The following is a 72,089-nucleotide window of genomic DNA, read 5'->3' on the forward strand; positions in this document are numbered from 1 at the left end:
GCCCGTTTAGTAGCCCAAGATTACAACCAGGAAGAGGGGATTGACTATGATGAGACTTTTGCCCCAGTAGCCTGGTTGGAATCCATGAAAATGCTTCTTGCATATGTATGTTATAAAGCTTTCAAGTTATACCAAATGGATGTCAAAATTTCATTTCTAAATGGATGTATTTTGGAGGAAGTGTATGTGTGGACCCCGATCCGAGATAGGCGGCGGTGAGGGAAGTGATCCCTACACTACCTCTCTGGATCATCCACGTGTGAAGGAAAGCTCTACCAAGGAACTCTCAAAACGGATGCCACCCTCATAGCATAGCACGAGTGGCAATATAAAAAGAAAGAGATATGTCTCGATCCGGAGCCAAGGCTCGAAACCAAGACATACCTGAAATAAACTCAGAGTCGCCATCCATGGATATGCCATGGAACCCTAAAATCAAATCCTCTGTGCAATGGATAACCAGAAATATATATGGGTTCGTGCCTGGTTACGAATGGGGAAGGTCTGAGAGCACCCCCGATTCGTCCGAGTGCAAGCACTTGGTCTCTTATGCCATTTTCATTAACTCCAAAGAAGTTTGGGTAAAAATCATGTGAAATGGGAACAATCCTCAGGAGTCGTCTACCTAAGCATGCATTTCCTGAGAATATAAATAATAAACACACATAAAATAAAATGAAAGATGTGCCACCTAAGCATAGCTAGGTTATGAGTGACATGCCTAATGGGTGTCTAAGTTCTGATGTATAAACACATGCAAGCTATAGCTAAAAGTATAGGAGCAGTACGATAAAGTAAGAAAACACATCGAAACATATAATCACAACACAATAAATCCTAAGACTCTAAATGATTAGCCCGAGTCCTCGGATGATCTGATATTCATCCAAAGAAGCCTACGTATCCCCGCCTCCACGAGAATCAAGACAACGTAGTTCTTCGAGCCTATTCTAAGCTATGGTGCCTAAGACACCTAACCCTCTATCCTAGACTCGATCTAAAAGACCGGACTAGTTATTAAAATTTCTTGTATGATTATTTAAATTCCAGTGAATTGTGGATTTTAGGACACCCTATATGCCCTAACTAAATGCAGATTAGCCCTAGGCTAATGCAGGTGGTCCCTACAACCTATGTGTAACTAGGCTGCGTTTCCTAAGGAAAACAAAGGGTGGACTAGCGTATCCTACTCTAGTCATCACTCGGCGATGTGGATCGCCGACTGACCGGACGGAGGCGCTCCTATAACTCTAGGACAGACCCCTAACTCTAAAACAAGCACACAACAAACAAACAATCAAGCAACCTAACAAAAGAAAATCCTAACTCTAAAACTCTATATCTAGGAGAAACTCCTAACTCTAGAGGAAGATCTTTTGAAAACAAGATTAGAAAGGTTGCTTACTCAAAGAAAAAGATTTTAAAATGTTATTTACAAAAAGTTTGGCTGGACTTGGGATATAAATCCCGAGCTGCGCTACGTACCTCGTGGGAGAGGATCAAGCCAACGTAGTTCGAAACGAACTCTCCTAATTACTATTCCTAAAATACTCAACATTTTAAAAGATTTGAGGCTTTTGATATTTTTTAATGTTTTTGATGTTTTAAATTTCTAATGTTTTTTTTTGAATTTTAAATGTTTGAAAATGTTTTTGGATTTTAGATTTCTGATTTCACTCTTTTGGTCAAAGACCTAAGGGAACATACAAATCAAAACCTTAGGGCTAAACCCTAGGGCAAACAGGGGAGACCCCTAAACCAGGCAAACTAATGCCAAAGACAAGAAAATAAAAGGACATCAAGAGGCAAAGCTCTAATGATACCATGCTAGTCTCCAAAGAAGAAGAAATGACAACAAGACTAAAGAGAAATTCCTTACTAACAACACCAAAGAAGACAAATGAGCCAAAGGCTCTCTAATACTACAACTTAAAGGAGAAATGAGTCAAAGACTCTCAAATAACACAAACGAAAGAGCCAACGAGTCAAAAACTCCCTAGTAATACCACAAAAGAACGAATGAGTCAAAGACTCTCTAATAAAACCTGCTAAAATGACAAATGAATCAAAGACTCTCTAATAGAAATGGAAACACGAGTCAAAGACTCCACTAATACCAACTAAAGGATAGATGAGTCAAAGACTCTCTAAAAGAAAAGGAAACACGAATTTGCACATTTGGCAGAGGTAAAATACCCAACCGGGCCGGACAGCTACCTAGCCCTAGGGTGCAACAAATGTGCAACCCAATACCCATAAGGGTAGGGGTATGCTGCCAAGCCGAGTAGGGTGTTCTCCCAAAACCAAACGACGCACAGAGAGGAGGACTAATGAGAGAATGAGACCGGGCAGGTCTCCCAAATACACACAAAGATGGGCTCCAAGTAACATTATCATTGCCCTTGCAAGGGGTAAGCAAGGCTAAGACAACTAATTGAGAGGATTCTACAAATGAGGCCAAGCAGGCCTTCTAAAGGCTAAATACTTACAAAGCCAAGACAGATGACTCCCTAATAACATCAATAAAGATCAAATGAGTCAAAGACTCCCCCGATAACATCACCACACAAACGAATGATTCAAAGGCTCTCTAAATGAGGCAAGGCATGCCTCCTATAGGGACACCATTTATCAAAATCAAAGCAAACTCCCTGAGGTTAAGCTAAAAAAAGAGGGTTGCCTCCAAAGGAGGATTGCCTAACGAGACAGAGTATGTCTCCTAGTACGGGTTATAGTGTCTAAAGAAATCTAATTAGAAACCCAAAAGACTGTGCTAGTCTATCCAAAGAGAGAGGAAAAAGGATACCAGATAATCTCAAATTTTCAATCAATTATTATAAAACCAAATCAAATATCAGCAAAATATGATCTACAACTAAAGAGTGCACAACCTGTAGCAATCATAAAATGATACACAACATTAATTAGTCCAGACCAGCCGCTGGATAGCCTAATAAAGCAAAAACAATATCAAACACTTCTATGCCCAAACACAAACACCACCCCAATATGGGGATGAAATCAGATGATGCTAAAGTAATCATCTAATATCATAATACACATGATAATATTTCTAATCCCGCCTTGAAATCAGACAGTACTCATGTCGATAATATCGAATAGAGTAGTCATCTGATCTCCTTCTTTCCTAAAACAATTTATTTAAATAAAATTAAGTATGATAAGCTTTATCTTTTAAAAAGCAATTCTACTTAGAGCTATCAAATATGTAATATAAGGGAAAGACTTAATATCCAACTAAGACATTTAAAGAGAACCATGAACAGAAAGCACTTGGAATTCACCAAGAAAGTCAGCTTTTGTACACACTTGAAATTCACTGAGCAATGTAAGAACCATGCTTTGATAAGGCTTTCAAAATGAGGTAATTGAATCGTGAATGAACTCAATAGCAAAAATGAACACCATCATCTGTATTTTCCTCATATTTAACACCACAAGATGCATTTTCAACACTACATATGGCTTCTAAAGAATCCATCATTAGACATTCTCCAATCAAAATGAAAGCAATAATCTACTGTTATCCAAAAGCATTTTTCTAAAAACACAACCATTGAATCAAAAGAAGCACTTAATTTCATTATTCAAATCCTAGAATTTCATAGAATAAGACACACTGGACTTGAGAGTAAAATTAGAGAGTAGAATCAGGGGTTGACATCTAAAATTGAACAAACAAAACATCCTGATAAATCAAACAGGTAGTTGAGAACAGGATAATCTCAAACCTGTTAAGGCAACACAAATCTTTCTAAAAAAAATAGAAAATCTGAAAGGAAAATATCACAGTGATCTACAATTTTCTGATTTTCTCGAATTTAATACAAGCAGACTCTGGATCTTGAAATTCAATTATACGAACAAAATCGTCATTATAAAACCAGTCTTATACAGAGAATATGAAAATTCTTTAACAACAAAAAAATTAGATGAAGAAAATGAGAAACACTACTAATACCGCAAGCATTATCAAGGGAGATCTACTTAAACTAAGATAAGAAATTTTAACACAAGATTTGTAAATAACATGAAGATGCTCTTACCTCTGATATTTATGCTCCGATTTACAGATGAAAAGTACAGATCCGAGCTTGAAATGAGTAAATCTGAGATTTCTGAATTCAGATCTAGAGTAATTACTCAGATCTCCACCATATAAGATCAATTCCGAGCCAAAATTAACTAGATCTATGAAAAGAAAACACGAAACAAAGGGGTAGAGGACTAGATCTAGGGTTTCAGATCTAGACTAGGAGAAGCTGAATCCTGGTCAATGATCTTAGGTCTAAAATTTTCTACGAAGGTGATGATGAGTGAAAGAAAATCAAAGAGGAAAATTGGGAGAATACACTGGCCGGAGCCTGAGCCGGAGAAATGATCGGAGAAGAGAGGTGATCGGAGAAGATTTTGGCAAAAATTGTCAGAATCAAAGGGGATTCGGGACGGATCTGAGGAGAAAAGGGGTAGATCTAGGATTTATGGATAAAAATTAGGTGAAATTTGTGATGTAGAATGGAGATGAAAAAGATGCAGAAATTAAACTGCGGAAGAGATAACCGGAGATCCGGCAAACTTGACTGGAGAAGGAGATCTGAAAACCCCTTTTTCCAACTTCCCTAAAAAAAAACTAAGAACTAACCTTGATCCAAAGGAAGAAAATGAGGAATTCAATGGTGAAAATAGAGGTAGCAGATTCGATCGGGTTTAAGCTGATTTTTGGTGCGACCGGAGCTCCGGCACCGTTGCCGGAGGAGAAGCATTCTCCCTCTCTCTGCAATCTCTCTCGGATCTGAAAAACCGTAGATCTCTTTCTCGATCTCTGCTTCGACTTTCCCTAATTTTTTTTTTCAAGAATACCCAAGCTGTAGAAGAGGATATGAGGGTTGTAGTGGCCGGCCTTAGTGATGGTGGAGGCGGCGGAGATGGTGAAGATGGTGACCGGAATCGGGTAAGGTGATGGTTGCCGACGAGGCCGGAGAAAACGATCGGCGGAGGAAAATGAAAACCTAAATTTTTCTCTTCTCTCTCTCTCTCTCTCTCTCTCTCTCTCTCTCTCTCTCTTTTTGTTAGAAAAAACGAAGATCCTCCCGTGATCTCGATTTTTTTTTTATATTTATAAAAAAAAATCATGTTGATATCGGCACTCCAAATGGATAAAGCGCGCGAATTTATAAGCGCACCTCCGCCGCTTTGTCCTATTAGCGAAATACAAAATCGGAATTTCGCATTTCAAAGATTCACCCCCTCTTCGGCTAATCCACCCCCCATACAGGTTTACACTACGACACTGATTCATTTCGCTCGCTGATCAAACGAGCTCGGATTCCAACGAAATTTTACGGGGACCTATGGGGGACCCTAACCTAGCTTAGGGTTCAATTTGGGACCCCAGCTCACTGATTTGACGAAGCTTCGCACAAACAACTCGAACTCAGGTTCGGTCAAAATGGGGTGTCTACAGATGCCCCTCTTTGGTAGAGCGTGCTTGTCACGCGAATGGCAAAGCTGAACAGACGACACATTTTAATCGACCCGAAAATAAAACAAATTTTTGGGTTTTCGATTTTTAAAACGATACTCATAAAGGTAAGACTCAACTAACAACAGGGAGATAGCCTCTCACCGACTCTTAACTCGGCAACTATGACATCTCAAAGAGATAGCCTCTCCCTAATACTCATGATTCAACTATCTAAACTAGTTAGCAAAGATGAACGAACAATTGTAAAAAAAACACAAACACTCTCTTTTTTTTTCTTTATCAGGCTAAGCCAAAGTAAACATAACAATTGCTCAAGGTCCACCAACCAAACAAACAAATATATTATTTCAATCACTCAAAGAGTTTCCATTTTTCTTTATCAGGCTAAGCCAAAGTAAACATAACAATTGCTCAAAGAGCACCAACCAAACAAACAAATGAATTATTTCAATCACTCAAAGAGTTTCCATTTTTTTATGCCGATCAGTCTAAAACTTGATCAATTATTAGGGTACTCGAATATTTGAGCTAAACTCAAACTTCTAATACCGAGGCGAGACTAAGTCTCAAGCCAAGCGATAGATATACAGATCATTGCTGAAAATGAATCTGTTTAACTATCAGAGTAATTCTGACTCCTCTCTTTCAAGGTAGAGAATCACTCCGGATCAGGCGGTTCTGCTAAACAGTTCCACATAAACCCAAATTCGTATGCCCTGCTAAACAGTCTCATACACACCTCTTCGCAGATACGCATGACTCCTAACACGTTAGGAAGCTGCACATTGCGGAACGATGATTAGGTAAGTCACTACTTGACATTACACTACTAATCATCGGGGTACTCGAATATTTGAGCTAAACTCAAACTTCTAATACCCAAGGCGAGACTAAGTCTCAAGCCTAACGATAGTTATACAGATCATTGCTGAAAATAAATCTGTTTAACTATTCGAGTAACTCTGACTCCTCTCTTTCAAGGTAGCGAATCACTCCGGATCATGTGGTTCTGCTAAACAGTCTCATACAAACCTCTTCGCAGATACGCATGACTCCTAACACGTTAGGAAGCTGCACATTGCGGAACGATGATTAGGTAAGTCACTACTTGACATTACACTACTAATCATCGGGGTACTCGAATATTTGAGCTAAACTCAAACTTCTAATACCCAAGGCGAGACTAAGTCTCAAGCCTAACGATAGTTATATAGATCATTGCTGAAAATAAATCTGTTTAACTATCCGAGTAACTCTGACTCCTCTCTTTCAAGGTAGCGAATCACTCCGGATCACGTGGTTCTGCTAAACAGTTCCACATAAACCCAAATTCGTATGTCCTGCTAAACAGTCTCATACAAACCTCTTCGCAGATACGCATGACCCCTAACACGTTAGGAAGCTGCACATTGCGGAACGATGATTAGGTAAGTCACTACTTGACATTACAATACTAATCATCGGGGTACTAAATACCCGGGAGAAAGAAGAAATGACCAATCCGTGTAACACAGGATCAGAAATTTTTCCCTACTAAAACCTTTCAAAAAGACCAAACCGTGCAATGCAGGTTTGATAATTTCAAACTTGTAAAATATCTCTTTCAAAAAGACCAAACCGTGTAACACAGGTTCGGTAAATTCCATTTCTATTAAAAATCTCTTTCAAAAAGACCAAACCGTGTAACACAGGTTCGGTAACTTCCATTATCTAAAACCTCTCAAAAGGGACCAAACCGTGTAACACAAGTTCGGTAATTTCTCTTTGTAAAACTTTTTCAAAAACAGATTGAAGGAACAATCAGATAGTGCAACACTAAATCCGATAATTTCTTATTCTATTAAAACACTCTTCAAAACACTTGAAGAAAAGACCAGATCATATAACACATATTCTGGTAATTTCTATCTTTATTAAGAAAATCTTCAAAACAACAGGAAGTTGAGAAACTCAAAATGACTGAAAGAGAAGATCAACTCTTAATGATTTCATTGATGAACCAGTCATCACTTCGCAAAGAATAACTAAGATGCATGATTTTGATCAAAGACCGGACTCAAGTAACTTGAAAGAATTTTTGGAGGTCAAACCTTTTTCAAAGACGCAAAGCATTCTACTGAAGTTTAAAAATCGCTGGAGTAAATTCTAAACTCCTCTGGGATAAAGATTTTTCCAGGAAATTTAACTCCAAAGGAGAACAACCTGACTAAAAAGCTCACTACAAAGAGTGTTCGAACTTCTCTAGTCTCTATTTTATAAAGATATTTATCTCAAGTATCAATGATTACTTGACATCTTTTATGACATAAGTCATAAAAGATGCCCCTAGTATGATTACTTACATGACAAAATTCATTAGAGATCAACAAAAAGGGAATGGGCCAAAGGCTTTTATTACTGAACATTTGAGATTACAACAAATTTTCTGATAAACACTTGGGTTTACAAGGCCTTCCACCGGTACAAGAAACTTGTTCTATTCAAAATTTTCTCATTTCTGCCATTTCCTGATACCGGAACTGAGCTAAAAGCTTGTCGACATCTGAACACTGCTCAGCTTTACATTATCCACAGGAACCACAAATTCTCTGCTTCTCTAAGCCTCTGAGTCTTTATCACCCTGGCTTTGGGAGGAATACTGGCTGAACAGGACTTTGGAAATTGACTTTGACTCGACAACTGACTGACTTTGACAGACCATGACCAAAGACTTTGACGAGTTTTAAACAAGACTCCAAAAGAGACTGAATCTGCTTCTTAAACTGATAAACATTTTAAAATGGTTAAAGGTCCACCACTCTTAGAGTCTTTTGACTACCATGTTTAAAGAAGTTTCAACCTCTTTTCGAGATTTCCGTCATGGTTATTATTCCTTCAGATTGTTTAGTTTCAATCTACCGAACTCAAAGAGTAACTAAAGAAGCTTTGATGGCACTTACTCAGACATTAAAGAAGAGCCAAAGAGAAAAATAAAAGCTCAACTGGCTTCCAAAAAGCTCTGTCCTTCATGAAGTCTTTCCATGACCAAATCACCCTTGTGGGTTTTTGATTTAGTGGACCGCATGCCTTAATTTTTGCCTGGACTGTCTGCCCTTGCAGATTTTCCATCCAGCAGGCTCAATGCCCTGATTTTTGCCTAAACTGCCCTTTCGGGTTTTCAGCTTAGCGGGTCTAAGACTCCATCATTTTTTATTTTTTTTGTTTCTCTACAAACCTGGGCCTAAATACACCAGAAAGACTTTCAAGTAGGCTTAGGTTCAAAAAGGCTAAACCCTAATGTATTTGCATGTTACTGGACCGAATCTGGACCCTCCAGACTTCCTACGTATCCCTGAAGAAATGGGAATCAGATCCGCGTAGTTCGCCCCATCTGGCTTTGCAAAAGACGTGACCGAACCCGAATTGATCAGGCTACCTACGTACCCTTAAAAAGGGATCAGGTCATAACGTAGTTCAAACTACTTTCTTTTTTTTTCTTTTTTTTATATATATATAAAAAAAATGCCCCTAGTTTGGGTTCATCAAAGAAACAAATTGTTTTATAGGCCCAAAGGGTTTGCAAAACGGTTTAAAACATTTAGGCTGCTGACTCAAAGCTCAGGTCGATCAAAGACGGCCTCCTGGTGTATTTAAGCATAATACTTTTTTAACTGATCCAGGTTTGTAGGTTCATTTAATTTTTCTCCATTTTCATTGAGGAGTCTTACGGCTTTTCCAGGCAGGACTTCATCAACAATGTAAGGACCAGACCAGTTGGGTCTGAATTTACATCTCGGATCAAACACCGGTGCCCTGTAGGACTTTAAAACAAGATCTCCAGGCTTCAAATCACGAACACGGACTTTCTTGTTGAAAGCTCTCTCAATTCGCCTCTGATATCCTTGGATATGGTATAAGGCTCTCAAGCTCTTCTCATCTATCATCTGCAGCTCATCGCATCTGGCTCTAGCACACTCAGACTCTGGTAAGTCAGCTTCCATCATCACTCTCAAAGAGGGAATTCTTATCTCAACAGGGAGGACTGCCTCCATTCCGTACACCAAAGAATACGGAGTTACACCTGTTGAAGATCTGATCGATGTCCGATAAGCCCATAAGGCATATCGAAGCTTATTCGACCAATCCTTATAAGTCTCAGTCATCTTGCTAATAATGACTTTGATATTCTTATTCGCAGCCTCTACAGCCCCGTTTGTTTGAGGTCTGTAAGGAGATGACTTGTGATGTCTTTTTTTAAATTCTTCACACAGGTGTAACACCTCTTTCTTGAAATGCGACCCATTATCTGAAATCAGCTCATGAGGCACTCCATATCTGCAAATAATGTTGGCACGGATGAACTTCGCAACTGTATTCGAAGTAATGGAAGCATACGAAGCGGCTTCAATCCATTTCGTAAAGTAATCAATTGCGACCAGAATGTATTCATGCCCGCTCGAAGACTTTGGATAAACCTTCCCGATTATATCAATTCCCCACACTGAGAACGGCCATGGAGAAGTCATAGAGTGCAACTCCGAAGGAGGAACATGAATAAGATTTGCATAGACTTGACATTTATGGCATTTCTTCACAAATGCGAAGCAGTCTGCTTCCATTGTGGGCCAATAAAATCCAAGTCTCAAAATCTTTCTAGACAACATCTTTCCATTCATATGAGGGCCACAAACTCCCTCATGGGTATGCTCAATAAGCTCTGCGGCTTTGTCTTCATCAACACAGAGAAGCTGTATGCCATCAAATGACCTTCTGTACAGCTCTTCACCGCAGATAATAAAGTTGGCAGCCAACTTCTGAAGAGTCTTCCTCTCTTTGCTTGAAGCTTCTGGAGGATGTCCTTTACCAGCAATAAGATTCTTGATATCTGCATACCATGGCTTCCCATCTGGACACATGGCTGAAATCTCTACAGCATTCACATGCGAAGGGGCCCACTGAAGTCTGACAACTAGCGGCTGAACCTCCATTGATACAGAAATGTCTAACATTGAGGCCAAAGTAGCCAAAGCGTCAACAAAATGATTTTTGGTCCTTGACAAGTGAGTGAATGTGATGTTCTTGAACTTTCTGACCAAAGATTCCAAATAAGTGTTATAAGGGATCAATTTGTCTTCTCGAGTTTTCCATTGCCCATTAATCTGGCAAATGATCAAGATAGAATCCCCAAACACATCAATATCTTGAATCTCCAAAGCTAAGGCTGCCTCTAACCCGGCAATGCAAGCTTCATATTTGGCCATATTGTTCGTGCACTCAAATTGCAGCTTGATAGAAACAGGAATATACTCTTTCTGAGGAGATATAAGCACAGCTCCTACACCTTGTCCTCGACTGTTTACAGCTCCATCAAAGTACATAAGCCATTTAGTATTCGAAGCTTCTTCTTCGACGTCCATGATCTCTTCGTCAGGGAATTCCGCCTTCAAAAAAGCATTCTCTTCAACGGGTGTATCAGCCAACTGTTCAGCAACGACACGCCCTTTAATTGATTTCTGAGTGACATAGGTGATGTCAAACTCAGACAATAATAACAACCACCTTGCGGTTCTTCCCGTAAGGGCGGGTTTCTCAAACAAGTATTTTAGCGGATCCATCCTTGAAAGCAAAAAGATCTTACTTGAAAGCAAATAATGTCTAAGCCTCTGGGTAGCCCAAACTAATGCTAGACATGTCTTTTCCAACACCGTGTACTTTAACTCGTATTCTAGCATCTTTTTACTGATGTAGTAAATGGGCTTCTCCCTTTTAGACTCTGAATCTTGCTGAGCAAGCATGCAACCCATGGCTGTATCGGTGATAGACAAGTACAACAACAACGGCTGGCCTGGAATGACAGGCGATAGAACAAGGGGTAAAGATAAGCACTGCTTAACTTTTTCAAAGGCCTCCTGACATTCTTCATTCCACTTCTTCGACGAATTCTTTTTCAGAAGCTTGAAAATGGGTTCACACGTCATTGTCAGATGTGCTATGAACTGCCTCAAATACTGAACTTTGCCAAGGAAACCTCGGATCTGTCTTTCTGTTTTCGGCGGCTGCATTTCTTGAATCGCCTTGATCTTTTGCGGGTCTACTTCGATCCCTCTTTCGCTGACCATAAACCCTAAGAGCTTTCCTGATGTAACACCAAAGACGCACTTATTCGGATTTAGGCGGAGCTGATACTTCCTGATCCGTTCAAAGAACTTTCTCAATGCGACAGTGTGCTCAGGTCGAGTCTTGCCTTTCACAATCATGTCATCGACATATACTTCGACCTCTTTATGGATCATATCATGTAAAAGAGTTGTAGCAGGCCTCTGATATGTAGCACCAGCATTTTTCAGACCAAACGGCATCACCCTGTAACAGTAAGTACCCCACTGAGTAATGAACGCTGTCTTCATCATGTCCTCTGGCGCCATCTTAATTTGATTGTAGCCCGAGAATCCATCCATAAAAGATAGAAGAGCATGACCAGCTGTATTATCAACCAGGAGATCAATATTTGGAAGAGGAAAATCATCCTTAGGACTTGCCTTGTTTAGGTCTCGAAAATCGACACACATTCGAACTTTTCCGTCCTTTTTGGGCACCGGTACGATGTTCGCAAGCCATTCTGGGTATTCAACCACTTGAATGAACTTTACTCCTAACAGCTTCTTTACTTCTTCATAAACCTTCAACTCCCATTCAGTTTTGAGTTTTCGGAGTTTTTGCTTCTTTGGCTTAATACCAGGGATTAAGGGTAAGCGATGCTGAACAATTTCTTCACTTAATCCTGGCATGTCATCTTATGACCAAGCAAAAACTTCCTTGAACTCTTTAAGTAAGGCAATTAATTCCTCGCGTTCTTCAGGAGATAAAATTTTGCCAATTCGAATCTCCCGAATTAAGGTTTCATCACCTATATTCACAATTTCAATTTCCTCTTCGAGTGGTTTTGCTCGGCGACTCTCATCCTGTTGAATCATGTATTTGATTTCAGGGGGAGTGTCGTCGGCATCCTCATCAGAGGGGGAGTCTTGATTGTTATTATTAAGTTTATCAGATTCTGAAGCAGAAACATTAGAAATAAAAGTAGAGACAGGAATGTACACAGAAGAATCTTTTATTTCATTGAATGTTGAATCAAGTACATCAAATGATGAATTACCCACATCGGGCTTTACAATAGACTCTTGAAACAAATCTACAGACTCAACAGATATATTGACATCTGTGTCAATTGACTCTGAACTATGCACTGAAAGAATATCTGACTCAGCATCTGACTCAATCCTGTTAGAAGAAAGGGAATCACTATCGACCTCAGGAGACTCGACTTTTATAGTACCTGCATCAAAAGAATCGTTAGAATAAACAGACTCCGAATCAGATTCAAAGACTGACGCATACTTACGGACAACCGACTCTTTTGAAGGGACACGACTGTTTAAGAAAGTAACCTGAGGCAAGACCTGAAAGGTCCAGTTGGTCAATGGCTCCTCTGCCGGGTGATTAAGTGAGTAGGATTCAGAATTACAGCGCTCCGATCAATCACGGCAATAGTTTGTGAATCTTCGAGAAATAGTGAACTCAGAAGGCTCGGCTCTACATGTTCTGCCCAATCAGCTTCTGACTCAACTTCTGAAATCTGCACACCTGTTTGCTTATCTTCTAATTCTAGATCAAAGAAAATTTCAAAGCCAGGCAACCTCTGCCTTGTATTCTCATCTAGCCAAGTTTCGGCAAAGCCACAGAAAGGGACATCTTCACCCTCTTTTCGGAAACGGCCATTCATAGTCAAATTAATTGGCGCCATTGGTAATTCTAACCCTCTTCGGCGACATTCAGCCCATTTCATCATTAGTAGTCTCATTTCTTTAATTTCCTTCTTTGAGGGCTTGTACCCCAGCCCAAATAGACCCTTGAAGGATTCAAACTCAGGGAACTCAGTCAAACCCTGATGATATTTACCCAGCCCTGCACCTGGCATGTATCCCTGTCGGCGAACCATCCGGACAACATTCGAGTTTGTGCTGGTTAGGAAACAAATTTCCTCATTCATAGCTTCCTTGAAGGTGATGACACTCACCTCTAGCGAGAACCCAGTCAAACTAATATCCTCAGCTTTCTCCCTAGTCATGTCCTGAGTAATCAGCCCTACTTCAAGGTCTGGATCCCCCTTTACAGTTACCACTCCGTTTTTACGAAGAAATTTCAGCTTTTGGTGGAGAGAGGATGGAACAACCCCGAACTTGTGCAACCAAGGGCGGCCCAGCAATAACAGAAATGAAGCTTTGATGTCCAAAACTTGGAATTCTATTTCAAAGTCTTCTCCTCCGATCTGTATTTCGGTGACCAGAGTTTCGATCACATCTCGGCGAGTACCATCGTACGCCAGAATACCCTATTCAGATGGGATAAAATCCGCAGGACCAAATCCAAGAGTTGTTGCAGTACTCAACGGGCAAACATTCAAGGCAGAGCCGTTGTCAACCAACACCTCTGGTACTCTCTTCTTGTTACAGACGGCGGTAATCTTCAGAGATTTTGTGTGGTCTCGGCCTTCAGAAGGCAGATCATCATCAGTGAAAGATAAAGTCTTAGACACTTTGGTCATGGCGACCAAACTCACCAACTCATCAGGAGTAGTGTCTACAGAGACTTGCGCGGGGTTAAGCTCTTGAAGGACTAACTTTCTGTGCTTGGATGAGGCCATGAGCAAACCCCATACTGAGATATTAGCCTGAGTCTTTTTTAGCTGTTTCAGCAAGCTCTCCTCTTCTTCATCTACACTGACCTTGTTCTGCCTCGGATTCTCTGCATTCCTTGTAAATTCTACAGGATTTTCAACACACAATTCCTGAGGCTTGAATACATGCCCACCGCGGGTCATATGACGCATCTCATCACAATGGTCATTTAACAATAATATCCCGTCTTCTTCCATTTGGACAAAATACGGCTCTCTACTGTCATTCCCCTCTTCAAAGTCCTCAGCTCTCAGGACATACGGAGCTGTCCTTGTATTTCCAGCACTGTCAGTCTGAAATACACAAGACTGAGAAGAAGAAGACTCAGCAAATTCGTCATCATTGAAGGAAATCACGTAACGCTCTTTCCTTTCTGCTGCTTCCAGCTCCCTTTCGTCAAACTTCATGGCATAGGTTTTTTCTGTGGTAATGGCACAAATGAGGTTTGATGGATCAAGCAAAGGTTCATCAGTAAAGATGGCATTGGTGGTAGAAGGAGGCATGGCATGATGGTTGGGAAGTGGGTTCTGAGTGACGTTTGGTCTCTCCACTGCCAATTCATTTTTGTCAATCATATTTTGAATGGCATGCTTCAAGGCCAAACAATTCTCAGTCAAATGCCCTGGACCTCTATGATATTCACAATATTGGTCCATCTTCCAGAATGCGGGCAAAGGATTGGGTGGAGGTTTGATATCCAGGAGCCGGATTTTTCTATCTTTCATGAGCCTCTTGAATATCATTATGATAGGATATGGAAGAGGATCAAACTTTCTGTCATATGCAACTCTCTTTGGTGCTCTGGCAGCTTCTGCAGCAACTCTGGCCACAGGCCTGGTGTAACTGACAGCATGAATTTCTTTGGGCTGGACCATAGGTCTTTTTCCTTCTCGGATCTCTGTAGAAACTTTTGCTCTCAGACCCTTTGCTATGGCATCTTCTGTCTGAGTACCCATTTTGATCAAGTGGTCAAAACTCGGATAATGCTGAGGAGCGAGAAAATGAAAGTATTGGGGAGACAAACTTTTCAGAACCAGCTTTATCTGCTCTGATTCAGTCATTCTCTGACTTAGCTGGGCAGATTTGCGTCTCCAGCGCCTGATAAAGAAAGTAAAGGTCTCCTGAGGACCTTGCTTCAGCTGTTTTAGATCTCTCTTCGTGACCTCAATACCTTCTTCCATTGAGAACTGCTCTATCAGTTTCTCCGAAATATCTTCTAGGGTTCTCACCTCTTCCGGCTTCAGCCTTAAGAACCACTTCTTTGCAATCCCTGTCAAAGAGATTGGAAACAACTGCGCCATCTGCTCACGGCTCAGACCGTACTGTTGGGACAAAATGATAAACCACCTCATGTGGTTACGCGGACACCCGGTTACGCCATATTTGTCATAATCAGGAGCTTTGAAGTTTGGAGGCAAAGAAACTGTCGAAGACAGTATCAGTTCAGAGACATCGAACTTCTTAGGCCCCTGGACTTTCATCTATTCTATCTCTTGGGCCATCCTGCTAAACTTCTCAGACATTTCTTTTTCAAAATTTTCAAAATTTTCTTTTTCTCTATCAACCCCTGGAGCACAATACTCTGCGGCGTACTGATCATTAACTATATCAACCTCAAAGGGCGAGATAACAGGTCTATGTGCTTCCGGAGATGCAGCACGAGTATGCTGAAGTACAGGTCTAGAGGTGGAAGTCTTATCACTTATCTGGGTCTTCATGTTGGCCATCTCCTCTTTCATCCCCGCCATGTCTCGGGTGAGATTCTTCATCATCTCTTGCATACTGAGCAGAAGGTCAGTTGGGTCAACCATTTGGTTTACTTCAAAGGAATTTGAAGACTCTGGTGAAGAAGGTAAATGTATGGTAGATGACACAGGGGAATCAAAGTGACGAACAAGTCTAGACACTGAAGTAGGACTAGACCAGGCGGGTTTAGCTTGGGAGTCCTTTTTGGGAGCGATGGTTGCTATCTTTCAGAATCCTGATTGGAAGTTAACAAACTAGATTAAATGATTGACAAATGAAATAAGATAGTTGCACCAATAGAGAGGAAAGAAAAACAAACATCCTTTGTATTGATCATATTGACAGGTTACAAAGCCAGCAATTGGTTACATGAAAAATGATGAAACCTGAATTACTGACTGTCTATAACATGTATCAAGTAAAATTTCTTTCTTTAAATTTTCATCTATAATGAAATCAGATTTACAATTTTTGACTCTGATTATATTCAAGTAAAATAAATGAAAACAATAAAAGTAATGACAATCTTGAGCCAAAGATTTTTATGGTTCACCAATTCGAGCTCTTCGGTTTGCAGGTTCTCCAAATATTCCTCCCTTCCGAAGCTTAGACATGAAAGCAGATCTCCTCTCCGTGATTTTGTTTCTCCAAGCAGCTACTATGGATGCAATGAGATCAAGAGTAAGGTCTTCACAACAAGGTGGTGTGATAACCTTAGGAGGACACAAGATTCCAATAATCTGAGAAGGGAAACACAAAGGTGCATAGAAAGATGATTTTTCTAAACCCATAAGATGGACAAATGAGTATGGGCAAGTACTGGTAATAATTTGTGGACATGATTGACTCACCCAACGGATTTGGTTTTCTCCTATGGTCTGCAACCAATGGTGCCATTCATTAAACTGAGATTGCTTAATCTTTGTCTTCCAGGAATGAAAACTTTTAAGGGTGTACTCAATGCGGTTCTGTGGCTGAAGGATAGTGAGTTTCTCACATAGCCATACATATAACAGCTTGGCACAGCCGAAAAAGTTATCCTGCACCTTTTTACTAGCAATAAAGTCTAAGCCAGAAAAGGTTTCAGCTAGCATTGTAGGGACAGGATTTCTCCCCTCATTTATCTGATCTACGATTGTCAACAAGGTGAAAGGAGCAGCACTAGAGTCTCTACGAAGAACATGACGTGCAAAGACAACAAATACTAAGGAATTACGTCGACACTCCTGAAAACGGTAGTCAGTAGGATCGACGTTTTTAGAAAACAGTTCAATAAGAGCTTGAAATTGCACATTTTTCTCAGTTAAGCAGGGCAGAGTTTTCACGATCTTATTTTCAAAAAGTTTGCAAAAAAGATCATGAGGGGAGTCTGTGCTTGAAGGTCGGATCCAGAGTCCCTCGGGAGGAAGCTCTAACAATGCACACCAGTCTTCAAATATAGGACAGAGTTGAAAAGACCTGAATCGGAAGACATGGAAAACAGGATCCCAACATCTAGCAGCTGCTTGAAGAAACTTCCAATTTATACCGCGACTATTCAGATGAGTAAATGAACCAATGAAACGCTCAGTGATACTCCATTCTTCACACCTCAGCGGAAAAGATTTAATGGTTTCGGCTATCCACTTGTCTAGCAGATTATTCGCCATGATCAGACCTGACACTCAGATAGAACAAGATGATAAGGGAGAGAAGATAACCTTTAAGTAAACAATAAGAATGAATTTGACAATCAAATATACGGGAAGGATACAATCTGGGACATGAAATTTTTCATCAAAGATGAGAGATCATCAAGAGATCAGACAATAGACCACAGCCATAAAATGACAAAAGTAGGTCGCAAACTGGATCTAAATCTGGCGATGAATATCATCAACTATGCGATCAAAAGGATCAGAATGATAGACCATGGTCATAGGAATAGCAAATGAGCTATCGGCCAGATCTCAAGACAAAACAAGTAAGGATCTAATCCTACTGGGCTATGACTACACAGGATGAACTTATGACATAACCAAAGAGTGAATACATAATCAAAGGGTACAGGCCACTGACCGAATGAAACTGAAAGGATATAAATACAACTGATCAAATCAGAAGTTCTCACTGGAAGTGGGTTCCAAGCTAATCAAAGCTGTATATGGGAATCAAGATAAGGTAAACTGACTCCAAAGGATAGCAATCATGCTCAACATGTGTTGCTAATAATTCGGCAGCACAACGGCTATACAAGAAGGTCAAGGCAAGGTGAACTCATGATTTAACTAACTCTAAGAAATAACGGTTATGCTCAAAATATTCTGCGAAAAATTCGGCAGCATAACGACGCTGGACAAGGAAGTAAGGTAAGGTAAACTCATGGCTTTCCTAACTCTAAGAGATAGCGGTTATGCTCAAAAATATTCTGGATAAAATCCGGCAGCATAACGACTATACAAAGGATTCTCACAGCTCAATCAAAGGTATGAACAATGATTACCAGAGAAAAGTGATCAACTAAAAGACTGAGAATATACAACAACGGGTCAAAACCCTATAATCAACAGATCAAGGACTAAACTTGGCCAAGGTAATGGCGGTAAAAAATCTACTGACGAAATCTAGATCATGAATTAGAGATGGATACAACTGATTGAAATGAATAAGAAATCTCTGACTAAGAGAAGAACCATAATATACATGATCAGTATATATAGGTATATACACATACACACAAATCCTAACCAGGGGCACCAGCCCTAATTCTAATCTAGCGGAGTCGAGAAAATCTCGACTCAAGACAGACTGATAAGTATACTAGGATCGTGTCGTAGCCATATAAAATGAACTACCCTAGTCTACAAATGGGGCAAAGCTCCTAACTCTAGGCTCTACATGTGTGAGCAACACATGTTCGATCCTATATGAATGCAATATACTTATATAAAACACGGATACTTCCTAGGTGGATTTCACTAGCTCAGTAAGTATATATATAATATATGTAAAACAAAGTAGGGCTCCGGACTCAATCTAATGGGTACTATGCGTATGAAACATACTTAACATGTATAACACAAGTACGCCCCATGTTATACATAGTATGCTTCATTGCTCATCGGCTGCTGTAGACAAAAGTACGCCCAATGTCTACGGCTGCAGCACCGGCGCATAGCTTGGAAATAGATTCAACAGTACCATCAGGGTAAAGATATCCCAGTCGGGCACGCATTGAATCTATCCCGTGGAGCAAATAATAAAAAACAAGAAAAAACAATGAAATAAATAACAAATATGATAATGCATGATGTGCAGTGTGTGAATCCCTTGTTTTAATTACGCACCTATCTGGTGCCCCTGGATTCTAACGATAGAATTCCCATTTAAAATGATTTTATCCCAAATTTCTCCAAAGTTAATAAAAATGGCATTTTTATAGAGTTAGGCAATGTTTCAAGAATTCCCCAGCAGAGTCGCCAGCCTGTGGACCCCGATCCGAGATAGGCGGCGGTGAGGGAACTGATCCCTACACTACCTCTCTGGATCATCCACGTGTGAAGGAAAGCTCTATCAAGGAACTCTCAAAACGGATGCCACCCTCATAGCATAGCACGAGTGGCGATATAAAAGAAAGAGATATGTCTCGATCCGGAGCCAAGGCTCGAAACCAAGACATACCTGAAATAAACTCAGAGTCGCCATCCATGGATATGCCATGGAATCCTAAAATCAAATCCTCTGTGCAATGGATAACCAGAAATATATATGGGTTCGTGCCTGGTTACGAATGGGGAAGGTCTGAGAGCACCCCCGATTCGTCCGAGTGCAAGCACTTGGTCTCTTATGCCATTTTCATTAACTCCAAAGAAGTTTGGGTAAAAATCATGTGAAATGGAAACAATCCTCAGGAGTCGTCTACCTAAGCATGCATTTCCTGAGAATAAAAATAATAAACACACATAAAATAAAATAAAAGATGTGCCACCTAAGCATAGCTAGGTTATGAGTGACATGCCTAATGGGTGTCTAAGTTATGATGTGCAAACACATGCAAGCTATAGCTAAAAGTATAGGACCAGTACTATAAAGTAAGAAAACACATCGAAACATATAATCACAACACAACAAATCCTAAGACTCTAAATGATTAGCCCGAGTCCTCGGATGATCTGATATTCATCCAAAGAAGCCTACGTATCCCCGCCTCCACGAGAATCAAGGCAACGTAGTTCTTCGCGCTCTAAGCTATGATGCCTAAGACACCTAACCCTCTATCCTAGACTCGATCTAAAAGACCGGACTAGTTATTAAAATTTCTTGTATGATTATTTAAATTCCAGTGAATTGTGGATTTTGCGACACCCTATATGCCCTAACTAAATGCAGATTAGCCCTAGGCTAATGCAGTGGTCCCTACAACCTATGTGTAACTAGGCTGCGTTTCCTAAGGAAAACAAAGGGTGGACTAGCGTATCCTACTCTAGTCATCACTCGGCGATGTGGATCGCCGACTGACCGGACGGAGGCGCTCCTATAACTCTAGGACAGACCCCTAACTCTAAAACAAGCACACAAAAAACAAACAATCAATCAACCTAACAAAAGAAAATCCTAACTCTAAAACTCTATATCTAGGAGAAACTCCTAACTCTAGAGGAAGATCTTTTGAAAACAAGATTAGAAAGGTTACTTATTCAAAGAAAAAGATTTTAAAATGTTATTTACAAAAAGTTTGGCTGGACTTGGGATATAAATCCCGAGCTGCGCTACGTACCTCGTGGGAGAGGATCAAGCCAACGTAGTTCGAAACGAACTCTCCTAATTACTATTCCTAAAATACTCAACATTTTAAAAGATTTGAGGCTTTTGATATTTTTTAATGTTTTTGATGTTTTAAATTTCTAATGTTTTTTTTTGAATTTTAAATGTTTTAAAATATTTTTGGATTTTAGATTTCTGATTTTACCCTTTTGGTCAAAGACCTAAGGGAACATACAAATCAAAACCTTAAGGCTAAACCCTAGGGCAAACAGGGGAGACCCCTAAACCAGGCAAACTAATGCCAAAGACAAGAAAATAAAAGGACATCAAGAGGCAAAGCTCTAATGATACCATGCTAGTCTCCAAAGAAGAAGAAATGACAACAAGACTAAAGAGAAATTCCTTACTAACAACACCAAAGAAGACAAATGAGCCAAAGGCTTTCTAATACTACAACTTAAAGGAGGAATGAGTCAAAGACTCTCAAATAACACAAACGAAAGAGCCAACGAGTCAAAAACTCCCTAGTAATACCACAAAAGAACAAATGAGTCAAAGACTCTCTAATAAAACCTGCTAAAATGACAAATGAATCAAAAACTCTCTAATAGAAATGGAAACACGAGTCAAAGACTCCACTAATACCAACTAAAGGATAGATGAGTCAAAGACTCTCTAAAAGAAAAGGAAACACGAATTTGCACATTTGGCAGAGGTAAAATACCCAACCGGGCCGGACAGCTACCTAGCCCTAGGGTGCAACAAATGTGCAACCCAATACCCATAAGGGTAGGGGTATGCTGCCAAGCCGAGTAGGGTGTTCTCCCAAAACCAAACGACGCACAGAGAGGAGGACTAACGAGAGAATGAGACCGGGCAGGTCTCCCAAATACACACAAAGATGGGCTCCAAGTAACCTTATCATTGCCCTTGCAAGGGGTAAGCAAGGCTAAGACAACTAATTGAGAGGATTCTACAAATGAGGCCAAGCAGGCCTTCTAAAGGCTAAATACTTACAAAGCCAAGACAGATGACTCCCTAATAACATCAATAAAGATCAAATGAGTCAAAGACTCCCCCGATAACATCACCACACAAACGAATGATTCAAAGGCTCTCTAAATGAGGCAAGGCATGCCTCCTATAGGTACACCATTTATCAAAATCAAAGCAAACTCCCTGAGGTTAAGCTAAAAAAAGAGGGTTGCCTCCAAAGGAGGATTGCCTAACGAGACAGAGTATGTCTCCTAGTACGGATTATAGTGTCTAAAGAAATCTAATTAGAAACCCAAAATACTGAGCTAGTCTATTCAAAGAGAGAGGAAAAATGATACCAGATAATCTCAAATTTTCAATCAATTATTATAAAAACAAATCAAATATCAGCAAAATTTGATCTACAACTAAAGAGTGCACAACCTGTAGCAATCATAAAATGATAAACAACATTAATTAGTCCAGACCAGCCGCTGGATAGCCTAATAAAGCAAAAACAATATCAAACACTTCTATGCCCAAACACAAACACCACCCCAATATGGGGATGAAATCAGATGATGCTAAAGTAATCATCTAATATCATAATACACATGATAATATTTCTAATCCCGCCTTGAAATCAGACAGTACTCATGTCGATAATATCGAATAGAATAGTCATCTGATCTCCTTCTTTCCTAAAACAATTTATTTAAATAAAATTAAGTATGATAAGCTTTATCTTTTAAAAAGCAATTCTACTTAGAGCTATCAAATATGTAATATAAGGGAAAGACTTAATATCCAACTAAGACATTTAAAGAGAACCATGAACAGAAAGCACTTGGAATTCACCAAGAAAGTCAGCTTTTGTACACACTTGAAATTCACTGAGCAATGTAAGAACCATGCTTTGATAAGGCTTTCAAAATGAGGTAATTGAATCGTGAATGAACTCAATAGCAAAAATGAACACCATCATCTGTATTTTCCTCATATTTAACACCACAAGATGCATTTTCAACTCTACATATGGCTTCTAAAGAATCCATCATTAGACATTCTCCAATCAAAATGAAAGCAATAATCTACTGTTATCCAAAAGCATTTTTCTAAAAACACAACCATTGAATCAAAAGAAGCACTTAATTTCATTATTCAAATCCTAGAATTTCATAGAATAAGACACACTGGACTTGAGAGTAAAATTAGAGAGTAGAATCAGGGGTTGACATCTAAAATTGAACAAACAAAACATCCTGATAAATCAAACAGGTAGTTGAGAACAGGATAATCTCAAACCTGTTAAGGCAACACAAATCTTTCTAAAAAAAATAGAAAATCTGAAAGGAAAATATCACAGTGATCTACAATTTTCCGATTTTCTCGAATTTAATACAAGCAGACTCTGGATCTTGAAATTCAATTATACGAACAAAATCGTCATTATAAAACCAGTCTTATACAGAGAATATGAAAATTCTTTAACAACAAAAAAATTAGATGAAGAAAATGAGAAACACTACTAATACCGCAAGCATTATCAAGGGAGATCTACTTAAACTAAGATAAGAAATTTTAACACAAGATTTGTAAATAACATGAAGATGCTCTTACCTCTGATATTTATGCTCCGATTTACAGATGAAAAGTACAGATCCGAGCTTGAAATGAGTAAATCTGAGATTTCTGAATTCAGATCTAGAGTAATTACTCAGATCTCCACCATATAAGATCAATTCCGAGCCAAAATTAACTAGATCTATGAAAAGAAAACACGAAACAAAGGGGTAGAGGACTAGATCTAGGGTTTCAGATCTAGACTAGGAGAAGCTGAATCCTGGTCAATGATCTTAGGTCTAAAATTTTCTACGAAGGTGATGATGAGTGAAAGAAAATCAAAGAGGAAAATTGGGAGAATACACTGGCCGGAGCCTGAGCCGGAGAAATGATCGGAGAAGATTTTGGCAAAAATTGTCAGAATCAAAGGGGATTCGGGACGGATCTGAGGAGAAAAGGGGTAGATCTAGGATTTATGGATAAAAATTAGGTGAAATTTGTGATGTAGAATGGAGATGAAAAAGATGCAGAAATTAAACTGCGGAAGAGATAACCGGAGATCCGGCAAACTTGACTGGAGAAGGAGATCTGAAAACCCCTTTTTCCAACTTCCCTAAAAAAAAACTAAGAACTAACCTTGATCCAAAGGAAGAAAATGAGGAATTCAATGGTGAAAATAGAGGTAGCAGATTCGATCGGGTTTAAGCTGATTTTTGGTGCGACCGGAGCTCCGGCACCGTTGCCGGAGGAGAAGCATTCTCCCTCTCTCTGCAATCTCTCTCGGATCTGAAAAACCGTAGATCTCTTTCTCGATCTCTGCTTCGACTTTCCCTAATTTTTTTTTTCAAGAATACCCAAGCTGTAGAAGAGGATATGAGGGTTGTAGTGGCCGGCCTTAGTGATGGTGGAGGCGGCGGAGATGGTGAAGATGGTGACCGGAATCGGGTAAGGTGATGGTTGCCGACGAGGCCGGAGAAAACGATCGGCGGAGGAAAATGAAAACCTAAATTTTTCTCTTCTCTCTCTCTCTCTCTCTCTCTCTCTCTCTCTCTCTCTCTTTCTGTTAGAAAAAACGAAGATCCTCCCGTGATCTCGATTTTTTTTTTATATTTATAAAAAAAAATCATGTTGATATCGGCACTCCAAATGGATAAAGCGCGCGAATTTATAAGCGCACCTCCGCCACTTTGTCCTATTAGCGAAAGACAAAATCGGAATTTCGCATTTCAAAGATGCACCCCCTCTTCGGCTAATCCACCCCCCATACAGGTTTACACTACGACACTGATTCATTTCGCTCGCTGATCAAACGAGCTCGGATTCCAACAAAATTTTACGGGGACCTAATGGGGACCCTAACCTAGCTTAGGGTTCAATTTGGGACCCCAGCTCACTGATTTGACGAAGCTTCGCACAAACAACTCGAACTCAGGTTCGGTCAAAATGGGGTGTCTACAGTATGTTGAGCAACCTCCTGGATTTGAAGACTTCAAGCACCCAGATCATAACTTTAAATTGGATAAATCCCTATATGGATTGAAGCAAGCTCCTAGAGCTTGGTATGAAAGGCTTAGTTCATTTCCACTACACAAAAGATTTGAGATGGAAAAAGTTGATAAGGCACTATTTATCAAAAGATAGGGTGAAGACATACTCATTGTCCAAATCTATGTAGATGACACCATGTAAGCCCAAGGGTTCCCATGGGTTCAACCATTCACCTTTACCTTCTTATTTTGATGCTCAAAAACCCAAATTGATTAGTCTTTAGGGACTAATGTGTTGCTTTGTAGTGTTGTGCCTTAGACAGGAAATTCACATGTCAATCCAAAGTTGCATATTTAGTACAACACAACACAACACATGGCTTGCGGATCAACATGCACAATGAACCAAAGAGCTTGTACACACATGGAAGACATTATCCTCGGAAGATGTTCAAATCAAGAGCTCAAGTTAAAGATCTTACAAGCATGCCTTGCAAAGTGCCAGAAGAAGCTTGGAGATGAACTAGTATTGGTGACCAACTCATGTACCATTGAAGATGATCAAAGAATGGAAAAAGTCACAAGGCCAAACGCAAGGTGAAGAGTTCACTCAGAAGTTGAAGATGTCCAAGAAAGTGCTAAGGAGCTAAGACATTCGAAGAAGACTCAAGGTTATACTTTTTAAAGATTGTATTGGAGTCTTCTTGTCAAAATGTATTTGCACTTTCAAAAGGTTTTCAAATGGTTTTCATAACAAACTTGATATCTTGAAAAACCATCCAGACACCCTAAAATATGTTTGAAAATCTTGGACAAAAGCCCAAAGACCAAAGCCCAAAGCCCCAAAGTTTCAATGGATAAAAACAAGTTTTCAAAACTGGGCTGGTCGACCGGGGTCTCCCGGACGACCGCAGGATAGATGCTGGAAATCCAGCATCTACCATATGAAAGTGGGCCGGTCGACTGAGGCAATATTGGTCAACCGCGGATGGGTTTCTAGACAAAAATAAAAATGTCCAGAAAGGTCAAGGCGGGTGACCACGACAACCCCGGTCGACCGCGGAGGTTCAAAATTTCAAATAAAAAAGGAGCGCCCGGTAAGGGCGAGCGACCGAGACATCTAGGTTGACTGACCCCGTCTGGAAATATAGTTGTTGGAGCCTTCACGACTTGAATTTTCTCACCCAGTTTATTATGATTTTGCCCCCAAATGGTCATATTACTACTTGGGCTATTTATACCTCATTCTTGACCTTCTAAACAACCTTTTGCAAGATCATTTCACATCCTTGAGAGCTTAAACTTGTAAATCTAATGTTGTATCAAAAATTCTCTTTGACGCTTTGATTTGTGTTCTTACATTCAACAAGAGGCACTCCTTAGGGCTTTTATTTATAATCATTAGGAGTGATTGGTGAGATTTTCATTGGTTGTATTAGCCTATTAAGTGGCATTGAGTGAGCTTCATCTTCTTCCTTTTTATTGTCATCAGGGTCTACGATTCCGCCCAACAACAAAAGTGAATCTGGTTCTCAAAGATGAGTGATACCCTTGGAGGCGATTTGCAAAGAGGGTCATTTGAAAAAAAAACCATTGTAGACACCCCATTTTGCTCTGCTTTAATCAACAAAGAAGTTAGTGTTCTTGTTATCGGTCTTTTTCAGTATTTTCCATTCCCGTGTCAGTCCCTTATGCTTTCTCGATCTTTTCAATCATTTCTGCCATGTTTCGCATTTTTTCGCTAAGTGTTGGGAGGGGTTATTTAGAAGAATCCAAACCGGGGGAGAATTTGGACCCATTCGGTGGGCCTGCATTGAACGCTTGTTTAGATTTGGATCAAACAGGAGGCCCGCGCATTGTTTTATTGAAAAATGAGTTTTGAACCTACTTTGATCCAGTGCATGAAAGTGCCCATTAGGGGAATAATCAGGATTTCAGGGAGGCTAGTTTAACAACCGAATTCTGTTGCGATCATCAAGTTGAATTGTTCGGATAACTCTCGGAAATAACTTTGAGGCATAACTTTACAAATTATGGGCTCAGATCATCCCATGAAAAATGATTTGAGGGCCCAACCCATTTGTATTGCGCCCCCCTAATTGAACGGATTGGATCATCCAATGGCTGATTTGTAGGGTATGATTAATCATGTGGGGATCCATCAATTAAGTAGTTCGGATCATCCTATGGAGTGGGGCATATTATGTTATAAGCAAGGATTTTAATCGCAATGGGGAATTCGGTCATGTGCAGGACCCACCTTTCGATGCATCATATTCTACACATCAGGATCTATAGTGGGGCCCACTAGCTTCACTTGTATTGGATGTGGGTGAGGTCATCATCAACCCATGTGTCTGTGGGTCCACCATTATCCGTCTATCGCGCTACCATTCCAAATGGGTCCTACCCATATTCGGTTAGCCCACTTTAGGTTATTAGAAAGTGAATATATAGGTAAAAATTTTCGTTCTTCTTTCTTAGCATGGTAAGCAAGAAAAGGGCATGCATCTACGTATATAGAAAGAGACAGCAAGGGCTGGCTATGGAAAGATTGGCCGTGAAGGAATGAAAAAAAAAAGAGAAAGAATTCTATATACGATCTGATGAAAAAACCATTGAAAGAGGGAGATCGGTTAAAAAAAGAAAGAGAAAAAAAAGAAGAAGAGAAGAAGCAAGAGAAGAGGGCCGGTTTTGGGGTGCTCCCTTACTCTCTCCCTCTGTTGGATTCGGCGATCCCTCCCTCACTCGGTTTTTCTCTGGATCCCTCCATCTCCCTCCGTCTCTCCCTCTCTGCATACCCACCTCCCTGAACAGACCTCATCTCTGCTCTCTCGGAAACGGCCAGAAAAGCAGAGCATCGGTTTGGATTGGTTTTCCTAAAACAATAGAAAAACAGAGTTTCTGTTTTACTCTCACCGATCCTCTCACATCCCTCTGCACAGCCATTCATCTCCCCTCTCTCTCTGTTTTCACGATCCCCCACCACCCTCTACATCTCCCTCAACCCCTCACTCCCCTCTCATCCCCACTAACAGCAGCCTAAAAAAAAAAACAAACGAAACAAAGAAACGTAAAAAAACAGAGTGTTGAACACTCTGTTTTCTTGTTTTTGTTAACTCTCTCTCTCTCTCTCTCTCTCTCTCTCTCTTGCTCTCATTCACCATCTCACTCTGTTTTTCTGTTTTTCTCTCTCTCGTTCCCTCTCTCGTCTCTCTATCTGTCTCAAACCTCTCTGTTCGCTCTCTCTCACTCTCAGATTCTCACTCCCTCTATATCTCCCTCACTCTCTCTTACTCTCACTCTCTCTCAATCTCTCTCTCAATCACTCTCGCTCTCACATTCAACAGAGGAACGGTGGCAAAAAAAAAAAAAAAAAAAAAAAAGAGAAAGAAAGAAAGCGAGCGGATTGCCCGTCGGCGTGATTTTCAGAGTTTTCGGCATTTGGATGCGGCGAGGAACTCGATCACAGGTTAGTACACTATTCTCAGATTTTTCTCGGATGATTTGGTATATTTTCGGATTTTTGCATGATTTTTAAGCATTTAAATGAATTTAATGTAATATTAAATGTGTATATTCAAAATTATGATCTGCATGAGTGTTTCAAATCCGTTTCGTCCCAAAATTTAATACGATGTTCTACTTAAATAGAGTAAAATAACTATCGGATCGGACATTGGATCAACGGTTTTTTAGAATTTGAGTGAAGAGTGGTATTTTATTTAAAATATTGGCTGAGTAATTACGAAATTCGAAAAATAGCCATCTCAGGATGATCTATTTTTTAGAATTTTAAAATTTTCTTGTGTTCATCACATCAGAACAAGGTTGGGGGACTTTTCCGGAATCGTAATTTTCTCGAAAATCGTGTTTTGAAAATAGAAAACTCTTCAAAAATATCTTTTCAACGAAGAAAAATAAAGTATATACTAAACGAAGTCCAAAATTATTGAAATTTCGTAGTAAAATAATATAATGCTGATAAATTCTACCATGAATTTTTGAGAATTTTTGGAATTGTTTTTGTATATTATTTTATACTTTCTTTGAAAATTATCAGCTTTTGGGAGAATTTTTACAGACATCAGATCACAGATTAAATTCCCAGAATTTTTACAGTAGTCTTATATTCCATATTTCTAGTTGTTGTAAAATTTACAAGTGATTTAGATCTTTTGTCATATGGGATGTATTGTTAATTCATAATCTTGTTTGAAAATTTAAAAATCCGAAATTGGTAGTAAATGGTTTCTAAAATTCATGAAAATCTCACAGCAGGCTAGTTTTACTTATATCTTGTTTCTGTAGAAATGTCATTGAATTTTGATTCCTATTTCTAGTAGTTTCTGTGGTATTTTTGCAATCTGATCAATTAATTGTTAAATCAAAATTAAATATGAGCTTAATGTAAAAATCTGTAAAAATCTTCCAGTAAGCTACATCTCATCATATCTTGCTGATGTAGGAGTTTCAACTCATTTTGAATTCGTTTGCAACAGTTTCACTTGTAAAATCACTCATATGTTTAAAATTGATAAAATTCATTGAAAATCCGAATTCAATTGAAAATCATCTGAAAATCTCTAAAGAACCTTAAATCTCTGTCAAATATTAACTCCTTAATCCATTGAAACAGAAATCTTAGGATCTTTAGATTTCCCTGGAAAAATGATCAGTGCATCCATAATCGTATCCCAATTGCAACCGATTTTTGACAATTTGAATATTTAAGCTATAACACGTTGTTGGCTCCAAGGTTACTATCCACGAAAATCCTGAGATATGCCAGGCAATAAGGTGCTATAACCTAAGTATTAAATTGCACAAGAAAAGAGCGCACGATTCCCTTCCTTGGATGCTATCCTGGGCCGAAATTGGTGAACCCTAGAACCATTGGTAATCCTTGAATGTCCAGAAACCGAAAATCCTTGAAATCTGAAATTAACTAACTTCAAGAGCTTAAATTGATTTGTCTCGTGTCTTTGGGAACCGTTGGATCACGGTTTCTGTCATAAGAACCCTTAGAGCCAAATTTAGGAACACTGGTGTCGTGTCTTTTCCTAAGTTTTAGGGAGTCTTAGGTTTTAGGAAGTCCTAGAGTTAGGAGTCCAGCCTCATCACGAACGCTTGCTATGGATAGCAACCGTGCCATAGGTCCAGTTACACTAGTCACCCAATCTTTCCCTAGGACAAGCCTAGTTACCTAGGATGTAGGTTAACCTGCATTAGTCTAAGGGACAACTTGCATTTAGATGAGAATCATATAGCATCTTAGATGAAATCTTAAGATAATAAAATCCTCAACTTGAATTAAATAACTTCTCCTAAAACTGTTGAAACAGTCACTCCAGTCTAGATCGGTGTCTTAGTCGAGTTAGGCATAAGTAACTTAGCTTAGGTGCACCGAACTACGTCGACTCTGATCCCAGTGAGGCTTGGGTACGTAGGCAGCTTGGATGTCTGATGGCATACCAACCGCGAGTCGGCTCCACAACAAATTGTGGGGTTTTTGTACATTAATTTTCTTGTACATTCCTAATTAAATCATTTAGGATTTTCCATGAAATTAGAATCTTAGGAGAACTTGCACCTAGATTGAATCCAAACAAATTAAAGAATCAAGATACACATTTAGGATCCACAATGAAATTAGATCATAGGATACATGTCACTTAGTTCGCACATTAATAGAGAGTTGAATGAGCCATTTAAAATAAATTTAAAAGAGTTAGCTTTTGGAATCGAAGACCGATTATCGGACGGGAATGGTGCATGTGGTGGATAACTCCCCATACCTTTCATTCTTGTAACCAGGTAGCGAGTCTAGATTTCTGGTTAATTATGGGTCCTAGATCCCACATCTAGGTGGCGACTCTGTTAGTCTCTTTTGTGTGGAATTCGGATTGCCTTAGTGATCCCAAGTTCATATAAAAGATGAATTAAAATCAATAATTAAAATGCACACGCCAATCGCGTGGGTACGAGAGACCAAGAGAGAGCGTGGCGGCTCGCGCCCCACCCCTCTCGAGGGACCGGGTCCCACAGTTTGGCGGCTCTGCTGGGGACCACCTAACTTCATTAAAACTTGAAAGGATAACTCATTTGAATTTAATTTAACTGGCTCATGAAAACTCTATCTCTTATATACTTGTTAGATTAGTTTGTATGTTTTATTTTCTCATCACATTTTACTCAAACTTAATCTAATAAAACCTGAAGGCATCATAGATTGCGCAAATATACTGCACACACTTACATCACTTGCATCTAAACTCTTGCATCTCACATGCACACACATTTGTCTCGTGTCTTTGGGAACTCTAGCATGGTTGACTAGGATTTCATCACCTGGTGCCTCTGTGCTAGAGAAGCATTCCACCCCTAGCCTAGCACCTTATGGTGCATAAACGGATCTCTTGTTCACGTACTGATACGCCGGACACTGGTACAGTATATCGAACATGGATTCGCGCTAAAGGAACTCTTGGCCTTACCCCTAGATTAACTCACACATGCATGTAGTATACGAATACATGTGCATCACGTGTGTGAGCCTAGCTTAGGACATCCTACCCACTTGTGTCTAGATTAGGCCGTAGTCCATCTTCCAATGGCTACGATCGGTCTTTAGGTACACAAACAAAGTCATGAGTCGAGATCCTCTCTCCACTCCGCTAGATTAGGATTAGGGTTTGATGCCTTCAGGTAACACTGTTAAAATGTGCGAAGATTAAAATTTTTTCCTTTGGGGTTAGGATATAAATCCCATCATTTCCAAAGATTTCATAGGATTAGTCATTCATGATCTATCTGTTGAAAACAATCCTAAGCTATCTCATCTAATCTTTTGATCGTATGCCTTTCATTCGTTTATCATGTGATTCGATCATGTATTCATACTTTCTCTAAACTGGCAGGAACTTATCCCAATCTCGTGTTCATGTAATCTTGATCATCCTCGTATCCTTTTTCTTGGCTTACAGACACCATGTCTGCTCGTACAATTCTTGATTGGATCCGTGGTACATTAAGAGAATCTCACATCTATGCCATAAGTGAGCAAGAGAAAAATCTCTTCGGCTACGTGGCAACCATTAAGCTCGATTGGGGATTACTCTATGCCGCATCAGAGTGTTGGGATCCCGATCATCATGTCTTCCGTTTTGGCAACCAAGAAATGTGTCCCACCTTTGAAGAATGGTGTGCCTTATTGGAATATCCTGTGGATGGCCCTCTGGTGAAGCCATCCTGTGTACCAGATTATCGTCCTTTGTTCCTTCGCTTGATGAATAATCCAGATGAATCCATGAACTCTTTCATGAAAGACCAAGAAGTGTCCATGCAACAATTGATTGACATTTACTCTCCTGTTGGACACATTGGTGCTGTTGATATTCAGAAAGCCCGACGGCGCGCTTTGAGATTCTGCTCCTTTGCTAGGTTCCTCACTGTCCAGCCTTCTCGCTTTGCGTCACCTGTTCTTCTGGACCTCGTTGATCAAATGGATCGTGGCGCCAATCCAATTCCTACTATGCTTGCAGAAACCTTCAATGGATTGGATGATATGGCTCGTCTTCGTGCCAGCTCAGATCCAGGCTCTTATGTCCGCTCCTCCGTTGGTTCTTTCTCAGGATGTCCTGCTTTACTTCAGGTGTGGTTGTGCCACAAGCTAAAATTCGCAGCTCCTGTGCATTTCGATCATACGTTATACACCTTCAGTGAATGGCATCATGATGTTTCCTTTGATCATAAAAGCGATTGGGTTGAATGGTTAAATTCTCGCCAAGAAGATCAGATTTATTGGCAAATTCCTAGAATCCAAGAAGCTGTCTTCAACACTGGAAAAGCTAACTATGTTCGCCTTCTTGGCCTCAAAAAGACTTCCTTTTATGTTCCTGCCAGTATCCTGCGTCAGTATGGAAGGGAGCAATCTATCGTGCCTCCCCTTCGTCATTTTTATCCGCCTGCGGATCTCAAGCCCAAGATTGTCAAAGACGTTTCATCTGCTTGGGACGTCAGGATCATCAAACCTCTAAAAGATTCAGCTGAGCAAGATTGTCGTCCAAAGAAGAAGTCTAAAAAGAATGCTTAGTTCCATATTTAATCTTATCCGTTTATCTTTGAAAGATTGAACCATGTACTCAAATTTTAATGATTGATCAATAAAGTTCATCTTTCTCTCTCATTATCCTAGTCTATGCATGCGTCATTGTTTACTTCTTTTTCGTGATTTTAAAATGTGTCTTTCAAATATTTCAGGGCAGTAAAACACCATAGCTAACCCCATTGCTCCTTGGGTTCGGGTCTCTTCACGATTGGAGAGGAATTCTGTCTCTCCACCACTCTCTCTGAGAACCCCAGCATCTCCTTCTTTCCCATCCTCACCAATGGCGGATAACCAAGATGGCCTTCCACCTGCTGCTATTACTGATACTCTTACCTTGATTCTCCAGCAGCTTCAAGAACTCAAAGAGGAGAACCGAGTTATCAAGGCACAGCTTTCTGAAAAGTTGGGACCGTCGTTGTCCAAGGATAAAGGGCCTATGAACCAAGCAGCTACTTCAGCAGCACCTGCCCAACCAGTGTTCATCAATATCCCTCATAAAGCCGAAGAAGACTTAGAAAAAGAGCAGTACAGCGAGGATCGCAGTAGGCCTTCTCAGTTCATGGTTTATAAGTCTGTTATGGAGAAATTAGAGACTCTTACCAGGAAAGTTCAAGACATTCAGTTTCAAGACCAGGGTGGTTTCAATCCCAGTGATCTTACTTTGTTTCTCGAAATCCGCCTTCCTGCTAATTTTCAAATGCCAGATTTCGACAAATATGATGGTGTGGGTTGTCCGATCACACATTTGCAAATGTTCACCATCATGTGTCAACCTCAAGGCTTATCTCCTGAGCAAATGGCTCAATTGTTCCCAGTTTCCCTAACCAAGGTTGCTAGGAGATGGTTCATGGTCCTAGACAAGACTCGTTATAGGACATGGAAGGATATCGGTGAGCAATTCATCAGGCAGTTCAAATATGATGATGGGACTGAAGTCACTAGGAAGGATCTTGAGAGAACCAAGCAGGACTCAAAAGAGTCATTCTTAACTTTCGTCAAGAGATGGAGAAGGTTAGCGGCTCAAATGATGCAGCGTCCCTCAGAAGAGGAGCAAGTCCAGATGATTATGAAGAATATATCCTCTCAGCTCCAATATCACATGTCTCTTCAGTATTATCCAGATTTTAAACACTTCATCAATGCTGGTATGGAAATTGAGGAAGCAATGGCACAAGGAGTTTACAATAGAGGAAACCCCAATTCAAAAGAAGTTAAGACACAGACTCTAGCTAAGATCTCTGAGGTTGATAATGTATCAATGGCTAACCCGTCACGGAACTCTATGGTATTCAAATATACTCAATCAGGGATTGTAGCTCAGCAAAAGCCTAATAGGGAATTCACCCCTCTCCTGTTTCCATCATCTGTCATATTGCAGCAAGGATTGGAATCCGGCGATATCTACTTGCCTCGCATTAAGGAACCTCCTAATCCGCTCCCTAGGACATGGAGAGCGGAAGAGCACTGCGATTTTCATCGAGGATCAGGGCATAGTACTGATCAGTGCATAACTCTGAGGCATGTGATCCAGAAGTTGATCGATGAGCGCAAGCTACCATTTCAGCAAGCGCCAAATATTGCTGATAGTCCTATACAAAACCAGGTTGTACTGCCGCTGGAGGATGTTTAGGCACTTGGGGTTTGAGAAGCTCAGGTTCAGTTGCAGTGATAGAGAAGAACCAGAAGTTAAAAGGCACTTGTTATGATGATGATTCAGTTTTCGCCGAGCCTCTAAAGCCAGACAATTGCTGCAGTCTTAGTCCTTTTGTTATTTTAATTAAGTCCAGTCATGATGTCAAGTCCAGTTATTAAGTGTAGTCTTCTAAAAGTTTGAATAAATTTCTAGTCCAGTTGAGTCGTTTCTTACTTTTATTTTTGAGTCAAGAGTGTGAATTCTGAGTCTGTTCAGGATAAGTCTTATCAGATGTGGTCTTTTTTTTCAATTCAATGAAACTTGCTTTCTCTATACATTCCAACGTGTGCTTCTAACTTTAATAACCAATGAGAATAATACTCCCTCCTCAAATGAGAAAGAAGATGCCGACGAAACTCCTCTTGAGTTGCAGCCTATGCTCAAACAAGAGGAGGAGCGCCGAGCTCAGCCTCTCAAAGAGAAAATTGCAATGGTAAGCACTGGCACTGGAACTTTGTTTCAGTGAATGCCGATTGAAAATACATTACCCTTTGAAGAATGTTTTAGTTAGGAGAGTTCGCTTCGAACTACGTTGGCTTGATCCTCTTCCGAGGTACGTAGTGCAGCTTGGGATTTATATCCCAAGTCCAGCCAAACTTTTGTAAATAACATTTTTTTAAATCTTTTGAATAAGCAACCTTTAAAACCTTGTTTTCAAAAGATCTTCCTCTAGAGTTAGGAGTTTCTCCTAGATAGAGAGTTTCAGAGTTAGGAGTTTCTTTTGATAGGTTGTTTATTTGTTTGTTTGTTGTGTGCTTGTTTTAGAGTTAAGGGTCTGTCTTAGAGTTATAGGAGCGCCTCCGTCCGGTCAGTGGGCGATTCACATCGCCGACTGATGACTAGAATATGATGCGTTAGTCAACCCTTTGTTTTCCTTAGGAAATACAGCCTAGTTACACATAGGTTGTAGGAACCACCTGCATTAGCTTAGGGCTAACCTGCATTTAGTTAGGGCATATAGGGTGTCCTAAAATCTACAATTCACTGGAATTTAAATAATCGTTCAAGAAGCTTTAATAACTAGTCCGGTCTTTTAGATCTTAGAATAGGCGCGAAGAACTACGTTGCCTTGATTCTCGTGGAGGCGGGGATACGTAGGCTTCTTTGGATGAACATTAGACCATCCGAGGACTCGGGCTAAATCGTTTAGAGTCCTAGGATTTGTTGTGTTGTTATATTGTGTATTTTGTTGTGTTTTCTTACTTTCTTGTGCAGACCCTATACCTGTAGCTGTAGCATGCATGTGTTTGTCCACCAGAACTTAGACACCAGTTAGGTATGTCACTCATAACCTAGTTGTGATTAGGCGACATATTTTTTATTTTGTTTTGTATGTGCTTATTATTTCATCCCCTGGTCGTGCATGATTAGGTAGACGTCTTCCCGGGGATATTTGTTCCCATTTCACATGATTTTCGCCCAAAACTCTTTGAGGTTAATAATAAATGGCATAAGAGACCAAGTGTTCGCACTCGGGTGAATTGGGGGCGCTCTTCGGACCTTCTCCATTCGTCACCAGGCACGAACCTTTAGTATCTCTGGTTATCCATTGCAAACAGAGCATTTGTTTTGGTTCATGGCTTATCCATGGATGGCGACTCTGAGTTATTTTTAGATATATCTTGGTTTCGAGCCCTGGCTCCGGATCAGGATGTATCTCTTTCTTTTTATATCGCCGCTCATGCTATGCTGTGAGGGTGGCAGCAGTTTTGAGAGTTCCTTGGTAGAGCTCTCCTTCACGTTGTGGATGATCCAGAGGGTGTAGGGACTCGTTCCCTCACCATCCTCCTCGGATTGGGGTCCACACATATCAAGAGAAAACTCGAGAGGAGAAGATAGATATAGTCTTAGATGTTTCTCCAAAGAGGGAGAACGAATTTTCCATCCTTTGTTAGCTTCCAAAAATGTTCTATGATGGTTTATATAGAATTGGTTACATACTTTAATTAATTCCTAAAGTTTCTCTCACAATTTGACTCAGATTCGAAAAACTAGTTAAGTAGACTTTGATTATTGGAAACCAACACAAAGGGGGAATCTATTGAGGTTTCCTACCGTCATTGGGAATGTTTCCAACCTTAGAAAAATGTTGCTTGCTTGGGCTGAGCATTTTTGCATCGTGGGGCCCACCCTATGCAATTGCATTCCGGCTACAAAACTGCTGTCCAAATTTTGACTTCATTTTTGGACAATCAGATGAACGAATTAGGAAAAACCATACACTACAAAGATGTAGCCCTTGAACATTTTTTCGAAACGGTTACTTACACGCTCATATTCGTCAAGAGATGAGGGAGATATGACTGTTTTAGTAAAACGAGTCTATAATGTTGTTATTTAATTTTTCTAATTAAATAAACTTATTTCCTCCCATCTGTAGACACCCCCATTCTACTATGCTTTAAAAAGCAAAAGGTTTGATTGGTCTGTTAAATCCCAAGTCAGTCTTCCACATTAGGTTCAGCATTCTTGCATTTTAGGGTGAATTTCATCTCATTTTAAGTGTTTTAATATTGGTTCGCAATCCCGAAGGTCTCTAGGGGGTTCCATTACTTTTCAGATGATGATATCTTGTGTTTCCAATCAAGTATGAAAACCTGCTATTTTTAAAATTTCTCAGGGTTTTTTCCATTTTTTTAACATTTTCCGCTTCTTAGGAGTATTTTGGTCATTTCCAATATGTCTGAGATTATCCCGAAAGTTTGTCTGAGAAGTCATGAATGATTTCAAGTCTTTTGATAAACCTGCTATTTTTAGAATTTCTCAGGGTTTCTATCTCTTTTGGAAATTTTGTACCCTAGGGATATTTTGGGTATTTCCAGGGTAGCCCGAATGATCTTGGTTGATGTTATCCTTCGTTTCAAGTGAACTTCAATACTTTATATTTTTAAAATCTTCCTTACCTACTTGCGATTTTTAACTTCATCTTTAAAAGTGAGATGGGTTAATCGGGCTTACATGGGCCAAAAAGATTTTTTCAAGAGATGAGACAGGTTTGGCCATGTGTGTGGAACCCACCATGTTCATTACATAGTGTAAGCCCATCATTATAAAATTCAAAAGGGTTGGTTTGATACACAATACACCTAAAAAGGCCCAATGCAAAAGCCCATGGGCCAAACCCATGTGGGAACCACATGTGTGGGTCGACCGACATGTGGTCCCCACATGTTGGCCGCCCCCCATGGGATATTATATGATATTTTGTTTTAAAAAAAACAATCTCTAGAAGAATCTTTAAAGAGATGCTTTCCTATGAAGTAGTTTCTAGAAAATTCATGAGATGTCTTCTTTAATGCAAAATGGAATGTCTTAGAGATTAAGATAGCTTCTTATGTTGAATTTAGTAACATAAACAATTAGGAAACAATAAAGAAAAGCAAGCTAATAGAGGGAATTAGAAAGAAAGCTAGAATGGCAATTCTCACATGGGAAGTTGCTATACTTATTTCTGCCCTAGCTTTCTTTACAAAAGGAGATCAAACCAACCCTTCGAGGCATTCTTAGAATTTGGTCTAGCTCATTCTCCCCTACAAAAAAGTCGTCCCTTTTGTGTGGAGGAGTTCATCATATTCCATTGAATTCAAGTGGAGCAAACACGTCTTTTTCATCTTTTTTTGGCTATTATTCGGAGCGGCTCATCTCTTCGTCAAAGTTGGGTTTTCTTTTGCATATCAAAAGGTTTGTTAAAGCGTATATCTCAGATTACAAGCCTTAGAGACCTCGGATTAGCGATCAAAGATTAGTACTTCAACCCATTTTTGAGTAGAACTAGTAACATGTTTAAAGGTGTTTTCTTCTTGTTTTTCCATGGTTCTTTGTAGAAAATTCATGAGATAGTGTCTTGTATGAACATAATATGATTTATGATGAGCCAATTCATATTATTATTGATTTAAAAATATTTTACATGTAGAAAATAAGTTGTTCAACGAATTAGGATTTCAATTGGTTTTTGAGTCGATTTTCAAAGCAACTAGTTCAAAACCAAGGATGTTTTTAAGGTTATATTTTCTGAGTCTTAATTGAGTCAAAAGAACATTATAAATCTAAAATTTTCAGTAGAATTCTTTCATCTTGATAATTTAAAAATTCATTAAAGAAATACCTAGAAAAAGGATATTAGGTGAATAAAAATTCGTTTACATGTCAAAATAATTTAAAATTTGACAAAATTTTATTCTCAGTAGCCTTTTGATATTTGAATATCATACAAATATGTTTCAAGGATTTTTTGCCTATTTGTTATTTTAACGAAAAATATTTATTTTCCACATGTATAAAGGACTTATTACCAAACGAACTTCTCGGAAGTGAAAATTCTATAATAAGATGGAATTATCCAGTAGTATGATATTATGAATTTTTTGGATTTTGTATGCATGTGTTTTTATTTTTAGTGATTTTTATTTGAATCGGCCTGAACATAAATAAATATATTTAAAATAGTAAATTCCAGAAATAATATGTGAAATTTCTACTGTGATTTTCTATTATCATGAACATATCGCAGTATTAATTTGGATGTAATTGGATGATTTTTACTATAGGTTACTTTAGAACTCCAATAAATTGCTTAAATTTGAAATATCATTAAAAATCATATAATATTCGTAAAATCATGAAAAATTTCAGAACATCACAACTTTTCAGAAGAATCATAATCCTTAAGTTAGTTAAGTAAAAATTGTTAAAACTCACTGAAAGTCTGCACAACTTGCTAAATTGGTCAAAACCCTAGTGTAGGTTAATTAACCCTTAGAGCCTTAGAATACCTTACTTTCTAGGTGATACGAACCCTTTAAAAGATGAAAATTACGAACTTAATAACTTGGGTTGGGTAAACCTAAACTTAGATCAACTTTGAAACCGTTGGATCACGATCCCACCTCGTGGGAGCCTTTAGAGCCCCCTTTAGGAGCACTTACTTCACGTCGAGTTCTTGGTCTTGGGAAGTCCTAGAGTTAGGAGTCCGGTCAGCCTCATGACGGCCGGTTGCTACTATTAGCAACTGACTTTTAAATTAGGTTTCACTAGTTAACCCCTTTTCCCTATATGACATACCTAGTTAACCTAGGATGTTGACCTGCATTAGTCTAGAGAGTGTTTTGCATTTAGATAGGATCATATAACATCTTAGATGAAGTCCTAGGATAATAACACATAATCAATTTGAATTAATTAATTTCTCTTAAAACTGCTGAAACAGTCTGTTCAGTCTAGAACGGTGTTCTAGATGAGTTAGGCATGTAGCTTAGTTTAGGCCACCGAACTACGCCGACTTTGATCCCAGTGAGGCTTGGGTACGTAAGCAACTTGGATGGCATTTCAAGCTCAAGTCGACCCTACACACATTCTTGTAGGGTTTTAAGGTTGTATTTTATTTCTTGATCATTTTCGAACCCTAAATTAACTAAAATAAATCAAATAGTCACTTAGGATTTTCTCAAATTAGATTTTAGGAGAAATTTTACATAAATTGAATCAAACCAAACTGAGAGAATCAAAAGATGCATCTAGGAACCACATTGAAAATAGATCATTTAAGGTGCATGTGCAGTGGATCACATTAAGAGAGTTTAAATGAGCCTTTTAAAAAAAATTAAGTGAGTTAATCTTTGGAATTGAAGACCGGATTACTGTGCGAGAATGGTACATACGGTGGTAATCCATCATACCTTCCATTCACGTAATCAGGTAACAGATCTAGATTTCTAGGATCGCAGATCATTGCAATGTCACTTATGGGTCCTAGGTCCCATACTTAGGTGCTACTGTGGTCATTCTCTTTTGTGTGAAATTCAGATTTCTTTAGTGATTCCAAGTTCACGGAAAAGATGATTCAAATTAATAATCAAAAGCACACACTGCTCGCGTGGGTATCGAGGGACCAAGAGAGAGGCGGGTCGCGCCCCCTCGCGGGATTGGGTCCCATAGATTGGTGATTCTGCTAGGGACCACCTAACTTCACTAAAATTTCAAAGGATAACTCGCTTGAATTTGATTTAATTGGCTCCTATAAACTCTATCTTATATCTTTATGTTGCTCTTTGATAGATTAGTTTGTATGTTTTGCTTTATTTTTCTTATCACACTATGCTGTAAACTAAATTTAACAAAACCTGAAGGCATCATAGATTGCGGAACTTATTGCACACACTTACATCGCTTGCATCCAAACCCTTGCATCTCACTTACACACACTTCCTATTTATGAATCCGGAGTGTTATCTAGCATGGTTGACCGGGAGTCATGACCCGGTGCCTCTGTGTTAGAGATACATTCCACTCTTAGCCTAGTAGTACCTTTATGGTGCGTAAACGGATTTGTTGGTTTACGTACTGCTACTCTGGACACCGGTAGAGTATATCGAACACGGATTCACGCTAAGGGAACTCTTGTCCTTACCCCTAGATTACTCCACACTTGTATATAGTACGAACACGCGTGCGTCAAGCTTGTGAGCCTAGATTAAGATATCCTACCCATTTGTGTCTAGATTAGGCAAGAGTCCATCTTCCAATGGCCACGATCAGTTTTAGTTACACAAAGTCATGAGTCGAGATCCTCTCTCCACTCCGCTAGATTAGGATTATGATGTGATGTCTTCAGGTAACACCAGATAAGATGTAAGAAGATTAAAAGCTTTCCCTTTGAGATTAGACTATAAATCTCATCTTTCCCAAGATCTCATAGGACTAGTCTCTTCTTGATCTATCCTTGAAAGCAATCTTCTGCGATCTCTCCTAATCTTTTGATCATGTGTCTATCGTTTTTCTCTTATGTGGTTCAATCATGTCTTCATTCCTTCTCTTAATTGGCAGGAACTGAGTCTCAATCCTTTGATTATGCAATCCTGATGATCTAATCATACTTGTATCCCTTCTCTTGGCTCGCAGGCATTATGTTCTAGATTGGATCTGTGGGACTTTGGATGAATCACACATCTTGGCCGTGTGCAAAGATGAGAAAAGGCTCTTTGGCTTCTTGGCAACCCTTGAACTTGATTGGGGATTACTTTATGCCGTGCTAGAATGTTGGGACCCCGATCATCATGTCTTTGGTTTCGGTAGCCAAGATATGTGTCCCACCTTCAAAGAGTGGTGTACCTTGTTGGAATATCTTGTGGATGGCCCTCTTGTGAAACCATCTTGTCAGCAAGATTATCGTCCTTTGTTCCGTCGCTTGATGAAGATTCCAGATGGATCCATTGACTCCTTCATAAATGATCAAGGAGTGTCCATGCAGCAGTTGATCGACACTTTCCATCCCATTGGACGCCGTGCCGATTTTGAACTCCAGAAGACTCGACGTCGCGCTTACAGATTCTGTGTTTATGCTAGGTTCATCACCATCCTGCCTTCTCGCCTTGCATCAGCTGTTCTCCTGGATCTTGTGGATCAAATTGATTGTGGCACTAACCCAGTTCTTACCAGAAACCTTCAATGGGTTGGATAATATGGCTCACTTTTGCTGGCTCATTTCCTAGACGTTATGTTCTCTCTTGCATTGGGTCATTCTTAGTTTGTCCTGCATTACTCCAAGTGTGGTTATGTCACAAGCTGAAGATTGCAACTCCTGTCAACAACGATCTTACGTTGTGCACCTTTCGCAAGTGGCGTCACAATATTTCCTTTGATCACAAAACCGATTGGGTCGACTGGTTAAATTCTCGCCAACAAGATCAAATTTGTTGGCAAATGCCTGGGATTCAAAAAACCGTCTTCAATACTGGGGAGGCCAACTACGTTCGACTTCTCAGCCTCAAAAGGACTTCCTTTTACGTTCCTGCCAGGATTTTGCGTCAGTATGGAAGGGAGCAGTCTATTGCACCTCCTCTTCGTCAATTCTATCCGCCTGAGGATCTCAAGCCCAAGATTGTCAAAGCCGTTTCATCTGCTTGGGATGCCAAAACCATCAAACCTCTAGAAGAATCATTTGAAGAAGATCCCCATCTGAAGAGAAAGTCTAAAAAGAATGTTTAGTCTCATTATCTTGTCTTTGATTTAATAAGAGTGAACCATGTACTCAAATTTTTAATCAATAAAGTCCATCTTTCTCTTTCATTATCCCTATCTATGTGTGTTTGTGTGCATTGTTGTTCATATTCTTTCACGATTTTAATACGTCTTTCAAATATTTCAGGAAGTTGACACCATAGATAAGCTCACTACTCCTTGGGTTCGAATTTCTTCGCAGTTGGAGAGGAGACCTGTTTCTTCGACACCTGATGAGCACATTTATGTGTGAATTGCAGGTAGGAAAAGCATGCATTTTTCTCATTTTAAGCGGTACTACTAAGGTATCTTCCTTGTTTTTGGTGTTTCAGGATTCTAATTGGAGTTTTGAAGGAATTGAAGCTAAAAAGAAAAAAAGGGCATCGGTTTGGTCGAAAATCAAGAAGTTGGGACAGTTCTGTCACAATGTTGCTGGTCCGTTTATCAACCACATTTTTACGGTATTAAATGGCAGAATTAGGGAAAGTGGTAAACTACAAAGTTTTAGGTCTTCTCAAGATCTTTCCAACAAGTACTTATGGCCAAGCTTTGGAGCAGCGGTTAAAAAGTTATTGCTGATTTAGTAAGCTGTGTCTGTGTGCAATTATTGGACGGTTCGGATTATCCTACGAGAATGATTTAGGGGCGCCATTGATTCATGGTCCACTAATTAGACGGCTGAGATCATCGTTTCATGTATGCCATACAACGACCTTCTCTTTCTTCTCTTGTTCACTAAAAATGAGCTTACCAATTTGAGTGGGTCCACAATCATTGGAATGTGAATTTTGTGTAACTTGGATTGGGTCCACTATGAACAATATAAATTTTGGGAGAGAGAGACAAGTTCGGTTAAGCTTGAAGGAAGGGACCCACCCTTGGATTTAAAAATTCGATTTTCTAATCTCAGAATGGGTTGTACTCTTTCTTTTGGATGGTTTGGATTTATTCTTGATGAGCAATTTTGTATTATGTACCAATAAATCCATACACTAACAAAGAGAGCACAAGGCTTGCATGGATTTGATGACATCAATATGCAGAGAAATAGTGTAACCGAGTATGCAAGGCAAGAAAAAAGAATAACCTACTATACTTGCATGGGGTGGATAACATGCATATGCATATGCATACAAGTGGCAGCATGGACATTTGATAATAGAAGGTTGATTTTTTTAGTAACAAATGTGGGTCCCACTTATTATTTTGTCTCTTTAGAAAACGTGGGGTCCACTATGATGAGAAATCTGGAAAGAGGTTTTCATGGGCAGTAGCTCTTCACTTTAGGTATTGTTGAAATTGGCAACCAAAAGGTGTAAGCATGCAATGGCAACTGAATTGAGGTGTTGCCAATTTATAAATTCTACTAATGGCAACTGGATAAGAAACAGTAGTTTCTAAATGGACAAGCAAACACGTTTTCAACAAAGTGGGACCCACTTGGAAGCTGGAAATGGAATTGTTGTTGAAATTTCCGAGAGCAAGTTGTAGAAATGGCTGAATTTAGAAGTTGCTGGAATTCAAAGAATGCTGAATTAGTAATGATGTGGCGTTTTTCTTTGGAATGTAAAGATACATTCGGTAGTTTTCTTATTTTAAAGGAATTGGGGAAGAAGAGACAATCAAAATAGTAGGATGTAAAACCCACCATGGTATGTGGCTGCTAGGTGTCGAATATTTTTGGAAAAAAATAAGGGATGGTCGGTTGCTAAAAAATTTCACCAAGTTATTTGACCTCCTTGTTACTATTTTCAAGGATATAGGATGAGTGGCAATTGATATTTTGAGGAGAACAAAAAATATATAAATTCTAGAGTGTCAACCAACTCTTCTCTCTCTCTCCAGCCCTCTTGAATTTTTCATCCCATTCTTTTCCTCTCCCTCTCTAATTTTTGTTATTTTTTTCTTCCCATTGGCTTTGAAATTTTCACCCACTTCTTTCTCACTCCTCTCATTCTCTTACATACTCTCTCCCTCTTAACTTTCTTATAATTAAATTTCTTCTATCCTATTCTCTCATATCTTCTTTTGATTCTTTTCATCCGATCATACGATCCGACCGTCCACAATTCGATCCAAGGTGACACCAAGGCTTGAAGGAAAGCGATCAAGGATTCAACTATTGCGAAGAGGAGAAAAAGACTAAGTGTTCTTTAATTTTTGTTATTTCTTTCAAATCTAGTTCAATGTATTTTTGTTTAATTTCAATTAAAAGAGAAAGTACTTTGTGTTTTATTTTACTTTTCAAGTTTTTAATGACAATCTCTTCTCTATTCTCTCTATTTTCTATGTTTCTTTCCCCTTCTCCATGAGTAGTTAAACCCACTATACTTAGGGTTTAGATAAAGCCATGGGGAAGGAGAAAGAGAAGTAATTAAAACAAGTGGTTCATATAACAAATTATGTAGGATTTTGTTTTTGTACAAATCTCAATCATCCATGCCATTGGCTTTCCCCTTTCGTATGGATGATTGTTGATTAACAAAGATTAAATTCTATATAATTAATATAAATTAGAGGGTTAATTCGATTAAATACTCATAAATAATGACATCTTTTAGATCTTATTATTTATTGACTGTTTAGTTGGATTTTCAACCTAATTCAAAGGATTGTTTTAATTAATCAATTTTATTCAAACCCATGGTGGATTCTAACCCCAAGTACTCTTTTATATTGAATTAAGGATTTTACACTATTCCAAATTACTTTTGCAATTTCTCAATTCACTTAAGCCCTTAGAATTTGGTTTTCTAATTAAATTAGATGAGTAGTTAATAGAGATCATTAAAATTTGGTACACTTTACCTAAATTAGGATTTTAAATAAAAAAGATCTTAGTTGAATTTGATTCTTAGATTGAATAGAATATATGCTTATATATAGTGTTGGCTCCGAGGTCTAAGTCCACGAAAATCCTGAGTCCATTCCAGGCAACATTATATCATAGCTAGTATTCTAATCGGTAAAAGAATAGGATTGACAACTAGATTTCTCTTCCCTGAGTTCGACCCGTATTTACACGATCCGTGCACTTGCGGTTATTTAATTTCTCAATCAACACCCTCTGTGATAACCCCAGCATCTTCTCCTTTTTTCCCGTCCTCACCAATGGCAAAAAACTCAGATAATCCTCAACCTGCCACCGTTGCCGATACTTTGGCCTTGGTTCTTAAGCAACTTCAAGAGATCAAAGAAGAGAACCAAGTCATTAAAGCCCAACTTTTTGAGAAGTTTGGGTCATCACCCTCTAAGGACAAGGGGCCTATGCATCATGCTGCTACTTCAGAAGCACCCACCCAACCTTTGTTTGTTAATATTCCCGATAAGACCGAGGAAGATTTTGAGAAGGAACAATATAGCGAGGATAACAGCAAACCGTCTCAGACAATGGTTGATAAAACAGTCATGGAAATACTAGACAGTCTTACTAAGAAAGTTCAAGACATCCAACTCCAAGAACAGGGAGGCTTAAATCCGAGTGATCTCACGTTGTTTCCTGAAATCCGTATCCCAGCCAACTTCCAAGTGCCATATTTTGACAAATACGATGGTGTTGGTTGTCCGATCACACACTTGCAAATGTTCACCATCACGTGTCAGCCTCAAGGTATATCTCTTGAGCAAATGGCTCAGTTGTTCCCTGTTCCACTCACCAATGTTGCTAGAAGATGGTTTATGATCCTAGACAAAACTCGTTATAGGAGATGGAAAGATATTGGCGAACAATTCATAAAACAATTCAAGTATGATGATGGCACGGAGATCACTGGAAAATATTTGAAAAGAGCCAAGTAAGACACCAAGGAATCTTTTCTAACCTTCGTAAAAAGATGAAAAAGGTACGTAGCGCAAATGATGGAGCGCCCTTCGGAGGAAGAACAAGTCCAAATAATTATGAAGAACATTTTCCCTTAGCTCCAGTACCACATGTCTCTCCAATATTATTCGGATTTCAAACACTTTATTGTAGCGGGTACACAAATTGAGGAAGCGATGGCTCAAGGGGTATTTAATCGAAGTAACCCAAACACCAGAGAATTCAAGAAATCTCCATCAGCGCAAGTTAGTAACCGTTCCCATTCCAACCCCCAGTCATCAAGATCCCAGAATCCTTTAGTGATGGATTATACTCAACCAGCAGCCTCACCTCAACCACAAGCCAAGACTGAATTTACCCCTCTCCCTCTTCCACCATCTGAGATACTCAGGCAATGCTTAGCCTCAGGTCGCATTACTCTGCCCGCCATTAGGGCTCCTCCTAATCCTTTACCAGCTAGTTGGAGAGCAGTCAAACACTGTGAATACCATAGAGTCCCTGGCCATCATACTAATAATTGCATTGCCTTAAAATTTAGAATGCAAAAATTGCTCGACAATAAAGGCCTTGCATTTCAGGCAAGACCCAACCTGGCCATGCAAACCAAATGAGACCTTGATTTTGACCCTCCACCCTTATCTGTGCCTTAGAACCCGCTTCTGAACCTCAAATCATATTCTGTGATGAGTCAAACCTGAAGGAGTCTGCACCTCCCCTTGGTTATCACATGTGATGAGCTGAAAATAAAGGAATCTGCGTCTCCCTTAGTTATCACCTATGAGCCACGAACTCCATATGTTATTACTTATGATGAGCCTAAATTGGATGACGTCAGATATGTTACTAGGGGCAGAAGGATTTTCAAGCCTACTGAACTAAGAGTTGAGAATCTAGGGGCATTAGCTCGAGGGGAAGAACCACAGTATGTGAAAGATCCAGATGATGAGGTAGTGCAGCAGTTGAAGAAGACTCAGGTGGTTATATCTGTTTGGGGATTGTTGATAGCGTCCAAAAAGCACAGGGAAGCTATGTTAAGAGAATTGAACACCACTCAGGTGTCTTCAGAAATATCTCCAGAACAATTGGGAGAGGTTGTTGCTCTCACCCAGGCTGCCAAAGTTGTCAGTTTTTCAGATCCCGAGTTGCCTCCTCAAGGTCGAAATCATGTTAGGGCTCTCCATATCACTGTCATTTGTAAGGGCAAGAAAGTACCATCTGTTTTAGTTGATAACGGGTTTGCACTGAATGTGTGTCCATTGAGAACTGCCATTACTTTGGGATTCGGCCCCACTGACTTCGCCGAATCAACCCTTGGGATCCTTGCATATGACAACACCTACAGAAATGTAGTTGGGGTCCTCACCACCAGAGTCATATTAGGGGGTGAAGAATTTGAGGTCGAGTTTCAGGTTATTGACATCAAGGTCTCATTTAATATGCTTCTGGGATGTCCCTGGTTGCATAAGGAAGGCGTCGTTGCTTCGACTCTCCACCAGAATCTGAAATTTATCAAGGATGGAAAACTAATCACTGTTAAAGGTGATGAAGAGCTTGAAATAGGACAGATAACCGGAGAAATTTTGATTCTCCCTATTGCAAAAGCAGAAGAGTACAATCTGAATGGCTTTGCTTTCGATGTTGCCGCTATTTCATATGAAGTAGCCTACTATGAGGAATTGTGTTTTCCTTATGCTATCAACCCCGTTATTTCCAAGATGATGAGAAAAATGAATTGTTTTCCTAGCATGAGTTTGGGCCGTGATCTGAGCAAGGCATCTAATTGGCTCCCAATCAAGGCAAACCATGGAACCTTTGGTCTCAGATATGTACCTACTGAGGAAGAGGAAGAAGCCATGGAAGAACTATTGAAATTGAGAGAAGAAATCCGCCGCACTGGAGGGGTAATCACAATGGCCACGTACTCTTTATCGATGAATGGTCACTTTGTCAGAGAAGGCGAGACTTCACCATACTATGGGTTTTCCAAACCATAGTACGATTCGGTGACAGGGATGTTGATGCCTGGTTTTGAAATATTCAATGGCCTTGGTCTCCCAGAAACAGAACCACCGGTATTCTGTGTTGAGAAAGCTGTAGAGGACTGATTTGTCTATCTTGAACCAAGTTTACTGGATGCCTTGTTTGAAGAAGAATAACCAGTTGTTGATTGGCAGGAGTTACCTGGGTTAGACCTTTTGGAAGAAGAAGAAACAGACAGTGAAGATGTCCTGGTAGCTGCTATTCAGAGTGATTCTATCTTCGTTGAACCTCAGAGTCAGATTGCACCCACAACAGAAGGTCTTTCAAATTGGAGTTTTGATGTCATTCCTACTTATCTTATTGCTAAGTCAAGTAGAGTCAAGTCAGTTAAGTCAGTGTCAGTGTCTAGTCCAGGCAAGTCAATTTCTGATTTTAATTATGTGAATCTTGAGCCTGTTTAGGATGAGTCCAATGATGATGTAATTTCTTTCAATTAAATGAAATCTGATTCTCAGTATGTCTCTGTGTTTGCTTCTAACTTTAATAACAATAAGACTCCCTCCTCAGACGAGGAAGAAGGGATCGACGAAACTCATCTTGAGTTGCAGCATATGCTCAAACAAGAGGAGAAGCGCCAATCCTAGCCTCTTAAAGATGAAAATGAAATTATAAACATAGGAACAAAAGATTTAATACAAGAAATACGAATGGAAAATACTCTATCTCCTGAAGAGCGCATTAAATTAATAAACCTACTTATGGAATATAAAAAAGTTTTTGTGTGGTCCTACAAAGACATGCCAGGGTTGAGTGAGGACATCGTCCAGCACAAGCTACCTTTGCTACCAGGAATTAAGCCTAAGAAGCAGAAACTAAGGCGAATGAAGCCCGAGTGGGTTTTGAAAATAGAAGAAGAAGTTACTAAGCAGTTGAGTGCTGGATTTCTACAAGTAGTGGAATATCCCGAATGGCTCGCAAACATAGTGTCTGTACCAAAGAAAGACGGAAAGGTGAGAATGTGTGTAAATTTCAGGGATCTGAACAAGGCAAGTCTGAAACATGATTTCCCTCTTCCACATATCGATATCTTGGTGGACAATACGGCTGTGCATGACTTACTATCTTTCATGGATGGTTTCTCCGGTTATAATCAAATTAAGATGGCACCCGATGATATAACTAAAACCTCATTCATTACACAATGGGGGACCTATTGCTATCGGGTAACGCCTTTTGGTCACAAGAATGCCGGTGCAACATGCCAAAGAGCAGCTACAACCTTACTCCATGACATGATACACAGGGAAGTTGAGGTTTATGTTGATGATATGATTGTAAAAGCTAAAGAAAGATAGAGATCATATCCCGAATCTTAGAAAGTTCTTTGAAAGGATACTCAACTATCAATTGCGCCTAAATCCGAACAAATGTGTATTCGGGGTTACATCCGACAAATTGCTAGGATTTATGGTGAGTCAAAGGAGCATAGAGGTAGACCCTCAGAAGATTAAGGCTATCCAAGAGATGCCGCACCCAAAACTGAGAAAGAGATTCGAGGATTCTTAGGAAGGATACAATTCCTTTGTCAATTCATTGCTCATCTTACATCGACTTGCGAACCTATCTTTAAGCTCTTGAAGAAGAATGCTTCCAAAGAATGGACAGAGGAAAGTCAGCAAGCTTTTGAGAAGATAAAGCAAAGTTTGTCTAAACCACCAGTGTTAGCACCTGTAATACCGGGGCACCCATTGTTGCTTTACTTATCATTAACAGAAACTACCATGAGCTATATGTTAGCGCAACAAGATCCAGAAACCAAACATGAGAAGGCTGTATATTATCTTAGCAAGAAGATGTTGGAATATGAACAGAAATACACTGTCCTTGAAAACCCTGCTTAGCTTTGGTTTGGGCTACTCAGCGACTTAGACATTATCTTTTATCTCATGAGGTTCTGCTTTTGTCGCGGATGGACCCTTTGAAGTATCTCTTTGAAAAACCAGCTTTGATAGGTAGAACAACCAGATGGTTATTATTATTGTTTGAGTTTGACATCACCTATGTAACCCAAAAGTTGGTAAAAGGTCGAGCAATTGCTGAACAATTGGCCGAAGCACCCCGAGAAGAAAGTCAGCCTTTCAAACCTATGTTCCCAGATGAGGAGATTATTATTGTAGAAGATGAATATCCGGAGGCTGGTTGGACCCTCTATTTTGATGGAGCCGCAAAGGGAGTAGGGGCGTTGCTTATTTCACCCCGAAATGAGCATATTCCTCTTGCCGTTAAGTTACAATTTGACCGCACTAACAATATGGCAGAATATGAGGCATGCATTGTTGGGCTGGAGGCCGCATTGGCTTTAGGGATAGATCTTGATGTATATGGAGATTCGAAATTAATCACTTACCAAACTCAGGGAAAATGGAAAACCAGAGAGGAAAAGTTACAACCATATCATGAATACTTGGATGTTCTTGTTTCGCTATTCCGGTGCATCACTTTCAATTATTTGCCAAGGTTGAAGAATAAGTTCGTCGATGCCTTAGCGACATTAGCTTCTATAATCGATATACCCCACAATATGAAGATGAGACCCATCACGGTTCAAGAGCAATGGGCTCCTGCATATGTTGATGCTATAGAAATAGCTGCAAGATGTCCCGATGGTAAGCCATGGTATAAAGATATAAAGAATTACATCTCAGGCCAGGCGCATCCTGATGAGGCCTCGAATAAAGAAAAGTGGACTTTACAAAAATTGGCTACTAATTTTGTCATTTGTGGAGGAGAGTTGGATTGACGGACTTTCGACGGAATTCAACTCTTATGTGTCACTGAGGATCAAGCAGAGGAAATTCTCACAGATGTTCATGAAGGATTATGTGGTCCACACATGGATGGGAAGATGTTAGCTAAGAAAATTTTGCGCCTGGGATATTATTGGCAGACATTGGAGACAGATTGTCATGCGTTTGTTAAGAAGTGCTATAAATGTCAGATGCATGCGAATCTCATCCATGTACCACCCACTGAATTACACTCTCTCACATCCTCTTGGCCATTCTCGGTGTGGGGTATAGATATTATTGGCAAGATTTCTCCCAAGTCGTCTAATGGTTATGAGTACATCCTCGTTGTGATCGATTACTTCACAAAGTGGGTTCAGGCTGCTTCTTACGCGTCGCTGACAGCCGCCTCAGTTGCTAAGTTCATACGAACCAATATCATATGCAGATATGGGATTCCTCATGAGCTCATTTCAGATAATGGATCTCATTTCAAGAAGGAGATAATAACTCTTTGCCAAGAATTCAAGATCAAGCATCATAAATCCTCACCCTATCAGCCACAGACCAACTGAGCGGTAGGAGCTGCAAACAAAAATGTCAAGGTCATCATTAGCAAAATGTCAGAAACCTATAAGGATTGGTCGAATAAGCTACCATACGCCTTGTGGGCCTATAGGACATCGATTAGAACTTCAACTGGGGCAACTCCATATTCTATTGTTTATTGGATGGAGGCAATATTACCTGTTGAGATCCGTGTACCTTCGCTCCGACTGATGACTGAGGCAAAGTTACTAGAAACTGAATGGGCAAACGCCAAATATAAAGAGTTGAACATGCTAGATGAGAAAAGGTTAAAGGCGCTTTACCAATTGTAAGGTTATCAGCACAGAATAGCACGGCCTTTCAATAAAAAGGTTAAAATCAGAGACTTAATAGAAGGCAATCTTGTTCTGAAAGAAAATCGAGCACTAGTGTTCGATCCAAGGGGCAAGTTCAAACCGAATTGGTTAGGCCCATACATTGTGGATCAAATCTTACCCGGAAAAGCCATCAAGCTCCTTAATTTAAATGGAGAAATACTACCAGAATCAACAAATCTTGATCAACTCAAGAGGTTCTATACTTGAACACCAGAAGGTCGTCTTTTGGCCGAATAATCCTTCTGATAAGTCAACCCAAGATAAAAAAAAATGTAACCTTTTGGCAAACCCTTTAAGCCAAAATAAAATTCCTTTGAGTATTCAGTATACTAGGGGCATCTGCCCTGAACTACGTGCGACCTGATTCCTACAGTGGGATACGTAAGCAACCTGTTCACAGGTTCAGTCGAAATCTTTGCAAAGCCTTAAGCCTTTTTTTGGGAAGCCCTACCCCACTTATTAAGTCCTTATGGTGTTCAAACAAAAAAAATGAAAAGAAAAAAAAAGAAAAGAAAAAAATAAAGAAGCTTGAAGATCTGCTAGATTGAAAACCTGAAAATGCGGTCTTGGCAAGATTTACGATCATTCCCCTGCTAAGTTGAAAACTTGAAAGGGCAGCTTAGGCAAAAGTTAAGGGGATGGCCTGCTGGGTCAAAAGGCGATTCAGGCAAAAATTAAGGCCGAACAGTCCGCCAAGTTGAAAATCTGAAAAAAGAATCTTGGTCATGGTAAGATTGGGTTCGCGCCGGAAGAAGTATAATGATCTCTGAAATTGCCATAGGTCAAGCAAAGCTAATAACAATTCCTGAAACTAGGGGCATTAATTCCCAGCAATCGGAAAGCTGATAGAAAAATACATGAAGGATTACTGTTTTAAATAATAAGTGAGGTGTTTATCAATGGAGAAATATTCTTTAAAAGAGGCTAGATTAACCTGAAAGAAAATATTTACAAGTTAGAAGCATCACGAGATTACTTGAGTAGTCTTTCTTATATTGTCATTTTGCTGTAGATGTTTCCGACTTTTAATTTTTGAAATGAAAAATAGCATTTTACAAGTTCCAGTGTAAAGGATTGTTGTGAGGTGCAATTACTTTGAAAACAGGATCATCAGTAAACTCCAAGAAACTTTAAAAAAGGGGCAAGACCGTCGTGAAGGACAAAGATCTTCCAGAAGGACAATCTTCAGCGAAAGATGAGAAGAAGAAGCAACACCTCAGGCTTGGGCAGGTTGCTAATGAAGTGGATCTCAAAATTCAATCTTGAAAGTCCATTCTTATATGGCATTTTGAATCTTCGGTTTTCTAGTGATTAAATCAGAAGTTGAATTTCTTATTCTGATATTTTCTACCAGAATTAAGTCACCTTGTTTTTTCTTCCGATCAATCCTTGGAAGGGTTAATCAAAATGATAATCTAGTCAAATTTTCTGAGATATTATTCCCTCTGAGCCCATTTGAAAATGGTCTCTCAATCTCTCTGAGCCCGTTTGAGAACTGTGTCTCATTTTTTCCGAGTCTATTTGAGAATGGTCTCTTATCCTCTTTGAGCCCATATGAATATGTTGTCTCATTTCTTTGAGCCCGTTTGAGAACGGTGTCTCATTTTTTTCGAGTCCATTTGAGAATGGTCTCTTATGCTCTTTGAGCCCATATGAATATGGTGTCTCTTTCCTTTGGACCCGTTTGAGAACGGTGTCTCATATTTTTCGAGTCCATTTGAGAATGGTCTCTTATCCTCTTTGAGCCTATATGAATATGGTGTCTCATTCCTTTGAGCCCGTCTGAGAACGGAGACTTTTTTTTCCGAGTCCATTTGAGAATGGTCTCTTATCCTCTTTGAGCCCATATGAATATGGTGTCTCATTCCTTTGAGCCCGTTTGAGAACGATGTCTCATTTTTTTCGAATCCATTTGAGAATGGTCTCTTATCCTCTTTGAACCCATACGAATATGGTGTCTCATTCCTCTGAGCCCGTTCGAGAACGGTGTCTCATTTTTTCCGAGTCCATTCAAGAATGGCCTCTTATCCTCTTTGAGCCCATACGAGTATGGTGTCTCATTCCTTTGGGCCCGTTCGAGGACGATGTTTCAGTTTTTTTCCGAGTCCATTCGAAAATGGTCTCTTATCCTCTTTGAGCCCATACGAGTATGGTGTCTCATTTCTTTGAGCCCGCTATAAAGTGGTGTCTCATTTTATCAAAATCCATTCAAAATGGTATCTCATCTCCTCTAAATCCGTTTGAAAATGATATTTCTTCCCTTCCCTTCAAAATCCATTTGAAAATGGTATCTCATTCTCTCATTGCCTGTTTGAAAACGGTGTTACATCATGATTATCATTAATTTTGAGTTGCGTGACTTTTGCACTTAAATTGAATCCAATTCTCCTTTAGTCTGAACTACTAGCTCATGGTGTTAAGAATAAATGATTTTTTTTATAACATTCCAATTCTAGAACTTAGTCTAGGGTCTCGCATGAGGAAGCATTTAACATATATCTGCATTTAGGTTACATTTTGTCTAGAGAATCTTTTGTTGATTAAAGCTATGCAAAATGGTTTTGTCACTTTTGCTTTGGTATTCATGACTATGTCATCTCTACAAAAGAGGGGCATCTATAGACACCCCCATTTTGCTACGCTTTAAAAAGCAAAAGGTTTGATTGGTCTGTTAAATTCTAAGTCAGTCTTCTGCATTAGGTTAAGCATTCTTGCATTTTAGGGTGAATTTCATCTCATTTTAAGTGTTTTAATGTTGGTTCGCGATCTCGAAGGTCTCTAGGGGGTTCCATTAATCTCAAGATGAAGATATCTTGTGTTTCCAATCAAGTGTGAAAACTTGCTATTTTTAGAATTTTTCAGGGTTTTCCCCATTTTTATCATTTTCCGTATCTTAGAGGTATTTTGGTCATTTCCAATATGTCTGAGATTATACTGAAAGTCTGTCTGAGAAATCATGAATGATTTCGAGTGTTTTGGGAAACCTGCTATTTTTAGAATTTCTCAGGGTTTCTATCTCTTTTGGAAATTTTGTATCCTGGGGGTATTTTGGGTATTTCCAAGGTAGCCCGAATGGTCTTGGTTGATGTTATCCTTCGTTTCAAGCGAACTTCAATACTTTCTATTTTTGAAATCTTCCTTACCTACTTGCCATTTTTAACTTCATCTTTAAAAGGATATTTCGGTTCAAGGGTATTTTGGTCACTTTTGATGTGAGATGGGTGAATTGGGCTTACATGGGCAAAAATGATTTTTTCATGAGATGAGAGAGGTTTGGCCATGTGTGTGGAACCCACCATGTGTATTACATAGTGTAGGCCCAATGCAAAAGCCCATGGGCCAAACCCATGTGGGAACCACATGTGTGGGTTGACCAACATGTGGTCCCCACATGTTGGGCCCCCCCATGGGATATTATGTGATATTTTGTTTTAAAAAAAAAGAATCTCTAGAAGAGTCTTTAAAGAGATGCTTTCCTATGAAGAAGCTTCTAGAAAAGGCATGACATGTCTTCTTTAATGCAAAATGGAATGTCTTAGAGATTAAGATAGCTTCTTATGTTGAATTTAGTAACATAAACAATTAGGAAACAAGAGAGAAAAGCAAGCTAGTAGAGGGAATTAGAAAGAAAGCTACAATGGCAATTCTCACATGGGAAGTTTCATACTTATTTTTTCCATAGCTTTCTTTACAAAAGGAGATCAAACCAACCCTTGGAGGCCTTCTTGGAATTTGGTCCAGCCCATTCTCCCATAAAAAAAATTCGTCCCTATGGGACCTGATCCCGCGAGAGGGGAATGGCCTGCGAGCTGCCTCCCTCTCTCTTCGTCTCTCGTACCCACACGGTTAGCGTGTGCCGTTTATTATTGATTTAATTCGTCCTTTCCGTGAACTTGGGATCACTAAAGCAATCCGCACTTCACGCAAAAGAGAATGACAGAGTCGCCACCTAGATAAGAGATCTAGGACCCGTAAATGATAAGAAATCTAGATTCACTACCTGATTACGAGAATAGAAGGTATGGGGAGTTACCACCACAAGCACCATTCTTGCCCGATAATCCGGTCTTCAATTCCAAAAGTTAACTCTCTTGAATTTCCTTTAAATGGCTCATTTAACTCTTTATCAATATGCGAACTATATGACATGTATCCTGAAATCTAATTTCAATGTATTTTCTAATGTGTATCTTGATTTTTATTTATTTATTTGGATTCAATCTAAGTGAATGTTCTAAAATTCTAATTTGGGGGAAATCCTATATATTTAGTTAATTTAATTAAGAATTTATAAAAAATTAATATACAAAACCCCACCATTTGTGTGTGGAGCCGACTCGTGATTGGTATGCCATCAAGCATCCAAGCTGCCTACGTACCCAAGCCTCACTGGGATCAGAGTCGACGTAGTTCGGTGCACCTAAACTAAGCTGCTTATGCCTAACTCATCTAGGATATCGATCTAAACTGGATTGACTGTTTTAACTGTTTAAGAGAAATTATTTAGTTCAAGTTGAAGATTTTATTATCCTAGGACTTCATCTAAGATACTATATGGTCCTATCTAAGTGCAAGTCGTCCCTTAGACTAATGCAGGTTAACCTACATACTAGGTAACTAGGTTTGTCCTAGGAAAAATTGGGTTACTAGTGTAACTAGATATATGGCCCGGTTGCTATCCATAGCAAACGGCCGTATTGAGGCTAGACTTCTAACTCTAGGACTCCCTAAAACCTAGGACACAACGTGATGTAAGTGTTCCTAAGGGGCCATAAAGGTTCCTACGATAGGAGACCGTAATCTAACGGCTCCTAGGACGCGGATCAAGTTAATTCGATTTGTTGAACTTAATAATTTTTTATTTTTGAGCATTTTTTATTCCTAAACATCTAAGGAATACCAAAGGCTCTATGGTTTGCAAGTTTCGGCCTCGAATCGCAACTAAGGATGGGAATCGTGCTCTCAAGCCTTGTATAATTTAGCACATAAGTTATAACATCTTATTGCCTGGCATGTTTCTCAGCATTTTCGTCGACAGTGGACCTTGGAGCTAATATCATAGTATAATTTATGCACTCCAATTATACCGGATTAATCGCAATTAGTATACGATTGTGGTTGTGATCTCAGCAGTTAGACTATCGTGGTATAGCGAATTTACATGGGAGATCTATGAACCCTAAGGTTTCTGTTTCAAACAAGTTGGGGATTAAATTCATGATGTAAAGTTAAGATTTGTTAGAGGGTTTTACTGACTTTTGTGTTGATTTGCTGTTAAATTATAATTTATTAACATTATGGCCAGATTGCTAAGATTACACAAAAACCCTAAGCAATCAAACTCTAAATCAGTTGAAACATTTCCAGTAACAAGATATGGATGATTGTGGCTTACTGGAAAAATTTCATGAATTTTCATTAAGATTTGATATCAATCTCCGATTTTTTAAAATTCAAATGAGTTCATAGGTTAACACAGCAACCTATAGTATATCAATTTCAAATCAACTCAAACTCTTACAGTCTAAAGATAATCATGAGATTAGACTAATGTATGACGTTCATGGATTTTTATTACGATTTGATGCCAATTGAAATTCACACAAAAATCGGATGAAACCAAAGAATTACTTAAAAAGCAAACATAATGGTATCCTAAAATCAAATAAAAAATTTCACTAGATATATAATAGATTATAAAATTTTCTATCAAAATTTCAAAACTTAAAAATTAAATCTCCTCCATAAAATCGATTTTTAAATAGAAAAGGGGAATTTGTTTCTTAGGAATTGAAACTCATTTATTAAAATAAATTACAAAACCATTTTAAAACTTTGCAAAACCAATTGAAGATTTTTCTCTAACATTCCAGTAACCTAAGTTACTGGTTTGTATAGAAAAAATTCAAAAGTTTACTAATTTAATACGAAAAAGAATTACAACCGAATAATCGATTAGAAAACAGTAAAGAAAATATTTTTTTCAAAATTTTATTCAATGAAAACTTCAATTTATAATTAAACATGAGTTCTGAAAAGTTTCATCTATTTTAAATTCGTTTGATATTTATTAAAAAAATCGGTTTGGAAACAAAATTTCATGAATTTTAGAATTGATTCGACCTGTTTTTCATTTTATTCTTCGAGAAATAACCCTTTGTTGGGTTAACTTTCGAAAAATATAACGGAAACCGAGGCGGTCAAACCATGGTCAAAGATCATGATTTCGAGTAGCTTTAGAATTTTTGGAACCCTAAAAAAAGTTCATTTCTTGAAAAAGATTCTTTTTTCAAACACTTGCTTTGAAAATTCCATTTAAATCCATATTGAAAAGAAAAGAAAGAAATTCAAGATTTATGTTGAGGAAAATTAATTTTTGGGCGAAATTTTAAATTTTAAAAGCTTATAATCTATGTTATAACAAACTGGAATTTTAAAAGAAAACTCATAGATTTGATATTTCAAAAAAATAAAATCCTAGCATGCTTTTCTAATTCGCAAGGAAGGGAAATTCTTACCGTCGATCGCGATCCGTGTCTCTTGGGTTGGTAATCAGAGATATTCGCTTTGTCCAACCCTTTGGTATGATGAAGAAGACCCAAAGAACACCCCAAAGATCCTTGATGTGTGATTTGTTGAAGAAGAAAATAGAATTCAAGAATCCCTTTTGTGAAGAACCCTTAAGAGAGAGATGAACACACTTCAAGAGAGAAGAAGGTTTTTTTCTCTCTTTTTTTTTCTTCTTGGGTGGAGAGAGAAAAAGGACGAATTTGGATTTTTTTTATCCTTCCTAGGATTGTTTGCTTTGATTTTTATACAAAAAAGCTAGGGTTAAGAGAGAAATAGTAGTTTCCAATGTGAGAGCTCATATTTTTGGCTTGTTTCCAATTTTCCCCTCTTGCTTTCTTTCTTTCTTGTTTCCAAATTGGATTTGATTCCAATCTTAATTTCTTGACAATCAAGACATGCTATTCTCATTCCATATTTCTTGACAATCAATCCTCTTTTCCTTTTCTTTTTTATTCTTTTTATTTTTCTTTTAACAAATATGATGTCACCATTGTAACATCATCAAGGTTGGGTGCTCAACTCATGTGGGTCAGCCATGTAGGGTGCCCATCATGGTGGTCGACCCATATGGGTGAACCCACATGAGCTCCATCTTTGCGGGCTTTAGCCTAATGGGCCATTTCACGCGGGTTTCAGCTTTTTCCATAAAAATTCAATAAAATCTTTCTAAATTCAACATTCTATATATGGACCCAACCCATTTGACATTTATGGTGCATCCCTCACACATGATTGGACCATCTTTTTTGGAAAATAACTTTTCGGACCAAAATGCCCCTATTTGACTATTAGACATCCAAATGCGACTAAAATACCCTCAGATTGGTTCACCCCTAAAGGAAAAAATTAAAAATGGAAAGTCTTTGTAGTCAAACTTCAAAAATAAGAACTTTTAAAATTGGGTCCTTTCGGTGAGCAATATTAAACAGGATCATTTGGTATCCCCTGAAAATACCCAAAATGCCCTCAACCCTTGAGAAATTCTAAATTTAGCAGGTTTTCCAATATTCAGAAAATCATTCATAATCTCTCAGATATATTTCGGGGATCAAAAGAATTACACAGGAAAAAACCAAATTACCCGGAGGTGCTAGAATTTTGAGAGATTAGGGAAAACCCTTAGAAATTCCAAAAATAGCAGATTTTTGAAAATTTATGAACGGACTCAAGATTTCTTAGACACAACTTAGGGACCAAATATGATATGTTGGAAATGTCTAAAATACCCCCGAATTGCAAGATTAAGAGAAAATCTTGAGAGATCTAAAGTTAGCAGGTTTCCCATATCTTACGAAATTACTCCTAATCCGTCAGTCGTACCCTCAAGATAATTTTGGATAAATGTGAAATTATTGAAATATTCATAAGATGATAAAAATGTGGAAGCCCCTTGAGGTTCTAAAAATAGCAGGTCTCCTAAATCACTTGAGATTTTCGAGGATTCTTCAGTCATACTTTAGAGATAGTCTCACGCACACTAGAAATGACGAACACAACCCCCAATATACCCAAATTGGGAAAAAACCTAGAGAGTTTCTAAAAATATCACCTTTTTCAAAATTCGTAAAATTACTCAAGATTTCTCAAACGGGACAGATCGGGAATGACCAAAATACCCCTGTAGCATAAAAATGGGCAAAAATGAGGGAAACCCTGAAAATTCTAAAAATAGCGGGTTTTTTTCACTTGCTTGGAAACTTGAACTTTCATCTTCCAAGTACCATTCGAACACCCTAGAAACCTTTAGGATTGCGAATCAACTTCAGAATTCCTTCAACGAGGCAAAATTTACCCTAAAATGCACAAATGCCTTATCCTAGGTGGAATACGGACTCAAAACTTGACAAACTACCGAATCTTTTACTTTTTCAAATGTAGCAAAATAGGGGTGTCTACAGTCCCTTTTGTGTAGAGGAGCTCATCCTATTCCTTTGAATTCAAGTGGAGCAAACACGTCTTTTTCATCTCTTCTTGGCTATTATTCGGAGCGGCTCATCTCTTCGTCAAATTTGGATTTTCTTTGGCATATCAAAAGGCTTGTTAAAGCTTATATCTCGAACTACAAGCTTTAGAGACCTCGGATTAGCGATTAAAGGTTATTACTTCAACCCTTTTTATAGTAGAACTAGTAACATGTTTAGGGGTGTTTTCTTCTTTTTTTCCATGGTTTTGGTAGAAAATTCATGAGATATTGCCTTGTATGAACATAATATGATTTATGATGGGCCAATTCATATTATTACTGATTTTGGTGGAACCAAAAATATTTTACAAGTAGAAAATAAGATGTTCAACGAATTAGGGTTTCAATTAGTTTTTGAGTCGATTTTCAAAGCAACTAGTTGAAAACCAAGGATTTTTTCTAAGGTTATATTTTCTGAGTTTTAATTGAGTCAAAATAACATTATAAATTCAAAATTTTCAGTAGATTTCTTTCATCTTAATGATTTGAAAATTCATTAAAGAAATACCTAGAAAAAGGATATTTGGTGAATAATTTACATGTCAAAATAATTTATAATTTGACAAAGTTCTATTCTCAGTAGCCTTTTGATATTTGAAGATCATACAAAAACTTTTCAAGGATTTTGTGTTTATTTGTTATTTTTATTGGATTTTTAACTGAAAACAATTATTTTCCACATGTATAAAGGAGTTGTTAACAAACGAACTCCTCAAAAGATATTATGAATAATTTACTTCACATGTTTAAAGGAGTTCTATAATATGATGGATTGGTCCAGCAATATGATATTATGATTTTTTCAGATTTTTTGTGCATGTTTTGGTATTTTTAGTAATTTTTATTTGAATTGGCCAGAAAATAAATAAATCTATTTAAAATAGTAAATTCAAGAAATCATACGTGAAATTTCTACTGTGATTCGCTATTGTTATGACCATATTTCAGTATTAATTTGGATCGAATTGGATGATTTTTGCTATAAGTTGCTTTAGAACTCCAATAAATTGCTTAAATTTGTAAAAGTCATTAAAAATCATATAAAAATTGTAAAATTATGAAAAATTTCAAAACATCACAACTTTCCAGAAGCATCATAATCCTCAAATTGCTTAATTCAAAATTCTTAAAACTCACTGAAAGTCTTCACAACTTGCTAAATTGGTTAAAACCCTAGTCTAGGTTAATTAACCCTTAGACCCTTAGAATACCTTACTTTCTTGGTGATAGGTACCCTTTAAAAGATGAAAATCACTAACTTAATAACTTGGGTTGGGTAAACCCAAGCTCAGATCAACTTTGAAACCATTGGATCACGGGCCCACCTCGTAGGAGCCTTTAGAGCCCCTTTAGAAGCACTTATGTCACGTCGAGTTCTAAGTCTTGGGGAGTCCTAGAGTTAGGAGTCTAGTCAGCCTCATCACGGCCGGTTGCTATTATTAGCAATTGACTTTTAGATTAGGTTTCACTAGTTAACCCCTTTTTCCTATAAGACATACCTAGTTAACCTAGGATGTAGGGCCCACCTGCATTAGTCTAGAGAGTGTCTTGCATTTAGAAATGATCATATAACATCTTAGATGAAGTCCTAGGATAATAAAACATAATCAATTTGAATTAATTAATTTATCTTAAAACTGTTGAAACAGTCTGTCCAGTCTAGATCGGTGTTCTAGATGAGTTAGACATGTAACTTAGTTTAGGCCACTGAACTACGTCGACTTTGATCCCAGTGAGGCTTGGGTACGTAGGCAACTTGGATGGCATTCCAAGCTCAAGTCGACCCTACACACATTCCAGTAGGGTTTTAGGGTTGTATTTTATTTCTTGATCATTTTCGAACCTTAAATTAATTAAAATAAATCACATAGGATTTTCTGAAATTATATTTTAGGAGAACTTTTACATAGATTGAATCAAACAAAATTGAGAGAATCAAAAGATGCATCTAAGAACCGCATTGAAATTAGATCATTTAAGGTGCATGTCTAGTAGATCACATCAAGGGAGTTTAAATGAGCCTTTTAAAAGAAATTAAAATGAGTTAATCTTTTGAATTGAAGACCGGATTACCAGGCGAGAATGGTGAATATGGTGGTAATCCATCGTACCTTCCATTCACGTAATCAGGTAACGGATATAGATTTTTGGGGTCGCAGATCATTGTAGTGTCACTTATGGGTCCTAGGTCCCTTACCTAGGTGGCGACTTTGATCATTCTCTTTTGCGTGAAATTTGAATTTCTTTAGTGATCCCAAGTTTATGAAAAAGATGATTCATATTAATAATCAAAAGCACACATCGCTCGCGTGGGTATCGGGAGACCAAGAGAGAGGCGGGTCGCGCCTTCCTCGCGGGATCGGGTCCCACACCATCCAATGGGATAAAAGCTCCATCCATAATATTATTTAATTTCCAAAATACCCCTAAGTTAATAATTAACTCTTTGGGTATTCCAAATGCGTCCTACATTGTGTATACACCAAAGGAATTACATAAGTCTTTTCCCTCGTGTGCAATCTAATAAATGGTGGTCCCTTATCCAAAGGATATAAATGGGTCATTCGAGTTGTGAGTGGGATCGTTGTAGGGATCCGACGATCTATCTTGTAGAACCCAATAATGGGCCACACTACGATTTTGCTCCGTAGTTAATAACTACAATCGCAATGGATCACTAGCCTCCTGTGGGACCCGATCCCGAGAGAGGGTCGCGAGTGCGCGAGGCGCTACACTCTCTCTTGGTTTCTCGTACTCATGCGATTGGCGTGTGCCGTTTATTATTGATTTTAATTACCCAACCAAACAGGCAGCAACCAAGCCATATGGTGCAAACAAACATGCAACCTATTACTCATAAGGGCAGGGGTAAACCGCCGAGCATAGCAAGGTGTGATTTAATACATCTTTTCCGTGAACTTGGGATTATTAAGGCAATCCGAATTCCACGCAAAAAAGAGTGACAGAGTCGCCACCTAGATGAGGGATCTAGGACCCATAATTGACTAGAAATTTAAACTCGTTACCTGGTTACGAGAATGGAAGGTATGGGGAGTTACCACCACATGCATCATTCCTGCCCGATAATCGATCTTCAATTCCAAAAGTTAACTTTTTTGAATTTCTTTTAAATGGCTCATTTAACTCTATATTAATGTGCGAACTACGTGACATGCATCATAAGATCTAATTTCAATGTAATTCCTAAATGTGTATCTTGATTTTCTTAATTTGTTTGGATTCAATATAATTGAAAGTTCTCCTAAACTTCTAATTTTATGGACAGTCCTACATGATTTAATTACTTTTAATTTAAGGATTAATATACAAAACCCCACCACTTATGTGTGGAGCCGACTCGTGATTGGTATGCCATCAAGCATCCAAGCTGCTTACGTACCCAAGCCTCACTGGGGTCAGAGTCGACGTAGTTCGGTGCACCTAAACTAGGCTACTTATGGCTAACTCATCTAGGACATCGATCTAGACTGGATTGACTATTTCAACAGTTTAAGAGAGATTATTTAGTTCAAGTTGAGGATTTTATTATCCTAGGACTTCATCTAAGATGCTATATGGTCCTAGCTAAATGCACGACGTTCCTTAGACTAAATGCAGGTTACCCTACATCCTAGGTAACTAGGCCCGTCCTATGAAAAAGTGGGGTAACTAGTGTAACTAGACCTATGGCACGGTTGCTATCCCTAGCAAACGGCCGTGATGAGACTGGACTCCTAACTCTAGGAATCCCTAAAACCTATGACAAGACATGACGTAAGTGTTCCTAAGGGGGCCCTAAAGGTTTCTACGATGGGAAGCCGTAATCCAACAGTTCCAAAGACATGGAGTGAGCTAGTTCAATTTGTTGAACTTGATGATTTTTTATTTCAAGGATTTTCGATTCCTAAACATCTAAGGAATACCAAAGGCTCTATGGTTCGCAAGTTTCGGCCTCGAATCGCAACCATGGAAGAGAATCGTGCTCTCAACCCTTGTATAATTTAGCACGTAAGTTATAGTATCTTATTGCCTGGCATATTTCTCAGGATTTCTGTGGACAGTGGACCTCGGAGCCAATAACATACTATAATTTACGCACTCCAATTATGCTGGATCGATCGCAATTAGTATACGATTATGGTTACAATCTCGGCATCTAAATTATCCTAGCATGTTATTGTACAAAAGAAATTTATTACTCCTAAGATTTCTGTTTCAGATGGCTTAGTGATTGAATACATGATGAAAAGTTAGAGTTCTTTGAAAATTTTCAAAGTGCTTTAAATTAATTTGGATTTTTAAATGAATTTATCGCAATTGGATCAGATTAATGATTTTACAAAGAAGCCTATAGCTAATTATGTTATCTGTTCCAAAAACTTTAGGATATGATATGTTCTTGAAAAATATATTCTGCTTGAATTTTTCATGATTTTAAAGATTGAAATTCGATTTGTAATTGATTTTCCACTTCGGATCAGATTAATGACATTACACTAAAATATACAGCAAACGAATTCCCAATCCAACCAAATTAGTACTAGAACATTCTCGGACGAATATGAAATTATGAGAAAATTTTCAGACATTATTTCGATAATTTACTATTTTTAACAGATATATTTATTTTCTTGTCAGAGCAATTACAAATCAATAACAAATATTAACATATGCCCAAAATTTCCAAGAAATTCACAATATGATTCTGACTGGTCAGTTCATTTATTTTACCAAATTTCATCTTTTAAGGAGTTTTTTTAGTGATATGTCCTTCATATACGTGAAAATCAGTGACTTTACCAAAACAATTCCAGTAAAAATAATAAATAAACTCCAATCTTTTGAAAATTTTTGTATGATATTCAAACAGTAAAAATCTTCTCAGGACCAAATTTTAATCAGTTTCGAATTGTTTTGTTATATGAACGATTTTTAGAACCATCAAAATCTTATTTCCGAGTATTTTTTGAACAAAATTTTGAGCCATCAAAACAAGTGAAGTCTACCGGAATTTTTAGAATTTTGGTGTTCTTTTAACCTCATTAAGACTCAGAAAATATAGCTTCACAAAAAACCCTTAGTTTTAAAACACTCACTGTGTAAAACGATTCAAAAGCCACTAGATGTCACAATTGGTTAAACACCCAATTTTCTCATATAATGATTCCTCGTTTTTTTATCAAAATCAATAATCAAATAAACTGACCCACGAAAATCATATTAGATCATGCATGGTAGCTTTTATGAAAATCTTGAAGAAAATAAAGAAGAAATGGCCCTAAGCATGCTTTTCTACCTTTGATATTATAAAAAATGGAGAAACCTACCGTTGATCGCGCTCCTTGTTTCTAGGGTGCGTAAATCCGAGGTATACTCTTTGTCGCACCCTTTTATATGCTCTGGAAAACCCTTCTGATAACGCTTCGATAGGAATCCGAGAATACGTTGATCCGAGAATGCGATTTGATGCCGAAATTCGGAGAGCTTAAATTGTGAATATCGAGAGAGAGGATGACCAAAAAAACGTTAATTGTGGTCACCAATAAATCGATCCACCCAGGAGAGTTGATTCTGAATTTGTGCCAACTAAAAATCGGTACCAAATTTGTACCAAAGAGGTTTCAGATATACTTGGGAGAAGGTAGGAAAGAGATGAGAAACAAATGAGATGAGATGTTAGAAACACTTGAAAGGAATCCAAGCATGCAATTCTCCAACAGAGAGAGGGAGAGACCCAAAAAATCCGAGATGTGGGAGAGCCCCAAGAAATTAAACGTTCTCCTTTTTTTTTTTTTCAAAAACATGATTCTCGTCCTAATATATGGTAGAGAAAGACTTCGGCCATTTCCTCTTGGCAAAATTTGCAACTTCTATTCCTAAAATGGGTTTCCTCAATTATCACTTTCTATGTATATCACAAGGTTGAACAAAATTTAGCAATAGTAGCTATACGTGGGATTTACCTTTTCAAAATATCAACATACTTGCCCAAATGAGTCACTGCCTATGCAAATCAGCCATGATGTCACACCTATGCTCTAGTTGACCCCACAAATGTTAAATGAATATACTAGATTATCCCCCCTGTATATAAAGAAACTACTATTTCGGCTTTTCTTATTCCCACGTTTCACAAGAAAAATAGCAAGTGGCTAATTTTTAGTGTGTACATGCCATTCAATATTCATCTCATCTATATATAAAAAGCTACTGTTATTGTTTCCGCACACGTTTCATGGTTGCCTTGGAATAATTCAATCCATGCAATGGAAATAATAATAAAAAAATGGCAATAGTATTTTGTTTCAACTCAAGATGGTTGGATGAGCATGCATGCATGTGGATGTGTCATTTGTATCAATCATCTCATCTAGAATCAACCGAACATGCTTCCATTCTATATAGTATGCAGGTTGTGTAGAAAACTAAAGTGAAATGGATGGGGCCTTGATGTGTTACACTCAAGTGGTCGAAACCCATGGGCAATTAATTTCTAAACTTGGTGGGCCCCATTCATTGTAGCCAAAATTCCAACTGATCCAAATCATCCAATTGATTGGTCACAACATAAATTAATTGTGCCCCGCAAATTATTTCGGTAGAATGATCCGAACCATTGATTTGTTAGGCCACTATGTAAATTGGTTGTCCCTCTAAAACCATTTTCATAGGATGATCTGATATATCCATTGGATATGGCCGCGGCGCAAACAAGTTGCGCCCCTTAAATTATGTCCACAGGGTGATCGAAACAGTTCATTTAAAGGGCCATAGTATAAATGAGTTGTACTTTTATAACACCTTGGGACGATCCAAACCACCAGTTGATGGTCCACAATGAAATCAGTTGTGCCATGTACATTATCCTTAAGGGACGATCCGAACTGCCCATTTGTAGAGCCACAAAGCCTTAAGATGTTCCGCCAAAACCATTCTAAATAAATTATCCAAACCATTGATTAATGGGCTACAACGGATATTGGCCGAAATATATATGGACCCCCAATGGAAAGCAATTTTATTTGTCAGATCCAAATAAGTTCAAAAGTCATGTTTCCCGTTAAAAATAATGCAGGGCACACTTGCTTGATCCAAATCTAATCAAAATATTCAATGCGGGCCCACCCAGTGGGTCTAAATTCTCTCTTGTTTTGATTCTCGTAACTAACCCTCTTCAACACTTGGCGGTAAAATGCAAGACATGGCAAAAATGACCGAAAAAGATTCGAGAAAACGTATGAGACGGACGTGGAAAGGAGAGACACTAGAAAACCGATAGAAAAACACTAAATTCTTTGTTGATTAAAGCGGAGCAAAATGGGGTGTCTACAGATGCCCCTCTTTGGCAGAGGTGACGTAGTCATCGAATACCAAAGCAAAAGTGACAGAGCCATTTTGCGCAGCTTAAATAAATAAAGGACTCTCTAGAACTAAATGCAACTTAACCTAATGCAAGACCTTAGACAAAGTCCTAGAATTGGAATGTCATAAAAAATCAATTACTCTAAACACCATGACCAGGTTGTTCAGAATAATGGAGGAATTGATTCGATCTGATTGCAAAAATTACGCAACCCAGAATGAAAGATAATCATGATGCAGCGCCGTTTTCAAACGGGCAATGAGGAAATGAGAGATCATTTTCGAATGAATTCGAAAAGAATGAGACCACGTACTTGTACGAGTTCGAAGGGATAAGAGGCCGTATTTGTACGGACTTGAAAAGAAAAAGATACCATAATCGTATGGGTCCAAAGAGAACGGCACACTGTAGTTGTACAGACCTAGAGGAAACGAGACACTAGAATGAGACACCGTATTTGTACGGTTTCCCAAAGAAAATAAGCAACCATATTTGTATGGATCCCGAAGAGGAATAAGAGACCATTTTTTTTAAATGGACTAAGAAAGGATGAGACACCGTATTTGTACGGTTTCCCAAAGAAAATGAGCAACCATATTTGTATGCCCAAAGAGGAATAAGAGACCATTTTTTAATGGACTCAGAAAGGATGAGATACCGTATTTGTACGATTCCCAAGGAACATGAGATACCATATTTGTATGGATCCCAAAGAGGAATAAGAGACAATTTTTTAATGGACTCAGAAAGGATGAGATACCGTATTTGTACGATTCCCAAGGAACATGAGATACCATATTTGTATGGATCCCAAAGAGGAATAAGAGACCATTTTTTAATGGACTCAGAAAGGATGAGATACCGTATTTGTATGATTTACAAGGAACATGAGATACCATATTTGTATGGATCCCAAAGAGGAATAAGAGACCATTTTTTAATGGACTCAGAGAAAATGGAACACCGTATTTATACGGATTCCAAGGAAATGAGACATCATATTTGTATGACGCTCAAAGAGAATAAGAGATCACTTTCGAATAGTTTGAAGATAATAGAATACTGTATTTATACAGATTCTAAGGAAATGAGACATCATATTCGCATGATGTTCAAAGAGAAGAGACCATTTTCAAATGGGCACAAAGAGAATGAAATACCGTATTTATACGGATTTCAAGAAAATGAGACACCATATTCGTATGATGCTCAAAGAGAATAAGAGACCATTTTCGAATGAACTCAGAGAGAATGGAATACCGTATTTATACGAATTCTAAGGAAATGAGACATCATATTCGTATGATGTTCAAAAAGAAGAGACCATTTTCAAATGGACTAAAAGAGATATGATAATTTGAGTTTTGACAGAGATTATCAGAAAAAGGAAATCGAAATCTCCATTTAATAACTTTGGAAGCAAAGGCTTTAATAATACCATATAATAAAGGACTTTCAAGGCCCGAATTTGGGACGCCACTTCATTAGCAACCTGCCCCAGTTTGAGGCATTCTAACTTTCTTCTATTCATTGAACAGAGATCATTCTTCAAAGATTTTTCATCATTCATGACAGTCTTGCCTTTTCCAAGTTTCTCAGAACCTGTTAATGATCCTGTTTTCAGAGTGATTGCACCCTAAAACAATTCTTAAAATAGAATTCGTAAAAAAAATAAAATTCTAAACAATTAAAAACCACAGGTACTTGTAATAAAATGACGAAGTAAGAAATATTACTCAAGTAACCCTGTGATGCTTCTGACTTATCAGTATTTTTATTTTTTTTGGGTTAGGCTGGCCTCTTTTAAAGAATGTTTCTCCATTGATAAACATCTTTACTTATTTTTAAGACAGTAATACTTCATATATCTTTCTATCAACTTTTCGATTGCTAGAAATTAATGCACCTAGTTTCAGGAATCATTGTTATTTTTGCCTGACATACTGTGATTTCAGAGATCAATGTAATTCTTCTGGCGTGAACCCAACCTTACCACGACCAAGTCTCCTTTTTGGATTTTCAACTTGGCGGACCGTTCGGCCTTAACTTTTGCCTGAATCGCCTTTTTAGGTTTTTCGACTCAGCAGGCCACCCCCTTAACTTTTGCCTAAGCCGCCCTTTTCAGGTTTTCAACTTAGCAGAGGAATGATCCTAAATTTTTCCTAGATAGCCTTTTCAGGTTTTCAATCTAGCGAATCTTCAAGCTCCATTTCTTTTTTTCTCTTTTTTCTTTTTTCATCATTTTTTTTACTTGAACACCAAAAGGACTTTACAGGTGGGGTAGGGCTTTTCAAAGAATAGCTTAAGGTTTTACAAGAATTTTGACCGAACCTGTGAACAGGTTGCCTACGTATCCCAGTGTAGGAATCAGGTCATGCGTGGTTCAGGGCGGATGCCCCTAGTTTGAAGGTATTTTAATTTTTCTTCTCTTTTCTTTTCACTCAATTTTTTCTTTTTTCTTTTTCTTTTATTTTATTTTTTTATTTACTTGCCTTTTGGAATGATTGAATTTCTTCTTTTGAAACGACCGAACTCGGTTTGACTAAGCTGCCTACGTACCCCACCGTAGGGATCAGGTCTCGCGTAGTTCAAGGTGGATGCCCCTAGTATATTGGGTTTTTGAAGGGAAATATTATTTGGGCTCAAAAGGGTTCGCAAAAGGTTATATATATTTTTATCTTGGGTTATGAATTTGGGATTTATTCGGCCAAAAGACGGCCTTCTGGTGTTCAAGCATAGAACCTTATGAGTTGATCAAGATTTGTTGGTTCTGACAATATTTCTCCATTTAAATTATGGAGCTTGACAGCTTTTCCGGGTAAGATTTGGTCCACAATGTACGGTCCTGACCAGTTTGGTTTGAACTTGCCCCTTGGGTCAAACACTGGTGCTCGATTCTCTTTCAGAACAAGATTGCCTTCTTCTAGATCTCTGATCTTAACCCTTTTATTAAAAGCACGGGCTATTCTGCGCTGGTAACCCTGCACATGGTAAAGCGCTTTTAATCTCTTCTCATCTAGCATGTTCAACTCTTTATATCTGGCATCTGCCCATTCATTTTCTTGCAACTTAGCCTCAGTCAATACTTGGAGCGAAGGTACACGGATCTCAACAGGTAGCGCTGCTTCCATCCCATAAACAAGAGAGTAAGGGGTTGCCCTAGTTGAAGTTCTAATTGATGTTTTGTAAGCCCCCAAGGCATACGGTAGCTTATTCGACCAATCCTTATAAGTTTCTGACATTTTGCTAATGATAGTCTTGACATTTTTGTTTGCAGCTTCTACCGCCCCATTTGTCTGTGGTCGATAAGGTGAGGATTTATGATGCTTAATCTTGAACTCTTGGCAAAGAGTGATTACTTCCTTTTTGAAATGAGATCCATTATCTGAGATAAGTTCATGGGGAATTCCATATCTGCATATGATATTAGTGCGTATGAATTTAGCAACTGATGCGGATGTAAGCTTTGCGTAAGAAGCGGCCTCAACCCACTTGGTGAAGTAGTCAATTGCAACAAGTATGTACTCGTGACCATTAGACGACTTGGGTGAAATCTTGCCAATAATATCAATTCCGCACACCGAAAACGGCCAAGGAGAGGTAAGAGAATGCAATTCGGTGGGTGGTACATGGATAAGATTCGCATGTATCTGACATTTATAGCATTTCTTCACAAATGTGTGACAATCTGCTTCCAATGTTGGCCAATAGTACCCCAGACGTAGGATCTTCCTTGCCAACATCTTTCCATTCATATGAGGTTCACACACCCCTTCATGAATATCTACGAGAATTTCTTCTGCTTGATCTTCAGTGACACATAAGAGTTGAACTCCGTCGAAAGACCGTTGATACAACTCCCCTCCACAAATGACAAAATTAGCTGCCAATTTCTGCAAAGTCCTTATTTCTTTATTTGAAGCCTCATCGGGATGCCCTTGGCCTGAGATGTAGTTCTTTATGTCCGTATACCATGGCTTACCATCGGGACATCTTGCAGCTATTTCTATAACATCAACATATGCAGGAGCCCATTGCTCCTGAACCGTGATGGATCTCATCTTCATATTGTGAGGTATGTCTATCATAGAAGCTAACGTCGCTAAGACATCGGCGAATCTATTCTTCAACCTTGGTAAATAA

Source organism: Tasmannia lanceolata, unplaced genomic scaffold (assembly GCF_043159265.1).
Source record: "Tasmannia lanceolata isolate RefF3 unplaced genomic scaffold, GAP_Taslan_0.1 ptg000003l, whole genome shotgun sequence".
NCBI lineage: Eukaryota > Viridiplantae > Streptophyta > Magnoliopsida > Canellales > Winteraceae > Tasmannia > Tasmannia lanceolata.